Source organism: Nannobrachium achirus, assembly GCF_963921795.1.
Source record: "Nannobrachium achirus genome assembly, chromosome: 23".
Taxonomy (NCBI): Eukaryota; Metazoa; Chordata; class Actinopteri; order Myctophiformes; family Myctophidae; genus Nannobrachium; species Nannobrachium achirus.
This window is the reverse complement of record NC_137830.1, coordinates 28,465,904-28,526,851: the sequence shown is the minus strand read 5'-3', so window position 1 is coordinate 28,526,851 and position 60,948 is coordinate 28,465,904. Positions and strand designations below refer to the sequence as shown.

The following is a 60,948-nucleotide window of genomic DNA, read 5'->3' as shown; positions in this document are numbered from 1 at the left end:
GCAGGATGAATGCAGCGTTTACCCCATTAAACGCAGTCGATCGTGGTTGTTGAGCTCAGGCTTTACGGATGGAAGCGGCTGCCTGGCGGCTGCACATCTCCACCACCACCACCATCAACATCATCATCCACGTCGGCGGCGGGGAGGACAGCGAGGCGAGGCGGGGAGGAGGACCTCCGCTGACGGGCTGAGCAGCCGCCGCGGTGCGGTGGGGTGGGGTGGAGGAGCCGTGATGGTGGAGAGGTCCGACCGCGCGCCTCTGCTGGACTGGGAGGAGGTGGAGGCTCCGACGCCCTCCTCCTCCTCCGCGGAGAAAGCCGCATCGGAGCGGCAGGGCGGCAGTCCCTCCTCGAACAGCCGGGCGCTGGGATGCACCGCGCCCGGCTTCGGGTGGAGCACCAGTCCGGGGGGTCCCAGGTCCCAAGTCTCCGAGACAGACGGCGGCGGCGCCCCGCCTTCGACCTTCGCCACCGGGGGGATCGGGGGGGCCGATGCCGTGCCGTGCGTCCCCGCCGACGCAGACGAGCATCCCTCGGGGTTGGGGCCGGGGGACGTGTCGCTGGACGGCGGGATAGTGCAGTGGGAGGAAAAGGACCAGATCGTCTCGGTCTTTGTGGTGGCATTCAACACCAGATCAGGTGAGAGTCAAGTGTGAGACAGAGTGTGTCTGTGAATATGCAATATAATATTTATATTATACAAGCTATATACACAGTACATTCAGTGAAATACAAGAACACACGGACTAGAAGGAACTCGGACAAGAAAACGCTGCATTATTTCACAGGGGGAAAGGGACAGTTATGAATAATGACAAAAAGCCTCGCCTCAGTCTATCCAGCTGTAGCTTACCTTCTGTGATAGGCTATATCGACGCCCACACTGAAAAGCTCTTGTATGCTAGCTGGGGGTTTACCACTAAGTAATAGCAGGTACATCACGAATGATGTAGCCTAATTCAAATCCTTAATCCATTTAATTCTGAGTGAGATATAGCCTAATAGTATAGCCTAATAAATGTAACCACAATGCTTACATTTGCATAAATAAATGCATACATCACTGAGAATTATACACTACTCTGCTGTGCATGATCCCTACAACAATGATATTATCCCTGAAGACTGCACATTTTGGAATGATGGGTCTCTAAACCATTGGTTTACTGAAATGATTCAAGTGCCATCATGTCCATCTGGCCTGTGTCCAAAGAATAGAGATGTCAGTTAAAGATGCTGGGATGATGAGAGTGCTGTGCTGTTGTTAAAACCAAGCAGGTGGTGGTTTCTTTCCTGCAGACTGGGGGTCTATTCATTTTTAATGAAGCCTGATGGTAACGTCAGGGCAAGACCCTGTGGAACATGCAGCCTATCAGATTACCCACCTGCCACCTCATATCGACCACAATCCCAACAGTGAGCTTCATTGGCATGTATTGACGATATGATATACTGTATGCATCTTGAACCAATCTGATTTGATCTTCTCACCATTTTTTTAAGATGCATGTTGGGGGCTTTTATGGCTTTATTGATAGGACAGTATAGACTGAAATGGGGGAGAGATGAGGACACGCGGCAAAGGTTGTCAGGCTGGCATTGCAGACTACCGGTAGCTAGGGTGCCCGGACCACCGGCGGCGTGGTGGTCCGGGCAGTGTGTGCAAATGGAACCAGATGGACAGGCCCCCTGGTTCCATTTGTACAGTCTCAGACAAGTTAAATGAATATAGGCTACTCAAGATTTTTACAGTGTAACTTAGGAAACCTCTTTTGGCACCTTAGGCCTATACAGCACCTATAGCACTTGTCTTGAAGATGCCATATAGGCCCCTAAGACTTCATGTTTAAAGTATTCCTGGGGCCCACTCTGTTTTGGTGCCTAGATTTTCATCATTTAATTACATGCTTAAACTTTCGACATTTAAGGTCTAATATTTCTACAATTGCTACAAACCTGTATATCCAGTCATTTTGGGGCATAAATTGAAGGACTGCTAATGATGTACCGTCCATGCATGTTCACTTCACATCATGTATACTTTACATTACTTAAAATATTTAAAATTGGTCTCATTTTTATTTAACATTTGGACAAAATAGACAATTTTAAATCAAGGTGCCCAGATGTCCGTAGTGCCCACCTATCCTGTATCCCTTCCTCCGCTGCCTACACACCGTGGCCTGGTCAAGAAGCCAGCTGATCTTCACAGCTTATTGCAGTGACTGACGGATGGATGTGTCTGCCTGCCAACCGACTGGCTGAAAACCTCTTGTTGTGTTGAAAAGCATGGCTGAGTCACCCCTGTTCCTCTGCTCCTATCAGAACCTGTTTGCTCAGCTGCTTCTTGAGAGCCAGGACTCACAATGAGTTCCAAGGAATCCACTCTGTTTAACATCGGCAAACATTATAGTGATAATGAACGATTCCCCCTCTTCCTGTAGTAGTGTGTACTGTGAACGCATGCATGAGCATGATATGCGTGTTTGTAATCAACAGCATTAATAATACTCTGTGTGTGTGTGTGTGTGTGTGTGTGTGTGTGTGTGTGTGTGTGTGTGTGTGTGTGTGTGTGTGTGTGTAAGGTAACATGCTGGAGTGGTGTCTACCCAAGGACATGGATTTGGAGGGTGTGGAGTTCAAAGCCATCGCCAGTGGCTCCCATCGAGTCACCACTGACTTCATGTAAGTGTGTGTGTGTGTGTGTGTGTGTGTGTGTGTGTGTGTGTGTGTGTGTGTGTGTGTGTGTGTGTGTGTGTGTGTGTGTGTGTGTGTGTGTGTGTATGTGTGTGTGTGTGTGGTGTGCTCGCTCTTGTTTCTACATGTTGTAGAGCATGTTGTCCTTGTCACTCATTTGCAGCCATGGAAGTAGAAAAGCTAGTTAATTTCCTTTACCAGCTGAATGCTGTCTTGGTGTCTTAGTGCACATGAAAGGCTGCAGACAAGGAGAGGGAAGCTACTTCAGAGTATATGGGCTGCCCCCACGTCTCACTCTTGGCAGGGCACCACGACGTGTTGCCTGGCAAAAGGCACAGCAATCTGGCACGTCCGTCACTGGTGTGACTCAGGCCTCGTAGAGCTGTCCAGGGACTGTTTGATGGAAGGAAGTTAGCATCTTCCTGCTTATTATCTCTATAAAACGTTTCGCTTCGGATTTCAGATTATTACAGTGGCAAATAAAAACTCATGGTACATGTACGCTTTGCTCAACAACATTGATATGATGATCATCGTGATGAAGTGTAATCTTCCTGACAACCTCTGCAGTCTCATTTAGCCACTTGCTAGCAACTGTCTTTTTGTAAGAGATGTAAAATCTTTAAAAGTCTCTCTCTCTCTCTCTCTCTCTCTCTCTCTCTCTCTCTCTCTCTCTCTCTCTCTCTCTCTCTCTCTCTCTCTCTCCTCCTCTAAAACTCTTGTTTTGTCCCCTCCTCTCTCCACAGCTACTTCCGTAAGGGCTGTTACTTCGGGCTGGCCTGTTTTGCCAACATGGCTGTGGAGAGTGCAGTGGAGAGGGGTGCGAGGATGAAGTCAGTGGGCATCTTGTCTCCTTCATACACCCTGCTGTATCGGTACATGAGCTTCCTGGAGCACCAGGTCAGGTAAGAAGAACAGTGGGACTGAGTTACTAGGGCCCAAGGTGGAGGGGCCTTAATTATTTTATACTTTACCTACTGAAAACTAGCAGATCTACAAGTTCACAGCGCGGCACTCGGTGCCACGCTGCAAGCTTGTAAGCGCGGCACTCGGTGCCGCGCTGCAAGCTTGTAGATCTGCTATTTTTTAAAAGCTGTGAAAATGTTTGCAAATCATATGTATTTTTTAAGCGAACATTTGTAACTCAGATCTTGCTTCTGGGGGGTCCCTGGAACAAAATATTTTGAGATGGGGGTCCGTGGCCAAATACATATGATTTTTGCGGTCCTTCACATGATAAAGTTTAAGCCCCACTGACATAGAAACTATAGAAACACTGACAAACAAAAACGTTAGAATGATTTGATATATAGACTTGCACAAATTTTCAAGATTTTTCAAAAATAGCAGATCACAGCACGGCGAGCTTGTATATCTCCTATACCACCTCCCCCTACGAAGAACATTGATGGGGGGCCCGCAGTGAATCCTTGTACCAAGGGCCCAGAATTGGGTGCGAGACCCGTGAGAAGAACCACCTCATTTGTAAGGTCCACCCAACTACTCACTTGGACCAAACATACTTCAACTTTATAAACTCACTTTAAAATTTGTTCAAAAAGAAATAGTGTCAAAGTACTTTAAAAAAAAGTATACGCTTGTGAGGTAGAGCTACCAGTATTCCATCAGAGTTAGCGCAAGTGATTTTATCCAGATGAAATTCAAAACCATCATGGGGAAAAATGTATTTAGATACAGTGCAGCAACACATTGGAATACGTTTACCACCTATCTGAAACCAAGTGCCTCTTTAAAGGAGCTTTTAAAAAAAATGACTACAACGTCTCAAGCAGATGGAGTTGTGTAGGTGTGTATCTACAGTATGTGCAAAAACATAAATGTACACACATAAATACAAAACATTTATTTACAAAAAGACACTCCAAGGACTCCAAACAAGGTAAGTAATTAGACAGTATAAATTAAGTTCTTCCCGGTCCGGGGAATTAGTGCCATCCAATATCCATGCATTTCAGTCGATAATCATACTCATGCATTTTCCTTTCCATGCATATTTCGATAGACATCAGCAGGGCCCGATGTTGCCAGATAACGCCACATGACGCATAATTAAAAACCAAGCATTTTAAGGAGGAGTGTGTTTAGCCTTACCGCCTGAGCAGTACCCGTCTTTTAGCGTGGAGAGCCAGATAATACTTTAGGCAGAGACAGCGCTTTTGTTTGTCCTGTGGGCTCCCAGCTGACCATCGCAGGTGTGCTCAAATCAAGGCAGGTAGATTGGTATATAGCACCCCTCGATGATGCGTCCCAGACTGGGGAGTGGTCTTCTCGGCCGGTCTCTGCCCCTGTTCCACTGGCTCCCCTTGCTATGGTGCTCACCTGAGAGGCGGATGCCTAGCGACACTCCACAACACGTAGGTGTGTATCTATGTGCACATACATGTATATACACGTGTATAACAATGTCTATAGGTCGCCTGGTGAACCTAGAAAAAGTGCATAGAAAATGAAAATCCTATACTTCTGGTTTTGCTTGTAGATTTCTTGATATTCATTCTGACAACACAAAATCCCTCTCAAACTGTCATTTATATGTGTACCTAACATATGAGACAAGTATTGACAAGTATCCTGTGTATGCTTCCTCACTCGAGCCCCTGCGAGAAACGACACACGCACCCGCCACGTGCAGTCCCAGATTTACATTACATTAGCTCGCCGCCTATTTGCTCGGACAACCTGTCCATTGATATGCATACGCTGTTGACACTTTGCAGCTTTTGTAAAGCTTTGGTAGGTGTGAAGTGGTGTTTTTGTCTGCGATAACAGCACCAACGAGAGACAGAGAAAGAGGGGAGAGAGATGTTTCCTCTACAATTAAAATAGACAAAAAGACACAAATTTAAAAAACCTAAGCGTTCTGTAGCACTTATCTTCTGGATCTGTGAGATCAACAATAAATGTCTTTTATAATAATAATAATGTTGGTGCAATGCCATTAATTAATTATTTTGTTGATTGTTGAAGTCATGAGTGAGTCATGTGTGTCATAAAAAGCCCAAGGACATTCATTGTAAAATCGTACCACTGTACTTTTAGCAAACTGAAGCGGGGCACTTGATTTGGTTTTAGCCCCTGAAAGCGCGCATATTTGATGCCTATGAGTATTAATGCATTAGTATACTCAAATTTGAATTTAAACCATGAAATATACTGTTGTTTCCTGTTGAGATTGGCAGATTTCACCCAGGTTTTTTCCTCTCACTCACGTCACTTTGTCTGCTGACCTCGCTCAGAAACAAAATGAATAAAATAAAATTAAATAAAAAGAAAACAATTCACAGGAGGCAAGCAGTGATCACCCCATGATGTGCACTGCAATGTAGTTTCAAATGCACTGCTTTTTTGAGAGTAAAAAAGAAAAAAGACCCATGTGACATGTGTGATCTTGGCAGGTTGCCCCAGGAAATGTTCCAATCTCAACAGGAAACAACTGTAGCAAATGTATGATTGGCACCCAACAAAACACCCAATTACCCCAAATGGCAGATATCAATCAAAATGCTAATAATACCAGGTCGTTTTTACAAATGCGCTCCGAGGAGTTGAGAGCTTCTGGTGTAGAGTGAAAAAAGAGCATATCAAGTACAGAGGGAAAGGTCATGTTCACTAAGTAGCGACGGTTTAAGTTGTTAAATGTCTGAGAATACACAATAAAATGTATCTGATAGTGCTGTCACACAAGTCTATGAAGCTATCTATTCAATCTATGAAAAGGTTTAGTCTGCAACACAAATACAATGTAGTGAGGGTCCCTGCTTTATCTCTCTCTCAGCTAAGGGTTGAAAACATTGAGGCCTGAAAACATTGAAGACCCCAGGGCTAGTGGTTAATATGTTGACTTTCACTGTGACCCGGATCAGGTTTCCCGGTGGGGGGAGGTCAAGAGGGGGGTGAGTGTAGCAGTTTGTGGCCCAGAGCCTCTGCCTGATGAACAAAAGCCTATTATCTCTCCAAATGAGGTACATTTTTAATTACAGTTCAATTTAACACTTTTTTTTTTAACACAGTATTATCCACGACACGTCACTCGGCGAAGATTCACACCCCAATCTGTCAGACTTTGAAAATGCCTCTTTCACTTCTTTTCTCCCCTTTGTTCACTTTCCATTCTGCACTGTGTTCTTCCTTCAGAGTTCCCACAGACACTGTTGCCCTGTCTGGCCTTGTGGTATGCATTTGTCATGCTCCTTACTCGTCCAACACCATCCAATCACTCTGTCTCTCCTAGTTATTTACTGAACCCGTCTAGTTTGTACAAAGGAGCTCCTGTTGTGCTGCCGTCCCTTTCTCTCTCACGCTGTTTCTCTCTCCTTAAGCATTACATGTTGAATTCTGGATCATCACATGCACACAAAAACCTGCACATATTGCTGGATATGTAGTAGATTTGCAACTCTTGATTGTTGTATTAGTGATTAGTCTATGTATCGATTACTTTTTCAATTGAATAATCTTGAAACACATTATTTGATTGCTTATTTATTTTATATATCAACGAAGCAACGCAGAAAGCTACTAATTGTGGGACTGCTTGCCATGAAACACAGTCCCAGAAGGCCAAGGAAGAACCAACATTTTCAAATTGGCTTCATGGTCACGATACTGACCATGATACTGACCATGATACTGACATGATATGATACTGACATGATACTGACCATTATACTGACCATGATACTGACATGATATGATACTGACCAGATATATGACATGATACTGACCATGACACTAACCATGATACTGACCATGATACTGACATGATATTGAACATGATACTGACCAGATATACCGGTATGACATGATACTGACCATGATACTAACCATGATACTGACCATGATACTGACCAGATATATGACATGATACTGACCATGACACTAACCATGGTACTGACCATGATACTGACATGATACTGACCATGATACTACCATGATACTGACCATGATACTGACATGATACTGACCTGATACTGACATGATACTGACCATGACACTAACCATGGTACTGACCATGATACTGACATGATACTGAGATTAAAGAATGGAGGTCCGCACACAGCTCAATGCTCCACAGTGTTTATTTAAAACATAAAGTTAGACGACGTTTCGGCCATCAGCTGGCCTTCATCAGGTCACCTCCACAGTGTTTATTTAAAACATAAAGTTAGACGACGTTTCGGCCATCAGCTGGCCTTCATCAGGTCACCTGATGAAGGCCAGCTGATGGCCGAAACGTCGTCTAACTTTATGTTTTAAATAAACACTGTGGAGCATTGAGCTGTGTGCGGACCTCCATTCTTTAATCTCATGTCAACCTGAGCCCAGCACCAGCACTTGGAAAGGATGTGCGCATCATCTTGTTCTTTTAACTGACATGATACTGACCATGATACTGACATGATACTGACCATGACACTAACCATGGTACTGACCATGATACTGACATGATACTGACCATGATACTGACCATGATACTGACATGATATGATACTGACATGATACTGACCATGATACTGACATGATACTGACCTGATACTGACATGATACTGACCATGACACTGACATGAGACTGACCATGATACTGACATGATACTGACATACTGACATGATGACACTGCCATGGCACTGACATGATACTGACGATGCTAACACGGTTATCATGGTAACATTATCATGTGTTATGACCCTGTGACAGGGCTGTCATGCTGTGTCACAGGGCCATGTACGTTAACCCACCGTTTAGTCTTTAGATGGAGAGTAAAAAAATGTTTTTAGGAGTTTTTAACCCCAAACATTCGTTTCACTAACCCCTGATTTTTATTTCCTGAGCCACGTTTGCTCAGAATGCTACACTTAACCCACCTTTTAGAAATCAGATTGAGAGTGAAAAATGAATGAATACTGCTCAAAGAAGTCCTTGAGCTCGACCCGTGTCCACATTGAAAGGGATGTTTTTGACAAACAGTTGGCAGGCATTTGTGTACCCAACATAAATGATGCAGTCTTGTCACTAGGTGACCTTCAAGATTGGTTGGTCCTTAAACCACATTGATCACCTGCTAGTGAGGAGCCTCCTCTGGGAGGATGCAGTGTGTAGAGCAGTGGTTCGTAAACTTTTTTTTTTCTTTTTTTTTTACTCAGGGCAAATATGCCTTTCATCCACGGCATCCCTGAATTACACTGTTAATGTTTTGAATCTTGTGTCATTTTACGCTACATAAATATGCAAATATTTCCCCCTAAGATGCCGTACAGTATTTTACGGAGGAATATCCTTCTCCATAAGAACAGACTGAAAATAACTTTATACTTGACGTTTAACTACTTGAACAAGCATCCCTATTCTGGTGGAAACGTTCACCAAAAATAGCCAATCTACAATATCGCAGCGCATCACAACATGACACATTGTGAGCTTGTAGATCTTCTATTTTTGGTGAAGATTAGTTGGGGTAGATGGAAAATAACTCATCAAGTACAGTGCAACTCAGGTCTGTTTTACTAAGCATGGAGGGTCTATGTGGACCGAAGTGATATTGATGAATTCCAAATATGATCAAAGTATTCACCCTGGTGTCACTGCACCCACCACACCTTTTATCACAAATCTTGTTGTATTTCTCCAAGTAGGTATGGGAGATTTTTGTCGTTGGCCATGTGCAATATCAGAGAGCACTAACAAACCCTGTTTTTCGAATGTCCCAATAAGTTCAGCTTCGAAGATCATGTGCTTTGTTCCAACAGCATTCAGGTTAATGTCTTATGTGTTTGTTTGTTGTTCGATTCTGTGTCATTGTATCTCATTTCCACTAGGCTCCAGCTGCAGTCTCCTGGACATTACTCTCCATTGGAAGCCTTCTATGAAGACAAGAGAGCGTTGCTGCCACCCAGTGGTGAAGGGGCTGTTACTGTGTGTCCAGTCAACGCCTGGGGAGCTGCACTCAATCACAGCATGCACCCTGAAATGAAGGTTGGGGACTTATCTATCATTTGTGTTGTAACAGTTGTTTCACAGATGAGGAAGAATATGACATTGTTAAGTGGCAGCAATATCAAAATTAGGGACAATAGCAGCTATTTTCTGCTACTTTTGCGCAAGGTATCAATTTGCGGGAAAAACAAACAAACAAACATAAATCAATTAGCTAAGCACTGTGAGTTTTGTTCTTCCTGTTAATTTTGTTGACTAAAACTATGACGAAAAAAGGTTGGTAGACTACCTTTTTTTATACTAACGAAAACTAAACAAAAACTAAATAAAAAACAAGCTAAGATGACTAAAACTAAGACTAAGAATACATTTACATTCGTAAACAAATAAAAACTAGACTAAAATGTTAAGGAGGGACACGTGGAGAAGAGATCCAGTTGAAATAAAAGACAAGTCATTTTATGTTCGCTTGTGCCCGGGTGTTGTGGTCTGTTGTGAGCTTGTAGATCGGCTATATTCAGCAAGGCAACCGAGTGTAAAATCATCAGGCATTATGACGCCATCAAGGCCCGCCAAAATATCAGTTTTTGTCGACAAAATCAACTGTAGATTTAGTCGACTAAAATCTTTTGACACTTTAGTCGACTAAAAGCAGACTAAAACCAAAAGATTTCAGATGGCTAAAATGACTCAAACTAAATGGAATGACCACTAGGCTGTTCTTTGTGTGTCCAGATCACCCACCCGGCCGGCTGCATGTCCCAGTTCATCAGGTTCTTTGGGGAGCAGATCATGGTGCTGTGGAAGCTGGCTCTGCTCCGGAGACGCATCCTCATCTTCTCCCCTCCTCCTGTAGGGGTGGTCTGCTACCGAGGTGAGGAGGCTTTCTTTCATCTGACGGTGTGCACTGGTGTTAAGTAACTACCGTAAGTACATTTACTGTACTTGTGTACAGGTATTTGTACTTTACTGGAGTGAATGCAACTTGCAGTACTTTTACTTCTACTCCACTACATCTCGGATTTTACTCCTCTACAATTATTTGAAAACTTTAGTTACTGGTTACTTTTTTGATTTTTATTATTATTGCGACTGTCAGGTCGCAAGTTACTATGAAAAGTTCCACCAGCTCTCCGTCCATCAGTCCGTCAGTCTGTCCGTCACGCCACGCCACACCACGTCACGTCACGTCACGTCACGTCACGTCACGTGACACATTTTTGTACACTGCTCCTACAGATTTTGCCCTAAAATCACACAAAGCGGTACACAGTATCTCTAAAGTCATGTCATCAACATGGATCTTCCCATATTCCCTCCTGATTGGCTACGATTGCCTTCTAAAGTTTGTGTATGCGACCTGATGGTCGCTTATCTCCCGATTAGGGATTCTTACTGGTTAAAAAACCTACAATAACCACTTCAGCCCTATATCCATTTCGGTCATTTGAAAATAGCCGATCTACAAGCTCACAATGCGTCGCCATGCGACTCAATAATAATCTCCTCTCTCCCCCAGTCTACTGCTGCTGCTGCCTGGCAAACGTCTCCATCCCAGGAGTGGGCGTGGCTGTTCCAGAGTTCCGCCCCTTCTTTTACGTCAACGTGGCCGACATCAGTGCCCTGGAGAACGAGCTGGCCTACGTCGCATGTGAGTGGATTCAGCCCAAGACAAAAAATTGCAAGACTTGCCATCTCCGATTTACTACCCGTCTCTGTGTGAAGTGGGCTGATACCTTTTTAGGAGACTGGAATCAAGTCGGAGTCTATTATTTAGTCCCCCCAGGAATGCGCCATTCCGCGATCGCGGAAAGTATCGTGGATTTATCGGCCATCCGCGGATTTCTCGGCTGTCCGTGGATTTCTCTGCCGTCCGTGGAATAACAGTTGCGATTGCCAGCGGCAGAGTGGTGGGTTACCGGTGGGATGGCGCCGGCGGTGGAGCGGTGCAGCTGTAAAACCTGACATTATATCAGTTTTTAATACTATAATATTATAAAAAACGATTTGTACATGGTAAGGCCATGGTGAACTTTTGTCAACCGTGGCAGTAGGCTAGTTAGGAAAATTACTTATGACAGCGCTTCTGAAACTGTGTCCCAACAAGAAATATAATTTAGCAAGAAACGTGAAAAAAGGAACGTCATTGCAATCACTGAAGAGGACGTCTGGACTCCTCACAGTCACAGCCTGAAACGGCTTTATTGGCATGAGAAAACATACACACAAACGCGTGCGCACACACACTCACACCGCCTGTCCTCCAACAGCAAGAGGGGTGCAGAGTGTTTTGTTATAATTACTCAGTCCGGGTGGTTAATCTCAATCTGTACCTCGGTCCCTCGCGGAGTTGCATTTACCGCGATAACGTTGCCGTTGCCGACAGCAAACATCGCATCGGTCGTCGGGTCAAGAAATTCTGTGGTTCTACATAGGCTATTTTGGCTAAAAAAACACCTCCATGTGGCGCGCGGCCCAAACGGGAGCAGAATTGGAGCGGAGAGCGGATCGGCACATAAATAACGGAGAGCGCAACTATGCATGTTGACGCAATTAACGTACGTACTGTCTCACCCCCAAACGTACACAAAATTAACCATACGTAACTATAAATGGCCCTTAACGGTCCCTCACTGAATCTGTGTCCTGACCTATAGTTCCTCTATGCCTATGGTCCTGACAATGACAATTCTAGTTAATGCAGAAGAGAATAAATATTACACCCATACTAGGTATGGTGAAAATCAATGTTATCAACCTTTCTCTGTCCCAGCAGCACATTCTCGTGGGATCTAGCACCAGTAAACAGAGGACGTTTGCGAGAAAGTTAAAGTTAAAGTTGTACCTGGCTCTCGTTAGCAACTACACACCTTGACAGTAAGTCTTTGAACCCAATCATCTCTGTGTGTGTGTGTGTGTGTGTGTGTGTGTGTGTGTGTGTGTGTGTGTGTGTGTGTGTGTGTGTGTGTGTGTGTGGGTGCAGGCACCACTGAGAAGATCTTCGAGGAGAAGAAGGATCTCTACGATGTATACGTGGACAACCAGAATGTGAAGACCTACAGAGAAGGTCTGAAGCCTCTACTCCGTCTCAGCGCTGCAGACAGGGACAAGTACCGCAAACTCACTGAACAGAGGTGGGCATTATGGGCAACAACACTGTCGTCATCATCACCATTATCACTGTAGCTGCCAACAGCCACAGCTGTTTCTAACCTTGTGACAACCTGGGGGAAGTGGAGGCCTGTGTTAATTTTGACAGCAAATTTAGATTCAGTTTAGTCATAGTCTTTTGAATAAAATACTAAATATCATAAGACTTTAGTCGACTAAATCTACAGTTGATTCTGAAAACACAAATGTATTTTGCCAGGCCTTGATGGCCTAATAACAGCGTGGCTTCCCTGTGCAATCTGTAGGTATCAATATCAAGTTTTAGAACAAAGCATCACTAATTGAAAAGATTTTGTTTGCCAGGTTATTACCATTGTTCATGAGTCTTCTCTGGTTTAAACAGTGTTTGGTTGGTTAAAGCGAAATGGCAGCACTCATTAATTTTGCAATATAAACATTTATGGGAGAAAAAAGGGGATGAAAGTTTTATTTAAGCTGCAATCCATATGTCCTTTCCCAACGGAGAGAGGTACGGTAAACTAATTGCAACTGTAAGACTCGGGATTCAACCCCAAACATGTACTTACTACTTGCTCAGCTCAGTGGGAATTCCCACTTATCCAGGGGAGGTACGGCAGTTGGTTGATGAGCTTCAGTCAGGGCTACTTGTGAAACAGTAGGTTGTCAACCTTTTCAAGCCGTGAACCCTGACAAGCACTTCGATTGTAGGAGTTGAGGCATTCAACTTTGTTTGACTCAGTTCCACAGATAAATAATTGTGAGGCGTTGTGAGCCTGTAGATCTGCTATTTTCATGTTTGACCGTTTTTTTTATAGTATAGTTTGTTGATTACTTTTGTTTCAGCAATGGTCATTTTTTTTTACAATTTTTTAGGTATTGAAAAGGTTTGGTAATCTGTGTGTGCGTGTGTGTGTGTGTGTGTGTGTGTGTGTGTGTGTGTGTGTGTGTGTGTGTGTGTGTGTGTGTGTGTGCGTGCGTGCGTGCGTGCGTGCGTGCGTGCGTGCGTGCGTGCGTGCGTGTGTGCGTGCGCACTCACGTGAATGTGCGTGTGCAGGCAAATGTTGCTCTATTCACAGGAGGAGAATGGAGACTGTGTGTCCAGTGAAGAGGATCTCTTTATTCTGTAAGTATATTAAAATAAATGCTGTAAGTAGAGTACATAAGAGTAACTTCTGTATGTATATTGGAGTACTCAAGGCCTGTTCAACATCTGGTGAACAGCTGTAGGCAGAGGAGGGGGACGCCTTGATTTAATTGTTCTTTTGATGTACCTTGTGCTTTGTGTGATGGCTGACTTAATTACAGAATTTAGCATACAGTAATTAATTATTAATTAAGTGTTTAATCTACTGAAATTAATCTACGGAATTATGAGTATCAGACTAGGAGTATTCACTCCTATAGAACAGTTCAGTGGTTCTCAACCTTTTCAGCCCCCCCCCCGCCCCCCACCCCCCTGAACTAGGGACCCCCCCCCCCCCCCTTGGAATAGTAGCTTGTAGATCGGTTATTTTCATAATATTTGCCTCTTGCCTCTCACAGTTTTTATAGTATAGTTTCTTGATTACTTTTGATGCAGTAATGGTCTTTTTTTAGGTATTAAAAGTCCTTAAACTGTCACCTACAGATTGAGAACCACTGCTATATGATAACAATAAATCTGTCATCTTTAGACGTTGGTGTTCACCATCCACGCAAAAGATAATCCACAACTCTGACAGCTGCCTTTCATAGTATTATTGCATTAAGCTCTGACGTTGCTTTTAATTAGAATCACTGGTCAATTCACTTCCCCCAGCTTCTTCCTGGAGCAGAACAACAGGATTTTCCAGACTCTGAGTGAGGTGGCGGGGAGCCCCGATCCCACACTGACACAGGAGAGTGTGAGGGCCATGGGCCTGGATCCACATGGAGACCGGCTGTTCTTGCTCCATCTGCTGGAGATCTACGGCTATGACACGCTGCTGGTGTCAGACCAGCTCTGCTGCAGCTGAAGTGCGCCGGCCAGGGCTATCTGCCTCTCATCGCGTTGGACTTAAAAAACGGGGGTTATTCAACTTGAGCAACTTGAGCCTCTCATCGCGTTGGACTTAAAAAACGGGGGTTATTCAACTTGAGCCACTTAAAGGGCCCTGAGACGTTAGCCTCGCAGAGACTCTGGTGCTGCCGTGAACCTCTAGAAACATGGCACACAGCACTGTCTTCATCATTACCGCAGTTCTGTTGTCCGTTGCGGATCTGCTCTCACAAACTCAAATGCAGACAGATAAATGGTATAAATGTGGTCAATTCCACGTTGTACAACATCGCCTGGAGGGAAACTCCTTCTCCCGTTGGAACACCTCCATTTGGCTGACTGAAATAATGGATTATTTTCAGTTACGTGTATTATAGATGTAATGGAACAATCCCAGGCTGTCATACAGCAGCAGGCCCCTGGGTGGAGAGACAGACCTGTTGATGTACATAATGTGCTGCTCCCTTTGTTGCCCTGTTGGATTCCTTATACTTCCACTTGCTGACCTAAATAGTAGTCAGTAAATGTGTGGCTACCCCGACTCACTTCCCCTTCAGCAAGTGAATGAAAGGTCTATTGAACTGTGGAAATACCCCCCGAGCTTCTTTGACGATCATGGATGTGCAACATGGACCGCTAAGCTAGCCGTCCTGTAAATACAAATGCCAGATTCATAACTTATTTTGCTGCGTGCGTGCTTGCGTGAGTGATGTGGGGGGCCTATCTCTCCCCAGTTCCCTGTTCTTGTTTCAAACGCTGGATAATAAATTGCTAAGTGCATTCATCTCAAATCTGGGCCTGGTGTGTGCCATTAGTAGGTTAGAGTGCTTCGGTATAATTTGAATGCTCATAGAAGTATACCTGAAAGCATACATGCAGACAATCTATAGCCATTTAATAAAAAAAATAAAAGAAGAAGAAGGGTTTCGTGAGACAGACACAGGCCATAATGAGAATGTAAAATTCTAATCTTTTGTGTACAGTAGTACTTTAAGTCTGATCACTGGAACCAATGTAGTAATGAATAGGTGACCTTAGAAGTTGTCAAAGAGATGACATTTCAATAAGATATAGCAAGTCTGAAATGTGAAGAAACGAGAGGCTCTGATTCCTTGAATGTCTGGCTTAGGGCTTGAACTGGGGACAGTGAATATCAGATCGAGATGTTCCTTCTTTAATTACAGAGGACTATTAGGCCATTTGATACATGTGGGCCTGAATCTTAATACAGAAATGTGAAACGAGTTGAGACCATTGTGCTAAAATGTGAAAATGTACAGATGCACTGAAGTACGCTCACTTTAAGGCCTGTCAAGATGCTTCTGAGAAGTTATACGTTTCTTTGGTCACTGTAAAGTCCCGGTGGAACGGGGCACAATACTTTAGCCTACTTGAACCAAATTCACAAGTTGTTAATGAGTTACACTCTGCAATACTAAAACAAATACTGTTTTATTTATATTCTTTGCTTTGAATGTAAATATTCAATAATTGTGTTTTCTTTTTCTATGTTTTCTGTTTAATGACTGTAAATATCTAGTTATCGATGCGTCCATCTGTGAAGGAGAGGGGATCAGTTGAATGTGTTTTGTAGTCATAATTATAGAACCTGCAAACGTGACACTGCATTAAAATGACACAGTAAAATCCTCCGTGTTAAAGGAGAATTCCTAGCTACTACTAGCTGTTTAACGCGACCATAGGGAGCAGTTAATATCAAAACCTCCGCCTCATGTCAGTCAGTCAGTTAGTCACGCCAGTCAGTTAGTCACGCCTCATGTCACGCTCCATCTATGTTCGTCCTTGTCCCTTTTATGCCCATATATGGAGATCCCTGATGTCAACTTGTTAACTGCCAATGAAGTAGAACGAAGAGAGTGCTTACATAACCTAGCCTCGCAAGCCATCCCGAGCTACGTCATCACCAATGTGCTTCCTTTCTCCCCTGGGAGAGTCTGGCTGTTAGGCTATACATAACCCTCCCAGCCAAAGACATAGTTTGAGAGAGACCACTGTTAGCCACCAGAGGGTGCTGTTCACCAAGCCATGCAGTCAGACTTCGTCTCTGTCTGGGCTCTCGAGTCTCCACAGCATGGCAAGTGTTGTCAATGAATGACATGATCGTGTGTGTGTGTGTGTGTGTGTGTGTGTGTGTGTGTGTGTGTGTGTGTGTGTGTGTGTGTGTGTGTGTGTGTGTGTGTGTGTGTGTGTGTGTGTGTGTGTGTGTGCGCGTGCGTGCGTGTGTGTGTGTGTGTGTGTGTGTGTGTGCACGCGTGCGTGCGTGCGTGGCACTCCCTCCGGTGACGGTCAGAGCTTTTTTGTTTTTTCTGGTTACTGGTTAATGGATGGAATACGGTAAGAAAAGCACTCGTTCATAACTCTGAGGGTGAGCGAATGTAACCAAATGGACCCTTGCAGTTTCATTTGTTAGTTTAATTTGTCAAGGCACACAGGCAGAGTGGCGAATAATAATAATACAATCCCAAAATGCATTGCGAATATTTCAAACTATATTCATTTGGTGATGCCTCATTCATGCAGGTTGGATGCATTTATTCGCGATAAACAATCAACCAAACAACAGCTCGAATTATTTCAATTTAATCACTAACTAAACCCTCCTGGTTGTGAGGACCTTCAGAGTTACATAAATGAACACACTGAACAGTAAATCTCTTACCGAGTTCATTGGATTAAAAGCAACTGTTTATTTTACTGTAAATTGTTTCCAAAAGTAATTACACCACTGACAATTTGTATGAGGACAACACCGATGTCACGTTGTCTCTCTAGATTTGTATACGTTAATAAATGTCACCTGTACAGATTGTTGGTTTTTCATACCTCAGCGTCATCATCACAATCATTTCTCCATTATACAATAGATTAAAATAATAATGACCTTCTATTTTCTCTTCTCTTTCCTCTTCAGCTATGAACCCAATGTTCTAGTACCAATTTAGTCATCTATCCATAAATGCGAGAAGTCTCTGTGTGTCTGTAATCCGCGTATCTCGAGAACCGTTCGTCCCACCGGCTTCAGATTCGGCACGCGCGTTCCCCGCCGCGACACGGAGTGCAGTGCCGGGTCTCGACCCGACCCGACGCGCGGTTTTCCCGAACGGGCGCGAAACGTTCGGAATCTCCTTATGCGGGGTTGATTGTTGACATCAGGCTGTTCCGGAGGAAATCGGCGAAAGCTCTGACTCATTGTGACATCACTTCATAAAAGGCTCTGACATCACGTACGCCACATGAGTCAACAAAAAATCTCTGTGAGTGTGTATGTATGTATGTAATCCGCGTAACTCGAGAACCGTTCGTCCCATGGGCACGCGCGTTCTCCATATATGGGCATAAAATGAATGCCCCCATATATGGGCATAAAATGGATTGCAGACAGACAGATACAGATATTTCCATATATGGACATAAATGGACAGAGGCAAACAGATGGTCAAAGATCTCCATATATGGGCATAAAATGGACGCAGACAGACAGATACAGATATCTCCATATATGGGCATAAATGGACACAGGCAAACAGATGTTCAAAACGGGTCCTATGACAACAGGTATAATGAGGTTTGCATTAAAGGGGGAACCAGCACTGTGTCTGCAACACAGTTGGAGGCACAGACAGATACTCCATATATGGGCATAAAATGGACGCAGATAGACAGATATCTCCATATATGGGCATAAAATGGACCCAGAACTATAACTGCAGTGATCTCCATATATGGACATAAAATGGACGCCGACAGACAGACAGACAGACAGACAGATACAGATATCTCCATATATGGGCATAAATGGACACAGGCAAACAGATGTTCAAAACGGGTCCTATGACAACAGGTATAATGAGGTTTGCATTAAAGGGGGAACCGGCACTGTGTCTGTAACACAGTTGGAGGCACAGACAGATACTCCATATATGGGCATAAAATGGACGCAGATAGACAGATATCTCCATATATGGGCATAAAATGGACCCAGAACTATAACTGCAGTGATCTCCATATATATGGACATAAAATGGACGCCTACAGTACAGACAGACAGACAGATACAGATATCTCCATATATGGGCATAAATGGACACAGGCAGACAGATGGTCAAAACGGGTCCTATGACCAGGTAAAAAACAGGTATAATGGGGTTTGCATTAAAGGGCGGGGCATTCATTCCCTATTTACATTGTTCCGAGTTGGCCAGGTCGCCGACTAGACGCTGGGCCGCCCGTTATGCAAATTCCCGAATTCCCGCATACGTGTGTTGTCCACAGAGATGGGCGAAAATACATCAAAAAGTATTTTGATACAAAATACAAATATACTGTGTCAAGAAATGTATCAAAATACAAAATAGAAATACTGTTCTGAGAAATGTATTTGAGATACAAATACGTACTTTGTATTTTGAAAATACATGAAAATACATTTAATTAAAATTGATGTAAAGATTAGTAACAACAAACCTATCCAAGTCTGACAAACCCCATATTTGGGCATGGTCTATAGAGCTCCATATTCTGTATAGAGCTGGCAGAGACGTGCTGACATCATTCTAAGGTAAAGCTCCATATGATATAGCTGCATCAGTGTGATGTCACAACCGTCCAGCCAAGCACTATATAAAGGGTGGCCGTTACAACTTGAGTTGAGATACAAGCAGTATTTACTCCACTCCCCACATATCTCCGAGACAAACTTTTCAAAGCTGCATTTGCATTCAACCTTTGAGTACCTTGACCAGCTTTCACCCAGAGAGATTCCAGCACCGAGTCAGGATATCTGGCCTTTGCTTCGACTGGATTCCTTAGAAAACAATAATGTCTGGTGGTTTCAACTTTGGTCAAACCTCAAAACCGGGGTTCACATTCGGAGGAACCCCAACATCTGCTGCTACAACCCCCAGCACTGGAGCTTTTAGCTTTGGTGCACCTGCAACGAGTGGTGCAGGTGGAGGACCAGCCTTCTCTTTTGGGAATACAACAACCACTACTGCCGCCCCTACAGGTGGGTCGTTTTTTGGAGGTCAGCCTCAAACTCCACCTGTGGCATCAATGACAGTACCTGCAGCAAGTGTTCCGGCTTCTGGACCTACTGTCTCCTCTGGTTTTGGCGGGTTTTCAGGTCATGGGGGTTTTAGCTATGGAGGAACCTTCTCTTTTAGCACTCCAGCAACCACTGCTGCCGTCCCTGCAGGTGCGTCATTTGTTGGAGGTCCATCACAGACATTGCAGGCTCAAATGCAGCCTCGAACTCCACCTGCGGCATCAACAGCAGTAGCTGCAACAAGTGGTCTTGGCGGGTTCTCATTTCCTACTGGGGGTTCGAGCTTGGGTGCCCCTGCAAAGAGCACTGCCAGTGGAGGAGCCTCCCCTTTTGGGGCTCTAAGAACCACTGCCGCCTCACCTGCAGGTGGGGGCTTCTTTGATTCATCAAAGGCATCACAGATGCAGCCTCATGCTCAACCTTTGGGGACAACAGCTGCTGGCTCCTCATTCTTTGATGGGGCGGCATTCAAGACCCCCAGTGCTGCGCCGCTTCAAGCTCCAGCTGTGGTAAGAGCGGCATCACCATCTGCGGGCCTCTCAATGGGTGGAGGGATGTTTGGTGGAGCCAATGTCCAGGCTACCACAGCAGCCCTTACTGCATCACCCTCTTCAACAGCAACTGCCCTGGCTGCGCAGCCTGCTGGCTCTTCAGGTTTTTCCGGGTTCCCATCGAAGACCTCCAGTGCTGCTGCGCAGCCCACCCAGGCCAGTAGCACTAACCCAAGTGGAGCGTTTAGCTTTGGAACAACTACCACAAGTAGCACTAACCCAAGTGGGGCGTTTAGCTTTGGGACAGATGCCTCTACTGGAAATTTGCTCAGTCACAAGCCTCCTGCAGCCTCTGATAGCAGTACAACAGTGATGACCTATGCCCTGCTGGAGGATCTGATCAACAAGTGGAGTATCGAGCTAGAGGACCAAGAGAGACATTTCCACGAGCAGGCGACCAAGGTCAATGACTGGGATTGCATGCTGATGAAGAATGGCGAGATCATCACATCCCAGCACAAGGAAATAGAAAAGCTGAAACTGGATCAGAGACGGCTGAACCAGGAGCTGGATTTCATCCTGTCCCAGCAGAACGAGCTGGAGGACATGCTTTCCCCGCTGGAGACGTCTATGAAAGAGCAGGGCAGCAGAACCATGTACATGCAGAACGCAGATGTAGAGCGCGAGAAAACATACAAGCTTGCCGAGAACATAGACGCACAGCTCAAAAAGCTGTCACAGGATCTGAGGGAGATCATTGAGCACCTCAACACATCCTATGGCCCTGCAGATACCAGTGATCCACTTAATCAGATCTGCAAAATTCTCAATGCCCATTTGGATTCACTTCAGTGGATTGATCAGAATGCGGCTCTTCTACAGAGGAGAGTGGACGATGTGTCCAAAGTCTCTAAGTAGTCTAAGTCTTAGACTACTTGCCTGAAGATGTACATGTTCAGTGAAACAAGTTTGTTTTATAGGGCAATACTTTGCGTCAACATAGTATATGGTATAGTAATTTGTGCTTTCCTTTCACAAGCAGCATGGTGTTGGACTGTTTTGAACCGACAAGTACAGCTATCCAGACAGAGAAAAAGATTCAAAGGTATACTTAGCAATGCAGATACAGAATGGGGGAAATGTTGCTTCACTGCAGACAACCTAAACAAGGTAGCTTTATTAGACCAGATGAAACACATCTGCACTAATAGAGCGGTTCCGTAGCCTTAAGGGGTTCTCCTTAACGCTATGTTACTTTTGAGCCATTGTCCGCATCCCGCCGGTAGAACAGCCTCATGTCCGTATTAAAAAATTTAAAATTCTACCCATTGTGATAAGAGCGTTGCTATTTATGAAGCTTAGCCAATGTGACCCTTGGCATACAAAGGGACAAAGCCAGATGTCTTCCAAGAGCTCCGCTCAAAAATCACACCTGTGTGAAGTGAGCAGTGCTGCTGCTGCTGCTGCTGATGATGATGATGGCTTGTGCATGCTCCAAGGAACTGAACCAATATTTTCCTACCCTGTTATGTTAATGACAACTTTTTTTTAAATTTAAATGGCCGGACGGATAGACCAAGGCCACATCACTCTGACTCAGACCTAAACTAACCCGATACGCCCCTATATAGGAATGTCACTATGACTCAGACATCATCATGCTATAACCACCAGATCTCTGTCCGGGGTAAAAGCCAGCTAGAGAGCAATAGACCCAACGGTCCAAGATTTTGGGGTGTGAGCTTCAGATGACCCCTTGATTAGACATGCCAAACGGCAATTGGGAGGGGCTTACGGACAAAAAAAGGTCAGAGGAGGAGGCACAGGATTTTCCGAATCCTGAGGTCTTCGGTTCTTCTCTGGTGGCAGGGCAGTACGAGACATTTGTGCCTGCCTGCCTGCCTGGCTTTCGCGTGGTGAATGCGAAGAGGAAGAAACCTGACTAGGCCGGCGAGGGCCTAGTTGGGTGTGAGATTCTCTGGCAGAGATATGCGCTCCACAGAGCGCAACTTGGTACACTACAATATATTCTTTTACGATCAAGAAATGCAAGTGAAAAGCGCATTTCTTTTATTCACCCTCAGTAAAAGCATACATGTGCTGATGAACGATGAGGTCCATGATTGTGACGTTTTGAGTACCAGAGAGAAAATGTGTAACTTCCTGTACCCCTCAGAAATATCTAGGGGAGAGCGTAGAATACAAGGGGAAATTGGCATTGGCAAAAGCAGTGCCCATACCTTGTCACGATGAGTGGGCTTTAATCCAAGACAGTCTTATTCATTCATCATTGTGTACTGTAACTGAACCTAACCCGTTCTCAATGAAACAATCCACAGATCTAATGGAAAACTGAATGTCAGGGTGAGTCCGGAAAGTTATGGACCCAACTGCAGAACGAAGAGGCACTGTAGTCCAAATGCAAGGGTTTTAATAAGAGAGAACACGAGGAGCACAAAATGAGCCAAGAAACCTTGGGAAAACTTTAGAACATGACTACTGACTTACTCACAAGTGACGGAGTATGACACTAGCAATAAACAACATACACAGGGTTTAGATAAAGAGTAACAGAATTGGTATCCTGACCTGAACATGCATTAATATGCTATAAAGTTGTTGAAAATGTTACTTAGTGCTGCTTTAACACTTATTTTAACAAAACATCATTAACCCTATCACTTACCCTGAAATAAATCATCTTTCACAAAATAATTTATTGATAATTACAAATAAAAAATTAGAAATACTGTTCCTACGAAACAGTGTGGGCTCGCATGTAACACCATGTATGGGCATTGGCACAAAGATCTACCCTTTGGCTGCACCTCATTGTTTAAGGGCCTTTGTACTGTTGGTACAAAGTTCTGAGGAGAACTTGACCGATATATATGTAAGGCAGTTGCTTGTTTATGCCAGTAGGTGTCACTGTTGCGAAGTTCATGCACCTATGTTCTTAGCAAACATTACCTTTTTGTCCCTTACTGGGCAACGTAGTTCAGTTCTACTAGGGGCTGCGGGCGCCATCTTTGGTAATGTTTTTCTTGTGTTGAAAGGTGAGCACTGCTTTTGAGATTGTCTGAACAATTTGTATTATATTTAAAGTTTAAAACGGCCATTGATATAATTTGTTGCCTTACAGAGTGAGCTAAGATGCTTAACTGTATTCAGAAGTAATTAGAGTAATCTGCGCTTTACGTTTTTTGTACTTTAATAATTGATGTAAGTTGGCCAGTTACATGTGCATTAAAGGACCACCTCACCTCATCATGCAACAACTGGTCATATGATGCAAAGATGCATCATATGACCAGTTGTTGCATGCTGAAATACTAAAATATCTAAAAACACAGATTGAACTCAAAAAAGAACTCAGGATTGTGTTGATCGTGTCCCAAACTGCAAAATGACAAATTGTTGACTGGGGTAATGTTTTTCTTGTGTTGAAAGCCTACAGCCATGATCAGCAGAAGACGAAGTCTCAAAAGCAGTGCTCACCTTTCAACACAAGAAAAACATTACCAAAGATGGCGCCCGCAGCAGCCCCACTACGGTGCCCAGTAAGGGACAAAAAGGTAATGTTTGCTAAGAAAGAACATAGGTAGCCTGGGACGGCTTCCAATTTCGGGCTTTTGATCCGGTCGGGACTGGAGCGGATGGTATCCTACGTCATATTGTATTCAAAACGGACTACAGTTTGGCAGGAAACACCAAACCGGAAACAGTTTTAACCCCTACTTTACAGTTTTAACTACTTTAGCTGGGTTTTTTAACTGGGTTGAAACTGTTTCCGGTTTGGTGTTTCCTGCCAAAGTGTAGTCCGCTGTCGGTACAGTTTTGAATACAAAATGACGTAGGATACCATCCGGTCTAGACCGGATCAAACGACCCGTTTAGTAAACGAAGACCAGGCTTTCCCCCAGCGGAAAGCCTGGTGATACGAGGTTAGAACATAGGTGTATGAACTTCGCAACAGTGACACCTACTGGCATAAACAAGCAACTGCCTTACATATAAATAATGAAGATAACATACATGTGCTCGCTTTCAGCGAGCCCACAACAACAATAACCGTGGTCCGTGTCCAAATACATATCATTTTGGGGGTCCGTCACATGGGAGCACCACTGACATAGAAACATAGGTTTTTCAAAAAACTTTAGAAGGATTTGAAATATTCAAAGACAGATTTTCAATTTTTTTCAAAAATAGCAGATGTATAAGCTCGCAGCACGGCACTCGGTGCCGCTGCCGCGCTGTGAGCTTGTATATCTGCTATCTTTCAATAGTTAACGCACAAAATGTGAGTGAATCTTTGTACCCAGGGCCCAGAATTTGGTGCGACACCCCTGCGTCTGGTGCTACAGTATGTAACGTGTGTATACTGAGAAGCACCAAGACCTGGATCAGGTGTTTGGTTCCTGCTGTTCTTATATAATCCACATGTGGTGGGGGTTCGGTTCTCTCCGTGCCTTCCTTGTGAAGCATTCATGCCCACAGAAGACCTTACATAACTCCTGCTGCAGTGGTAAAAAAGGGGGGATGCGGAGAAGTTTCTGTATAGGTCTCAAGATGGAGAAGTAAGTTGCATCACATCAGAACCTGGCTGATAATTATGTAGAATCTGCTACACTCAATGTGATGGTGATAGAGAAACGTATCAAGTTAAAACATGTAGTCTTTGGAGTTTACTGTGACAGTGTTTGAGCCTCCTGACACAAAACACACACACACACACACACACACACACACACACACACACACACACACACACACACACACACACACACACACACACACACACTGCTTGGTAGTTATTATTGTCATAAAGGCCACTTCCATCAAGTGGCCTTTAACATCATGCAGAAATATTTCCCCCCCTTTCTTTGTTGCTTAGCAACTGCTCAAGCGAAATGATGTGAGTTCACAGCAGCTCTGTTCGTACCACAAGGGTCCCACATGGGGAGTCAAGTGTCTCTTTGAATTTCTGTACTCTGCAAACTGTTAATACAAAGACAAGTAAGAAAAAGTGCATATACAATGTCAAATAAAGTGTAGACAGTAGTTGTTGGCAGCAAATAAGGGTGTGCCTTGCTTGGACAATGGGATGTGCTACGTAACATAATTAAGACGTATCCTTCACATGCTAAAATCTCTCTATCTCTCTCTCTCTCTCTCTCTCTCTCTCTCTCTCAATGTGCCTGTCGCTGTCTCTCTATTAATCTCTCCCTTCCCCGTTCTTCTCAGACTCCTCCCTCTCTGGATCCCCCCTTCCTCCTCTGTATGGCTCCCTATCCTCTTTCTCCTCCTCGCTGTCTGCCTCTAAAGGGTGCACGCCCCCATGGAAGCAGCTGCTTGTCGTCCCGGATTGGCTCCGTCTGACAGGCAGTGGAGGTGCACAGGATGGAGAGGGAACAGGAGAAGAGCAGAGCACTGGAGCATCTGAGCTCTCGATAATGACGTCTGCATAGTTAACAGCCTTTTAACCAGGGGAATTACGAAGGGAGAGAGGTTGTCAGAGAGAGAGAGAGAGAGAGGGGAGGGGCGAGCATCAGATGGGATACGACTCACAGGCTGCAGGAGAATTAGCTGTTGGCACGCTGAACTGCGTGGTCCGGATTTCACTGCAGGTAGGTATTTATCTCTCTGTCTTTGTGTGTGTGTGTGTGTGTGTGTGTGTGTGTGTGTGTGTGTGTGTGTGTGTGTGTGTGTGTGTGTGTGTGTGTGTGCGTGTGTGTGTGCGTGTGCATGCGTGCGTGTGTACCAAGACACACCACATCCGCTGACATAATGCTTTGTTATTGTCAATGGGCTTTCAGTTGTAGGTCTTGAAATGCAGCAGGTTCAGAGAGAGAGAGAGAGAGAGAGAGAGAGAGAGCTCTCTGTCACTAAAAACTACAAAGAAGATAAAATATCTCCATGATAGAATAAGAGAGATCAGTACAGATGGTCTCAGAGGAGAGAGCAACAGAGAAAGCCAAAGCAGACGAGCTCACGAAGCTCACCAAGACTTGATCAAAACAAAGGAAGGTCAGCGAGAGAGGAGAGAGAGAGAGAGAGAGAGAGAGAGAGAGAGAGAGAGAGAGAGAGAGAGAGAGAGAGAGAGAGAGAGAGAGAGAGAGAGAGAGGTGGCGTAGCTGCATGGCAACCAGTCAGTGACAGGAATAGGTGTGCAGTGACGCAGCAAATATCCCAGTCAACATGCCTTCCGTTGTGTCTGTCTGTCTGTCTGTCTGTCTGTCCCCGCATGCATCCACGCAGCTCGCTGTCTGCCTGCCTGCCTGTGTCTCAGCTCCACCATGATGGCAGGGCAGTGGCTGAGTCTGCCCGGAGCCTGAAGAGCTGTCAACCCCCCACCCTTCTGGGCTCTCTTTGCACCTGCTGCCGCCTGCAGCCTCTCCTCTGACTCCCTCCGGGGGACCGACATCATCACCATCCTCCCGTCCGCCTCTCCGTCTCTGCAGCACCAGTCCACGGCGTCAGGGACCCTCGCCCCTCCTCCCCACCGCCCGGCCAGCCACACCTCCTCCTGCCACCAGCAGCACCATGGATGGACTGCGCCTGCCGCCGGTTATAGAGGAGGTCATGGATCCCTCTGGTGAGTGTGTGTGTGTGTGTGTGTGTGTGTGTGTGCGCGGGTGTGTGGGTGCGTGTGTGCGTGTGCATGCATGCTTATCTGGATGGTACATTTGCATGCACCTACAGTACGTGCAGAGCATGCTATGTCAGTGGCTCTCAAACATATATGAGATGTACTGTACAGTACATACACATAAGGCCACAGACCCCCATTTGAAAATATTTCCTGCCAGGGCTCCTGTGAGAGAAGACCTTTGTTGTTAGATCTAGTACAAAATTCTACTGATCTGCATAGTTAATATTATACTGCTCTCTCAATTGGCTACTGCAACTTCTAGCTTATGAAATAATGGTGAAATTCAATTGTTCCCCCTCACAGACACCTGGGAACAGTTTGGAGTTTGGAGTGCAAGCTCATTTGTACACAGGGACACATGTGTGTGCTTGTCTGTCAAACAGGCCTGTGTTTCTGGGCTGTCTGATTAGCAAGGAGAAACACAGCCTTACACAGCAAAGTTCTCTGTATTAATTCAGCGTACATTATGGAACACTCTCTGCAAATGGAAGAAAATAACCCTTAAGTGTCAATTTGATGAGATTAACGCAGAGGATTTTAACCCTTTAGCCCTATCCGTTCCTGGTCAGGAACGGGCATGTGCGTTTTACACGGAGGCATGTTCCACATTGAGCCGTCTACTCCAGTCTATAAGCCAGGCACAGCAATGTGTTCTTGTTGAAGACTTCTTTCCTAGATATCAACAATTGAGTTGTGTGCGTGCGTGCGTGCGTGCGTGCGTGCGTGCGTGCGTGCGTGCGTGCGAGTGTAAGTGCAAGTGTTTTCATACAAATTATAAGGGGCTGCATTAGGAAAAGTGAAGTGAATTAGTGAATTATGCACACTCAAGCAGTGGAATATGGAATAAAATATAATGGCATAATGTAGACATTATAGTCTTATTACCATTTAGATAGTAATCGCTATTTGAAAGACTCATAGATAGATTCCTCATAGATAGATGTGTTTATATTTACTATTTTCTACATTCAAATTAACTTTGTAGCTCAATGGAAACACAATTAGCCTAATGATACCTTCCTGGGTTCCCTAATGAGCAGAGTGAAGTTGTCAGATGTTACCCAGAATATGAACTACATATTAATATTATAATGAATGAATGTGCATTCATTGTAGAATGTAATTCTGTGCTGTCCTCAAGTGTGTTTCTAGACAGAAGTCACAGAACCATGCGTACTGTAAATAATATGCTGCACATAATATTTCTTCAAGGAATGATTGTGTGAGTCTTGTTAATTGTGTCTTTGTGACATTTTAGCCAAACATATCAAACAAGAACCTTTATTACAGAAGGGTGTATTGTCCCCCCCTCTCATCTTCAAAGCCTTTTGTATGCAAGTGTTGACTGACTGACTGACTGACTGACTGACTGACTGACTGACTGACTGACTGACTGACTGTTAGTGTTGCATACTAAAAATAAATACTTTGTTATCCGTTATGTTTTGGGAGCACATCTCATTTCTTCACAAAAGGTTCTGTTCTTTCTGCGTTCCTTATTTGACTGGTAAATCACCTGCTGCCGCTGCTGCTGCTGTTGCTACATCATGCACAGGTCGCTGCAAGGGACAGGGAAGAATGGGGAGAGTATAGAGAGAGGCAGAGAGATCGGGATGGAGGGGGCACAGGGCTGCTTCGGCGAGTCCTGCAACATTGTTTCTCGATCCTCATTGCACACCAGTATCAAAGATATGGGTCATCGAGTATTGCATTCAAATGATCATACCATCATGGGGATGCTGGTTGGGTTCTGGATGAGAATGTGATAATTGACACGATGGATCACCCTGTTATTACAACACCCAAAGCCATGGTCAAAGGATATTAACACTCCTGAATGTATCTTCCTCTTCTCTATCTCCCCCCGAGCAAAGGTATAGATTTGAACGGTTTTTAGACATCTAAACTTAGACTAGACAGACATTGATTAGAGGTCTAATCAACGTCTAGTCTAAGTTTAGACGTCTAAAACACTTTAAAATCTATACCTGTGTTAGACCAATTTTAGACGTGTGCTCAGTCTCGTTTTGCAACACACGTTTCTTTTCCCTACACAGCTGCAAAGCCAGAGAGCTGACATTGCAGCTCTTACGGTGTGATTCACACACATACACACACCGACCGGTGCACTGCAGTGACCTCTGCCAACCCTCGGGCCAGAGACAACAAGTACACAGTCTACAAAATCGTTATACACAGGCAGAGACAGGAAGAGATTCTAATCGACCGTGTACATTTTCACTGCCTCACTTCAACCTCCCCTTCTCTGTGTTCTCGTCACCTGAAAGTTGTCTAGGCAGCAACACTTTTGGTCTGTGATAACATTCTGCACATCATAGGTGACACAGTATAGAGGGAGAACACTGATGAGAGGGGAAGAGAAAGATGGAGGGCCTCATGCTCTGTCTCTCACGTGCCAACCCCCTTGGCCTCGGCCCATGCATTCTTGGCTGTCCTGTGATCCGTTGAAGCAGAAACACTCTGTGAATGATAACCTTTAAAGAAGCCGGGCAAAGAGGCTGTGGGACTCTGGGTGCATTCAGCAGTGTGGCAGACAGATGTATTATTGATACTTCAGCCTGCTTCTTCTCCCCGGCCCTCATTCGATTACATTTTTCTCATCAAGGTCACAACACTGTGTGTGTGTGTGTGTGTGTGTGTGTGTGTGTGTGTGTGTGTGTGTGTGTGTGTGTGTGTGTGTGTGTGTGTGTGTGTGTGTGTGTGTGTGTGTGTGTGTGTGTGTGTGTGTGTGTGTGTGTGTGTGTGTGTGTGTGTGTGTGTGTGTGTGTGTGTGTGTGTGTGTGTGTGTGTGTGTGTGAGCGTGCGTGCGTGCGTGCGTGCGTGCTAGAATTATATTTGAGTTTGGGAACGATAACAGACTGAGGCAGGTCGCCTGTGGCTGGATGGATGGATTGATGATGCCTTGGAAATGATGAGAAGGAGAGAGGGATGGTCTGACTGAGGAAGATAGATGGAGGGAGGGTTACAGATTACAGGGGTGGAGAGATGCTGAGCTCATCTCATCCAAGCCTCAGTCATAATGTCATCTCCAGGCTTGACTCCTTGATGGTCTGCCTGCATTTTCACTCAATCTAAAATGGTCTGCCTGCATTTTCACTCAATCTAAAAGGCTGCAGCATTTTAGTTCAGTTCTTCAACAACCTCCCTAACCTTTCACGTCTCACCCCCTTCTGCGCTCACTTCACTGGCTTCCAATTGCTACCTGCATTCCAATTCAAAACATTGACGATGGCCTATACGAGACAATTACAGGATATGATCCATCCCGCTACACCCCTTCCCGCACAATTAGGTCAGCTAACAATACAGTCAGGATGTCTGTACCTCCCTACAACACCCTAACCGCCGTAAGCGTCCTAGACTCTTCTCCCTCCTGGCTCACAAGCTGTGGAGTGACCTCTGACCACTCCCTGTTTTCCACCTCAGTCTAAAAACACACTTCTTGTTCCTTTATTCACTTCTTGTCACTTATTATTGATTGTGACCGTAGGTCGCAAGTTTAGTATGTGAATGGTCACAGCTTGTCCGTATATATTTCTATCTGTCACGCCTGACACTGTGGTTCTATGGGTTTGTCGCTCTGACATCATGCGCTGACATCACTGTGATGTCACTGTAACATAATCCCTTTTATGCCCATATATGGAGTTCCCTGGTGTCATCAATATTAAGCCCATATCTAACAGGACTTCATATGGGAATGCCCATATATGGAGGCCACATCGGCCACATACCGCACTAACGGCTGGTTCTATAGACAGGGATCTCCATGTATGATCATAAAAGGGTATGAAAGGGCATAAAAGGGTATTTTCACATAATGAATAACTGAGTAAGCATGTTTGGGCTCTCACAGCATATCTCCATATGCAGTACATGGATCTCCACATATGGGTACCAGGGGTCTCCATATATGGGTACCAGGGGTCTCCATATATGGATAACTGTTCCGATATACATCACTGGCCAGATGGCCAAGACATGGCGCAACCTCGCCGTTTAGGGCGAGGTCGCATGTCGCCCTGTGGCGTCTTACTAGTAGATTCTAGTTTTACTATGCAGATGTATATTGGTATCAATATTAGATAGAAATACTGTTTGCTTGGCCACAAATGCTAGTGTTATTTAGGTAGCACATAGGCTTGATGTTTACTTGATATTCATACTTTATACCACTAAATGGTGAGACCATGTTTGTTGGCTTCATGCCACTACTCTGATCTTGCACTTTGTAAGTCGCTCCGGATAAGGGTGTCTGCAAAATGCCTACATTGTAAATTGTACGGTAGTGAGTGCTTCTCAATTTTCAGTCTGTATCCACTTCCTGTCTGCACCTCCTGAATCCTGATAATGGACACACTAACGTGCTCATGTGCATATCGTCACTGTCGGGCGGAAACCTTGTATCTCCAAGTTTCCACTTTTTATGTTTTTTCGTGAAGCAAAGCCCTGCTTCATCAGACAAGGCCGTCGCACAAAAGTAGTGAAAACAGCCGATCTACAAGCACACAACGCCTCGCACCGCGAGGCATTGTGTGCTTGCAGATCGGCTATTTTCACTAGTTTAGTTCATTTTTCAAACGATAAATACAAAACGAACGGTTTTGGACATACAAGGTTTCCACCCGACAATGACGATATGCGCCATCCATCTGTGTAATAACCCAAGCTGTTGTTATTCTATGACGGGCATGTCATATGGTTATTAGTGTGTAGACTGTAGTACTTGTCCGACTTTCTTCCATCCATCCATCTTTCCAGAGAAACTTTATTTTGCCGCACTACTCCTCCCACAGTTGTTGCGGCATGCACTTATGTCACATCCATGCCATAATGTCACATCGACCGGCTTCATCATGAATCGTCTGCTTACATTTTGCTAAGAGATACATTATATACAGTATAGTTTAATTTATATTAATGTATTTGTTTATTCATTTTTTTGACTTGAATGGGAAAATGCAAATATTTTACTTTTCCCAAATATGGAGATGACTGACATCATAGATGTCTGACGTCAGAGACCACATGATGAGACTGACATATGTCCATATATGGACTCCAAGATTCCAAGATATGGGCTTGATATTGATGACATCAGGGATCTCCATATATGGGCATAAAAGAGACAAGGACTGACACAGAGATCTCCATATATGACCATTAATGTATTAGTGAATTCATTTTTCCCCATTGACTTCAACCACACTTGCAATTTCGCCGAATTGCATATTTCTAGTTTAATTGTCACTATGATTTGATTAATTTCAGTTCTTTATGCTTACGGCTTTTACACACAAACACACACACGCACGCACGCACGCACGCACGCACGCACGCACGCACGCACGCACGCACGCACGCACGCACGCACGCACGCACACACACACACACACACACACACACACACACACACACACACACACACTTTACAGGCCCATGTCCATTTACAGCACCATTCAAATACAGCAATCTCTTATTTCATGATGAAAGTGCACATTGAAACCAGTATGCAAATTTCAACAGTATAAACACTAGATTACTCCGACATACCTCACCCCCTTGCTTTTACTTGGCAAGTTTATGTTGACGCTATAGGAGGACAAGCTATTTACATTTCACTCTTTGCTATGATCAACCACTTGTGGTGTCCCATTTCTTTTACCAGGACTTCATTTCGATACCTGTGGTGCTGCTGACTATAATCATGCTCTTCTCTGAGATATTCTAGTGTGTTTTCACCTAACCTGTGACATAATGATTCTTATGACATGGTGTGGGAGTGGAAAACACTGCTGTGTGTGTAGGACAATATATCATTTCAGCATGGACACCGCAATGTACACGCGCGATCATAACATTGCAAAGGATGGTTTACGCAAATTGGGCAAGTCAGTCACATTGAAGGCCTACTAAAATACTTTTCTCATTGATAGAACATTTTAACCAGCTACTGTAGGTTCACATTTTTCATGACTAATCTGGAAGGAAAATTATATGATTGATGATTTAATATGACTTGTTGGTAACTAGTCTCGCAAGAGGTGTCATGTTGAGTCGACCAGAGTATTGAACAACTGCCTTATTTCCCTGCATATAACTAGTGAAATTATCAAACTCCTGCTTTATTAATATTTTGCTATACATATTTCAAACAACAAAAAATATTGCAATGTAATTTTTTGACATGATTATTATAATGTTTCAAATATGGTTCAGCCCTAGCAGCCAGGTAGTTGCCTTATGATGCACTGGTGACCAGTGAGTATTAAAGAATGGATCTCTCTCCCCTTCCCCCATCTCACGTGATCGCATTCAAGGACAAAGATGACAGCTTCTAGATAGAGCATGCTGTAGTGTCGTAGGACTGTAGGTGTCGACACTGCAGATCTGTGGTACAATAAAATACTGTCTTTAACACCTGTGTCACACCAATAAAGCAGTAAAGCAGGGTATTTGACACCCTATCTTGTTTATGTAATGTGGCTTTGAACACAAACAAATACAGACAAATACAGTGAGAGAAAGTGGACAAATGGCTGGATAAAGGACTGTAAAGAAACAGAAAGCAGTGAGAAAGAATTAAAGAGAAGACAGAGGTGAGAGAAATAAGGAGGGAGAGAAAGAGAAGACTGAGAGAGATATTATTGAGTCAAGCTGACAGTGAGCAATACTATAATAATGTAATGTGATGTATAGTATTTGTTCCAGCAGTGATGTGTTATTATGTGAGTGTTGGGTTGTTTATAACGCCAGCTGACAGAGGTAGCCCTTAGCCTCCTCCATCGCACTGATTAATTCTAGGATGATATTGATCATGAACGTTTGAATAATGTAGATTGGGGTCAGTCTCTGCCCGGCGGAACAAAACAGAGACCCTACTTATGCTTCCGTAATTGCATTCTAATTGGATGAAAATGATTCTGGCTTTGTGGTTTTAATAAGCCAGAGTTATTGCAACCGTCAGGTCACAGTTACTATCAAAACCTCCACCAGCTGTCAGTCAGTCTGTCTGTCTGTCAGTCACACGTCACATGTCACACTTTGCACTTTGCCCTTCTCTTATCTCCACCACCGTTGCCCCGATCCATGCCAAAATGTGCACACACACTCACTCCTTGCCTGCCAAACCACTACCTCGACCCCTCAATTCTCACATGGCCCTCTTTTAGCGCCACCATGAGCCCGATTCTTGCAAAACACATTTTTGGACACTGCTCCTACAAATGTTGCCCTAAATCACTCAAAGCGGTACACACTTGGTCTACACTCATGTCTTCAACATGGATCTGTCCCATATAGCGCCACCATCAGGAAGATCTTTTCAAACACATTTTTGGACACTGCTCCTACACATTTTGCCCTAAAATCACGCTGCCCGATTACGGAGTCTTACTGGTTGTCTTCAGGCTGACATTAGGGAAGCGTGTCACGTGTAGTTTGCAGAGAGTAGTGAGTTTCCTGCCTGGTGGACCTACATATTCTCTTGAGAAAGAATGTTTTGTTTGTAGTTACGCAGCAACAAGCTGTGTAACATGTCACGATGTGACACGTGAGTTTGAAAATCTTGTATTCTCACAATGAAAGATTTCAACGACTTTTGACCATTTCAAAACGTAGCTTAAGTGGTGAACAAAAACACACAGAAGATGGGCTCCAATGATAAAAGGGTGGGAACCACTGAAACAGGCTTACCGGTATTTGTCATCAACTCAAATCTTCTCTTATGGGGGTCACTGCCTGACCCAAATTCTTTTCAGATGGGCGTCCTTGACATGGAAATGTTTGAGAACCACTGTCCTATCCCAATTATTTATCTGTAGAACTGTCAAACTAAATTAAACACCTCAACTCCTGCATTCCAAGTGCTTTAAGGGTGGAGGGGTCCCCAGTTCAAATATGATTATTTTGGGGGGTCACAGCCTGAAAAGGTTGAGAACCACTGCAGTACATCCATCTATCCATATCTGTATAGTATATATGCATGTCTGTCTGAGTAAGAATAAAGAAAACTCATTTGCTTTTAATACTTGTCACTGATAGAGATAGAGAAATGCTATTCTCCATTCTTACCATTAGATGGCTCTATAGCACACAAAAGAGCCAGTGGAGTTCTAACATTTACTGTATAGGCATACTTATTGGTAATAAACAGGTGTGTGTGTGTGTGTGTGTGTGTGTGTGTGTGTGTGTGTGTGTGTGTGTGTGTGTGTGTGTGTGTGTGTGTGTGTGTGTGTGTGTGTGTGTGTGTGTGACGCAGCAGCTGCGAGACGCAGCACCTCATGGGGTGGGGGGGGTTCCCTCATCAGCTGCCTGGGTGGGTGGGGGTTAGGGTGAGCAGCGTGAGAGCCCATTCCACCATATGGGGTCAGTGAGTTCCACTCAAACGAAAACATGATCTTTCATAGACATTTTCCAGCAAAATAAGTAGCATTACTTGATGGAATGGAGAGGCCGTTTTCACATAGCTGGTATTGCCTGAAAAGTAGTGGGGGTGTGTCCTATGTACTTATGTATGCGCTATGTCCCACACGTGGCTCATTGGCCAGCTTTTTGCAGGACACTTAAAGGACAACTTTAGTTTTTTTACAACAACGGTTCATATTTTAGATTGTAATTAGAGAAAAGAAAAGATGAGTGTTAAAATGTTTTCATTTACTGCTTTCTATTTTTTCTTTTGCGATTTTAGTATTTTGATTTCAGTGGTGGGGGCAAGCGTACAAGTGGCTAAATATGTATTTTTAAACACAATAAGCCAGCAATTTACTATTTACACCAGCCCCCATAAGTCACATCTGCACATGAAAGATGAAAGATTGCATTGAATCTTGGGAATGGGCTTCATAATCAGAAGCCCCAACCTTGGGGCATGCATGCTCCCAACCTGGGGGCATGCATGCAAATCAAAATCATTAAAATCACCATAACGCTAGAAAGAAGTAAATGAAAACATTTTAACACTCATCTTTTCTTTTCTCTAAAATATGAACCCTTGTTGTAAAAAAACCCAAGTTGTCCTTTAATGAAAGGGCCTCTCAAAGCCTCTTAAAGCACCGCTCACTTCACACTGGGTGTGATTTTTTCCCCCCTCTCTCTCATTCATTCATTATTTATCACAGGGATGCAGGGTTAACAGGTGGACTTGCATGGCAGATGTTGAAAAGTCAACTTAATCGCTTGTTCTTTTTTTGTTCTCTCTCTCTCTCTCTCTCTCTTTCTCTCTCTCCCTCTCTCCCTCTCTCTCTCTCTCTCTCTCTCTCTCTCTCTCTCTCTCTCCTCTCTCTAAAACTATGCTAGTGTGAAGGGGAAACGTCACCCTAGCACCTCTGCAGGGTATCTGGGACTTACAGTCCCACTTACAGTGTGTGCTTACTGCAGGCTACATCAAGGCCAGACAGACAGCTTCTATGTAAAGCAGCTGAAAAGCAGCCTGTTTTCATCCCGCAGGGGAAATTCTGTTTCAGCTTCACTCAGCTGAGTCTGGTTGGAAAACAGATGGTGGCCAGATGCCAAAAGCATGACAATCCATCTCATGACTATGATGGGAACTGAATTCATAGATGGTACAGTATATAGAACTCCTTAGCCCCTGTTGCTTTTTACGTATAGTCGGAGAGTCATATTGATTATGCGATATTGAATATCAATGGGCATTGGCTGTTTGCTAGTATCTGTACTTCTGCGTGACAGAATTTTGCTCTGAGCAGGTCATATAGGGCTATTATCCCTGTTGAATTATCCTTTAGCGGTCAATAATAAGGTCAATAGATGTGTTCTGAGTGTAGGACACAATGCAGAAACCAGTGGCTGACAAAATATGAACTCGAATTGGTGACACCGATGGCGCTCTTGTACCCTAGCATCCACCACTTGAACCCTATAGCATCCCTAATCTGAGGAGAACTTCAGCCAAAAATCTACAACCTCAAAACGCCTCGGTGTGAGCATGCAGATTGGCTATTTTAGGCAAAGAGGACACTAAGTACAGAGTGAAAGGTCAAGTTTACTACGTATTGACAGTGGTTAAATGTCTGAAAATACACATTAACGTGAATCCAACACAACACTGATGTTAGTGATGTCAAACAAGTTTATGAAGCTATGAATCTGTGAAATCTATTAATTTTCTTTAATCTGCAACACATTTTTATTTAATGGGGGTGCTTCATCTCTCTCTGAGCTAGGGGGTCCATGGCCTGAAAAAAGACAAAGACCCCCGCACTTCAACATCTAAACCTAAAATAATATCCTGTTTGGCTGATCTCCTATTCTCTTTTGTTTTTCAGAGGACGTGTGCGACTTGAAGGCAGAGCCGGGCACCGAGGACACCCTCACCTCCAAGGAGAGGGGCTCCCTGGAGGAGAACGAGAGGACCGAGGCACCGGAGAGGAACGGAGAGAAAGGCCAACAGGAGCAGGAGGGAAAGGAGAAGGAGATGAAGGAGGAGGTCATGATGGAGGAGGAGGAGGAGGTCATGATGGAGGAGGAGGAGGAGGAGGACCTGGAGTTGCTCAGGGCTCAGGTGATCAGGGGCGTCGCACCAAATTCTGGGCCCTGGGTACAAGGATTCACTGCGGCCCCCCCGATGAATGTTCTTCATGGGGGGTTTAGACTGGGAACGCATTATTACGCATTATTTTGTGCCATTTTTATGTCAGTGGTGCTCACTCAATGTGAAGGACCCCCAAAATGATATGTATTTGGCCACGGACCCCCATCTCAAAATATTTAGTTCCAGGGACCCCCCAGAAGCAAAATTTGAGTTACAAATGTTAGCTTTTTCTCAAATGTTTGACTTTTCAATAATAGCAGATCTACAAGCTCGCAGCGCGGCACTCGGTGCCGCGCTGTGAGCTTGTATATCTGCTATTTTTCAATAGCTAAAGTATGTAAAATAATTAAGGCCTCTCCACCTTGGGCCCTAATAACTCAGTCCCACTTTTCCCCCCTTGTGACGCCCCTGCAGGTGATGCATCTGCTGCTGGAGCTGGAAGAGACCAGAGAGCTTTCACAGAGACACGAGGAGAGCTTCCTGGAGCTGCAGGGTCAGTGTCTGATTGATTGAATATTTTATTACAGGGGTCTTCAACATGGGGTCCGGGACCCCTAGGTGGTCCTCAGAGTTACTACAGGGGGTCCTTCAAATAGAAACTTTTTTTCTCCTTTTTTATATTAACCACTTGAACCCTAACGTCCATATTCTGAGAACTTCAGCCAACAATAGCAGATCTACAATTTCACAACACCTCACAACGGGGTAACTCCGAAGCGGCCTGCTCATTCCCCATGCATTGAAGGAAGCATGAGCTCAGTTTGGGGCTCTCGCCCAGGATTACAGCTTAGGCAATTGGCACTGGGTGAAAAATGGGTTACAAAAATTGTTTGAAAATAAAAATAAAGGCCTAAATTGTACATGGTTTTAACCATTGGCTTGCCACAGGCTACGTGTCAAAGTGTCCCTGAGCAAGACACTTGCTCAGAACGAGACACTTTCTCAGGGACTCCTCTGAGCTCATCTGAGCCATCTGAGCAGTAAGTAAAAGTTATAGGACATTCCCTTCCCCGGCCCTCTCCCTTTGGGCCGATGCATACTCCACTTTTAGAGCCAAGTTTAAATCAGGTTGGTTCAGGGTGTCACAACATCTCAGCAGCACCAAACAGCCCACTTAATGACGGTACCCGCCCCCCGAACCTCTGAATGACGTCATATTGTATTTTTGGACAGAGCCGAACCGTTTTAAACTCAGCTCTAAAAGTGGTGTATGCATCGGCCCTTTCCCAGGAACAGCTGTCTTCAATGGCCACCCTATGAGCACTCCCATGATCCATGATGTTGTTGAAATGAAAACATAGTGTATCATCAACATATGTGTCAAAGTGTCCCTGAAAATCATGTGTCGTGCGTGCAAAGAAATACACTTTTTTTTTTACCAATATCAATCCTACCCACCTACTAAGGTAGTCTACATCATTGGTTCTCAAAGTCGGGCCCGGGGACCCCCAGGGGTCCTTGAGGGAGTTCCAGGGGGTCCCCAACTAAATGATAGTTAGGAACCGAATGGACCCTGATGGATCTGTAACTGAGAGTGTACAAATGACCAAATGGACCCTAACCACCCATTTGGTTCCATTTGTACACTCTCTCTCAGAGTTAAATTAACATAGATTTTACAATATAAATTGGGGTGTCAGAGATAGAAATGCCATTAAATCTGTAGCCTAATGCATGTCAAACTGGTGGACCTTGAAATTAAAATGGTTGAGAATCACTGCTATAGAGCCATAAAAGTCTTCTCTAATGGGTGTCCCAGGCCACCTGCCTTGACATTTTGTCCTCTCCTTCCTCCTCTGTTCACATCTCCTCCTCTCTCTCTGCTCGCAGGTTTGTTGGAAGACGAGCGCCTCGCGAGTGCCCACCAGGCTGAGAGCTTTACCAGACAGATCCATAGGCTGCAAGGTAGGCCCTACAACACTACAGCCTACACCAGTGGGTCCCCACATGACAGTGAAGTGACAATTTAAGGACTTTTAAGACATTTTTAATACCAAAAAGAAAGAAAGAAAACAAGAAAGAAAGAAAATAAATAATACCATTACTGCATTAAAAGTAATCAACAAACTATACTACTATACTACCAGTAAGACCTAACCCCCCGGCTCCATCGGGCGCGTCGAGCGTCGCGTCAACGTCAACGTTGGGAACGCTCCCGTTTTAATCAATGAAGGGTGCTCCACTGCCGACGGCGACGTCAACGTCGGACGCTCCGGTGACGGCGTCCAAACTCGAAAATCGCCCCGGTTAAATTTTTTGACGGCGTCCACAACGTCCAGTCATGTATAAAATATGAATAAATGCTTTGTGTATTAAATGTAGGCTATATACGTGCGTTTCTGCTGGTGGCTATCCATTCACAAGGGTGACTAGATGTCACAAATGTAATTATGTAATTACAGCGGTCTACGCTGATATCCCAATGGGGGACCTTGTCTGGAGGTATGACAATAAACACAACAGGCTATAATCATGACAAAACAAAGTGGTCAGTGGTGCATTGCTGCTCTCTGCTGTGAACATAGTGTGCTCTATACGTTCACATTCAGGTCACAAATAGTTATATTCCTGTTTGAAAGTGATTTTCATGTTGTTTTGGAAATGGGCTGTATTGGCCATAGAATGAATACCTCACAGTCACAGCCGCTGCGCTGCGGTGGAGCCGGTCGGACGTCAAAGTGACGGCGTCAATGACGCCGCCAAGACACAGAGCAGCGCGCCGCCGCCTGTGGAGCCCTGGGGTAAGGGCGAAAAGCGATGTCTTGGCCATCTGGCCAGTGATGTATATCGGACCAGTTATATATACAGTATATATATATATATATATATATATATATATATATATATATATATAGAGAGAGAGAGAGAGAGAGAGAGAGAGAGAGGCTTAATATTGATGACATCAGGGATCTCTATATATGGGGGCTTAATATTGATGACATCAGGGATCTCCATATATGGGCAGAGATGGGCTTAATATTGATGACATCAGGGATCTCCATATATGGGCAGAGATGGGCTTAATATTGATGACATCAGGGATCTCCATATATGGGCAGAGATGGGCTTAATATTGATGACATCAGGGATCTCCATATATGGGCAGAGATGGGCTTAATATTGATGACATCAGGGATCTCCATATATGGGGGCTTAATATTGATGACATCAGGGATCTCCATATATGGGCATAAAAGGGATTGGTTCCCCTGACATCATAGTGATGTCAGAGTGTATGTCAGAGCAGGATTTGTCAGGCTTCACCTGACATCACAATATGTAATATAAAAGAAATACATTTCAAAGCGGATTCCTTGCGACTCACGTCAGTGCAACCACACATTATTGGACCCCTGTCTTGTTTATTTATGTGTCTATTGAGCAAATAGTGGTTCATATCATAGTAATTTATCTCTCTGCGACCCAATTGTAGTGGAGTAAAAAGTTCAATATTTGTACCACCACTGGCAAAACTCCCTGGCCGTGGGAGGATGAGAGGAGAAGTGTGGGAGGACGGGTGAGGAGAGGATCGAGGAAGAAGAGAGAACCCATGAGGGAGAGCTGAAATAGAAACAGAAAAGATTATTTTCTGTTGGTGGTCTAGATAGATTGTTCCCAACCTTTTCAGGCCGCATTTCATTTAATTTCTTCCACCCTCCCCCCCTCCCCCCGGTAATAAGAATAAGGTAATAAATTGTCTCTTTACTGTCATCTGGGGACCCCCCCCCCCCCAAATCATGTGGACCCACAGGTTGAGAACCACTGGTCTAGATAAGCAAACACCCTCGCTATATCCCAACAGGCATCCACTCCACAATTACTTTACACACACACACAAACGCACGCTAACACATGTGCGCGATCACACACACGCACGCACACACACACACACACACACACACACACACACACACACACACACACACACACACACACACACACACACACACACACACCCCAACCCCAAACCTCAACCACTTGAACCCCAGCATCCCTATTCTGGTAGGGAACATTAGCCAAAGCATGCAGATCTACAAGCTTGCAACGCGTCATGTTGAGAACCACTGGTCTAGATAAGCAAACACCCTCGCTATATCCCAACAGGCATCCACTCCACAATTACCTTACACACACACACACACACACACACACACACACACACACACACACACACGCACGCACGCTAACACATGTGCGAGCTCACACACACAAACGTGCAGATCTACAAGCTCACAATGCGTCATGTTGCAAGGCGTTGCGAGTTTGTAGATCTGCAATTTTTGCACAAGCAAACACGCACACAAAAAAACACGCACGCAGGCACGCAGCCACGCACACATGCACGCATGCACATATGCATGCATATATGCACATATGCACACACACACACACACACACACACACACACACACACACACACACACACACACACACACACACACACACACACACACACACACACACACACACACACACACAATCCTTTCTCTGACACTCTCCACATGGCTTGCTTGGAATTCGGAGCAGAGTCCAGTGGGGTTTTGGAGAATGCCAGTAATTAGTCCATTTGTCTTTATGTTTCTGTTATACAGGCCCTCTTATCATCACAGTTCAGCAGACGTCAGTTATACAAGCTAGCACATAAACAGAGGCTACACACAGTAAAATCCTCAGTGTTCCTTTGACTGTGTTACAAATGAAACCAAATGGACCCAGTCCATTTTGGTTCCAAATGACTTACATGGATAAATGGAGGATTTTACTGTGTACAGTAATGCTCTTTGTATTGTTTAAAGATGATGTCATGGCTAGGTTGAGACTGAGCCAGATTCACGCCCACAGCATCACACTTACACAGTAAAATGGACCTACTGTATATTGGACCATTTTAAATTAACACTTTTTTTTATGAATTGCGGTTTATTGGCCTGTGATTTTGTTTTATAGGCATAATAAGAGAGAGGGATGATAAATCTAACAGGCAGTAAACAACAAATGACACCAATAGGAATGATAGTTGAATAGCACCTTGAGATTGCTGGAGAAACTGGTACTGTGTTAACTTGGCCTTTAGTGTGCTGACCCTGTGTGTGTGTGTGTGTGTGTGTGTGTGTGTGTGTGTGTGTGTGTGTGTGTGTGTGTGTGTGTGTGTGTGTGTGTGTGTGTGTGTGTGTGTGTGTGTGTGTGTGTGTGTGTGTGTGTGTGTGTGTGTGTGTGTGTGTGTGTGTGTGTGTGTTTTGTTGCGTACACACACATATACGCGCATGCCATTAATCACAAGATTAGAGTTGGTGCCAAGGACTCTATGCCAGAGACATAGAACAGTCCTGACCAGACCAGACTAGCGACACTGGCCCTCCCTCACCCCACAGTTATGGGGCGGCTGGAGATGAGGCCGACTGGGAATCGGCATGCATGCGTCGCCGGTTCAACCCTCGGCTCACCAAGTCTACATGTCGAAGTGTCCCTAATTGTGCAAGACACTTACACCGCTAACAGCTCCCTCTCATCTGAGCCATCTGAGCAGCCATCTGCTGGCGGAAGAAGTATAAGGCAGGGGTCTTCAATGTTTTCAGGCCAAGGACCCCTTAGCAGAGAGAGAGAGATGAAGAGGGACCCCCTCTACATATTGTATAAATGTGTGATGGAGATTCTCATTGATTTCATAGATAGATTCATAGACTTGTTTGACACTTAATCACTTAAAATCATACATTGCAGAGGGAACTGCTGGTATGAGCAGTTCCTTTTAGTTGCATCACTGCTCCTTTTTCAATCCTCTCCTCTCCTCAGCTCAGCTGCGCTCCCTGCAGGAGGAGATGGAGGTGCTGGAGGAGGAGAAGGAGAGCGAGCTGGGGGAGGCGCAGGAGGAGCTGCGCGTGGCCCAGGAGGAGGTGCTGCTGCTGCAGCAGGCGGCGGAGGAGGCGGCGTGCGAGCGGGAGAACGACATCGCCTCCCTGCAGGAGGAGCTGTGCCGCATGCGGGCCGAGCTGCAGCGGCTGCGCGCCACGGCCCAGGAGTACGAGCTGGAGATCACCACGCTCAGGGCTGAGATCAGCATGAAGAGCACGCAGCAGCGCCCCCCGCAGGGAGACGCTGGCGACGGTCAGTGGTGGACACAAGTACTCAATGTTTTCACTTATCAGCCCAATTATATTCATTAATCACGTTTTAATAACAATAAATATGTTGTTAATTATTTTTCTAATCACATAAATATGTATAATAATTAATTGATCACGTCAATTTCCCACACCTGTTTGCGACGTCCAAAGACGTCCCAAAAAATTACTCAGCCAGCAAATTGACGTCTATGAGGGGTCATAGTTAGACGTCCAAATATTGGATCTGTTTTGCACGTCGCACAGACGTCTAGAAATGGTCTTCGATGGACGGACTCATTATAGACCTGATCTGCACGTCTGTCAGACATCCAATTTCTCTATTAAGTAAAAGTGTCAATACTGCAAAGTAGAATAACTCTGTTACACAAGTAAATGTCCGGAATTCAAATTGAAGTACAAAAGTATCAAAATGTACTTAAAGTACCAAAAGTAAAAGTACTCAGTATGAAGAATGTCCCATTTCACAAGTCTTCTAAAGTATAAAATGTACCAAAAGAAAATAGCAGATCTATAAGCTCATGAGCATTGTAGATCAGCTGTTTTCAAATATAAGTTCAAATAGGGCTGAAGAGGTTAATGTACTGTATGTTTTGTAATAATAATTCAAACCTACAAAGTAACTAGTAACTCAAGTTTTCAAATAATTGTAGCGGAGTAAAACTGCAATAGTTGCCTCTGAAATGTAGTGGAGTAGAAGTAAAAGTAATGAAAATTGGAAATACTCCAGTAAAGTAAAAGTACCTAAACAAGTACAGTACTTGAGTAAATATACTTAGTATGTATCCTAACTCTGAAGGCCCTGGACACACTGGAATCATCATTGACATGTCACGCAAGTCCACATTTGTGTTTCTAGAGTGGTCAAATGTGAAACAAACAAACAAATATACATACTACTCTACACTGCAATATTTCCTATCAAAAGACGTTTACTTTCTGCATTGCTCCAACTAATTTTGGATGGCCTGTGGCACGCATTGATGCTCCACAATACAACTGAGCTCTGAAGAAAAGAAAATATATATATAGATACATTATTTTTTAATTATTATTATTATATATATATATGTTTTTTTTCAGGCAAATTAATCACACAAAAACAACGCCCTCGATGTGTAAAGACCTTAAGTCTTGTCACGCTCTCTCAGAGTTGAATTGCTACTCAGGATTTGTATTTGTGTCTGGCATTTTGTGGTAATCATCTTTACAAACTCTTCTGGCGCTTACTTTAAGTGGGATTAAAAAACAAAATGTAACCGCACTGCTTCCTCTGCTGCACAATAAAGCATTGCCTAATGCACAAAACTGGGACACACACTCTAGAGAAACCCTGTGTACCAATGAAGTTTAGCAAGTTTGTCCACTTCTTTCAGGCCAGGTGAGCATGCACTCGGGAAGCAAGCTTGTTAATTTAACATTGAGAGAGTCCAAATGGACCAGTAAGGAGCCTGGTCGTTTTGGCTCCATGTACACTCTCCGAGTTACAGGCCCGTGAGGGCTTCAGTTCCCAGTACTGTATGCTAGGACTATAGTTACCTCCTGCTGTTTTTATATCGATCACAGAGACAGTGCACTGAAAACGCATTAAAAAGCACAGCTTGATACCATTGTAAAAGGATTACATTACTATTTATTACCGTCCCTGTTTGCTCGTTATTGTGAATTTGTGAAGTCATGCACTGAAGGTTTTTAGTTGTACAAAATGATTTTGACCTGATATTGCCTGGCATTTATTGTGTTTGAGTCCCAATACGTATATATATTTTTTAAAGAATTCCTTTTTTGGATCGTAGAGCTGAGGCAGACAGAAAGTGGAGGGTAGAAAATAATGAGCGGCCTTTTGATGACGTTTTCTTCGTTGGCGTGTTACGGTAGAGTTAATTTGTATACAGGACTTTTCAGCAACAAGGAAATTCTAAGTGCTTTCATGAAACAACCTAAATATAATGTTTCAATTATAAATGATCAATAATATAGTGTGGCAAAAAATACTGTCTTCTGATGATATAAATTTTACATTTTATCATCAGGTATATGTTTTACATGTGAATATACTGTACACCCGATGATTGTGAAATGACACACTTGTGACGTCATCGGGCATACATGCATTTCACAGGAGAAATACACAGAAAGCGTATAGGACTTCTTCCTATACAGTATATACAGTATGATCTCAGAACAATGGGATTTAGCTTCAACGTCTGCAACGTTACTTATTAAAAGCAGCATTAGGACAAAGGACACTATAGACATTTAAATAAAATGTCAAAATACTAGCTATTAGAACGTGAATATAATAATCCAAATAAAAGGCAGTGGCTGATTTAATAGAACTGAGAGTTGTAGCAGAAGTGCTGTTTTCTGGGTGCTGGTTCCAGTCACGCGGTGCATAAAAACTGAACACTGCTTCTCCGTGTTTAGTTTCAACTCTGGGGACAGAAATCAGACCTGTCCAAGATGACCTGAGAAGTCTGGAAAGGATGGTTCATGGCGTAGCACAAGACCAGAGAAACACATTTTGGCCCCCAAACTATTTAACAGCAGCTGTCTGATGACTTCTCATGGAAACCTGGAAAGACACCATTACAGTAGTCAAGTCTACTGGATACAAATGAATGGACGTGTTTTTCCAAATCCTACTGAGACAAGTGCTTTACGGTGATATTAGACTGACATACTGTAGTATTTGTTTTAATGTGGCTAATGTGGAGTCCATGACTATACCTATAATATTACTCTTGGGTTGTGACTTTTAACCATTCTTCCTTTAGTTTACTACAAAACAATTACTTCAGTTGTTTCCTTAATTGAAGACAATTCTGGCATGTCCAATGTTGATTTGTTCAACGCCCTCACTCAATGCTTGTATTGGACAATTAGTCCTGTGATATGTTTGTGTCATCTGCCTAATATGCCATTATGGTGACAAAGTTACCATCCACGTGACCTCTCAAATGAGGAATTAACACAATTATGAAATAAAACAAATGAAAGTACTAAGAACTACTAAATCATATCGTACATAATTGTTTCCTAAACAACATCATTTATTTGAGCAAGAATCACAAGAAATAAACCAAACGCAGGGATGCACATGCAAATGTCCAATAAACATAGTACTGTTACTGTCTCCTCGAGTGTGCTGTAGGCCTAATGTTAAAATCTCAAAGCACTTTTTGTTCACTTCAATGTGAAGTCACTTTTTCCAGCTGTGAAAGGCCTCCTGGCTGCAGCGCCATGAAAGCCCTCCAACAGAGCACGACGTTATATTACAGAGCTGTAACTCCTGCATTAGCGGCGCGTGGAATGGAAGCGGCTCAAAAAGCTCCCCTGTTTACGTAGAACTAGAACATGTTGTTGACTGCATGTCTTTAACTGAGCATGTTGTTGGTATTGCACAACTACCCACCACCTCCCACCTGGAACACAAACATCCCACCTTACAAATATTCTTATCTGGAGCGTGTGTGTGTGTGTGTGTGTGTGTGTGTGTGTGTGTGTGTGTGTGTGTGTGTGTGTGCGCGCACGCCCGTGTGCATGTGCGTGCGTGCGCGTGCATGTGTACGTGTACGTGTGTGACCCGGCAGATGGAGTCAACCAGCTGAAAGAGGAGTGTCGTTCGCTGACAGACAAGTGTCAGATGCTGAGAGATAACAACGAGCAGCTCAACAGCAAGCTGGATCAACTGCAACAACAGCAAGATCGGTGAGTGGCTGTTGTACCTGTCAATCATTGCATGCTCAATTCATGTATACTTACATGTTTCTTTAGCTTAGCGTATAGTCCTAGAACTGAAGCGTTTATATATAGGTCAATAGGTTATATAATAGGTCCTCTCACTAATGCATGTGAGATGAATGAATTAATATGGCACCATTTTTGTCTACTCACTCTGTGTCTCAGACAGGGGGGCAGATTTAAAATGAAGCAAACACAGAACTGAAAGTACCTATGATTGGCCGCTAGTTGCGCTGTTCTGGTACCAGAAGCAACATGTTCTCCATAGGATTCCATTAATTTCCCCCTAACTTTTACATTTGATTGTCTTACCTAAATAAACATTGTCATAAATACTTTATGGTTCCTGCCTCGTTTCAATCACCATGACATGCGTTTTGTGAAAATATGATCCAATTTATGTTATAATTGATGTTAAAGCAGGGTATGCTGTAGGAGGGGCTTATGATCATAGGCTTGTGATGATTCTTCTTTGTGTGCTTTATTTTCGGCAAGCTTAACACCACATTCTCCCAAGTATATATATTCTTGTGGTTACACGTGACCGTTGGCAGCCAATAGCATTCGAGATGGTACCATTTCTACCAATGAACGTTGATTTCTACAATGATGGCGGCACCAATACAAGGGCCAAAAAAACGTAATTTTTGCAGCATAGAAAGGACTGTGGACAGTTCAGAAACCTGCATACCAGTGACATCATTGATGGGGAATCCAAGCTAACTGCAGGCTTTCTATTCCTGGAAAGTTAGCATGCTATAATGGAAGCCATTGTTCTTGCATTAATACAAATGTAAATACAAATCTTAAAAAAGCCTATTTTCTGAAGTGTCCATAGCCCTCTTATGAGACACAGAGTGAGTAGAAAAACAAATTGCACCATTGTATCAGGAGCATTTGTGAGGACTAATTATATGAAGATTGAAAAGTCGTCCTTCAAATTATAGAATCAAGCGTAATTCAGAGACAGATTCAGTCGACATTTTAAGCAAGAAAACCATGCTCATGCATACTCACACACATACTGTAGTCGCGGTATTTAATGTACGGTGGCCATCTCTACCCAGACCCCATGATACATACCTGGACTTAAGGGAGGCACTGGACGAAGAGGACCCGGTGAAGAGCGATTACATGAGCCTGTCCCAGGCTCAGCCTGGACGCCTGCATGACACCCGGCTGGAAGCCTACATCCAGAAGAATGTGCCCCTGGATAGCCAGCCCATGAACGCCATCAGTGGTGAGGTCAGCACCCTGAAAGAGCAGCTCAGAGAGGCAGAGGAGAGAGCTCAGCGGGTCCAGAGACAGGTAACCTCCACCAATCACTTCCACTACTGTATGTTATTAAAGCAGTGGTTCTCAACCTGCGGGTCGGGACCCCCAGGGGGGTCCCCAAATCTTTTTGGGCGGTCCCCGGATGATTAGCTTGATGTGAAACATTGTTTTCTCACTCAACAGTAAACAAACCAACACACAGTATAAGTGTATAGAGGGTATCTGCACATTTCTAAATTGACAATTTAAGGACTTTTAAGACCCTTTTAATACCTCTAAAATAAAATAAAATTACATTAGCCATATTATTGTCATATATTAGAGGCAGAAATTGTGAAAATTGCCGAGGTGTTGTGAGCATGTAGATCTGCTATTTTCACAATAGAACCGTGTTAAACAAAATGTAATGCCTCAAGTCTTACAACTCCAAGTGCTCATCAGGGTGGGGGGGTCCCCAGTTAAAATATGATTATTTTGGGGGTCGCGGCCTGAAAAGATTGAGAACCACTGTATTAAAGGACAACTCCACACTAAATAACATCTAGGCTCATTTACCTACTTATAGTAAGTATAGGTCAGAGAGGCTTATTGTCGGTATCAGCCAGGGTGCGGGAGTCTATACCTGTTTCACAATGGGCTAGAAGACCCCTGGGAGATGGATTGTTCAGGTGGAGCAACACCTACTGTCAGCTCCCAGTACTTACCGCACGACTTGCCGCACCCAAGCTGTGGTACTCAAACGCTGAGTAGGCAGTGCCTGGGATCGAACCAATGACCTTGTGGCCAAAAGGCGAGTGCTCTACCGACAGAGCTACCCAGACATTTATATCCTAATTATATTGATCCGAAAATACAGAAATACAATTGGACAACTTTATAAAATATTTCAGGAAAATAAACCTGAAGATTTAGTTTACGGACAAGTGGAATAAAGAACTGAGAATTACTATAAATGGAAACGAGTGGAATCAGAGTTTCAAAGACATTTTTCTTTTTTTAAGATCCCCATTCTGGCAGGAATACGCCTGGAAAATAAATATAAGGTACTTTCAAACACCTCTGTCAATATCTAAGTATAATTTAAACTCTGGCTGCTGGAGGGAATGCGGGGAGAGTAATGCGGATCACACCCATATATTCTTCACATGCCCCAAAATACAAACATTCTGGTCAAGAGTCACACAAACAATAGAACAAATATTTGGGAGAGCTTTAAACTTACAAAACCACAATATACTCCTTGGAACACGTCCCCAAAGTCTGCAAAGTTGAGACTTATACCTTTTTTGGATCTTGAGAATTACAGCGCTCAAACAAATATCAAGGAGTTGGAAAAGTTTGGAACCTCCCAAGGTAGAGAAATGGTGGGAAAAAACGGAGGACATGTACCTTATGGAGAAGGTGACGTATAAAAATTAATGGCAAAGAAAATGTTTTCGAAAAAAGGTGGGCCTCCTATCTTTTAAATAAGGGAAACATGTCTATTTAATTTTTACTGTTGTTTTTTCCTTTTGTTTTTTTTCCCTTTATTTTATTCAAACCTAAAGTATTCTAGATATAAATATTATTTTAAACAATAGCAGTTTTTTTCTTTTTTTAATGAAATGACAACAATTACATAACAAAGCCTCCCCTTTTTTCAGTTTTCTTTTGTAATGTTTTTGTCTTTAGATTTTTGTATGTAGGTGAAGGTCTGCAGTGCACATTAAAAAAAAAAGAAAAAAGAAATGGGTCAAAATGTCCTCAACATATGGACATAACATGTAAGTTTAAATGTGATGTCAAATGAAATAATGTTACATGTTTATGACTCAATAAAGAATAAAAAAAATATATATTGATCCGAAATGACTATGGGGTCTATCAGGCCGAAACGCCCCTGTTGTCCAGTTTCCCCCTGTTGTCCAGTTTCCCCAGCAGACCCCAGCAGCCCTCATAGTGTTGTTGAGTGGAGCCCATTAGCCTCTTTAACACACGTAATCTGTAATCTCTCTCTCTCTCTCTCTCTCTCTCTCTCTCTCTCTCCCTCCCCATGTCAGTGTGAAGGTCTGAAGGGCGAGCTAGCAGAGCTGCAGGCGCTGTACGACAGCAGCCAGCGTGAAAGGGCGGAGCTCGAACAGGAGCTCCGCCGCTGCAAGGCGGAGCTCGAGAAGCTGACCGGCCCAAAGTCACAGGTGAGAGTCACAGATGAGCTGACCGAAGTATGCACATTTATCTATGAATTGTAATTATATAAAATAGAATATAATTGAAACAGGCATTTATACCTTTGGTCTCACTATGGTTCGATATGGAGACACAAAGAGCCAGCTTTGTTCCCTAAGGAGACACACAGAGTCTCCTCAAATTACTGGCTTAGGAATGTGACAAAATGGGGTGAGTAATCGTGAGGAAAAAAAACAAACATTTTGGGGGTGAAATATCTTAAGACAGAGCTTCCAGCACATAGATCTGTTACGGGTTGAAACTTACAGGTCTAGAATTGTGAAACAGTGATATAACGTATATGGTAATTGTAACATAAAAAGACGAATACAATTGTGTGCTTCAATGCGCTACAGATCCATGCACTGTGCAGCATAGTGTCTGTCTGCGTCTGTATGTCCTGCTGTGTGCATGTGGCTCAGTAACGGCTTGGTCAAACCACTCTAGATGTCTCATTGGTTGTCTTATACACTGTATACCGTATAACCTTACCAGTTGTCACATCTGCTGCAGCTCTCGTCAATTTGTTCCTTCTGAACCTGGCATCTAATACTCTTCGCCTGCAAACATACATCTCCATGGGGCAGTGTGTGTGTATGTGTGCGAGTGCGGTGTGTGTGTGTGTGCGTGATGCGTGTGTGCATGCATGCATGCATGCATGTGTGTGTGTGTGCGTGTGTGAGTGTGTGCATGTGTGTGTGGGCGTGTGTGTGTGCGTGTGTGGCTATCTGTTCTCTCTGTCCTGTCTTCTCCGTGCAAATCGCCACGGCCACTTCCTCTTCCTGTCCACTGGCATCATGACGCTGAACCGATGCTGTCTATTCCAAATTGCTTAGTGAAAAGATAGTGAACATGGTGTAGCAAACGGACAGTCATTGATAGGATCTATTTGTTTTGCTGATGCTGTACAGTGGTACACAACAGTTTATCACTGGTCCAATCCAAACCGAAACATTCGAATTTCCCCATGTTTCATTATGTGTCTTATCATGCCAACCACTTTCTTGCTCTCCATAGTTGTAGTTTCACTGTTGTCAAACTACAACTACATTTTTCACTTATAATTCCCCCAACTAGAAAAAACAAGCAGAGGTCACAGTCCCCCCCCCCCTTTTTTTTTGCTTATGGGTTCCCAGATTGCTAATCTGGCAGTTGCCCGACAGCGGCGATATGCACATTTCTCAAAAAGTGAAACTATTCAATACTTTTGAAAGTGAGCAATGGTCACCTTTTTCTATAGGTCATTTATGATAGGTAAAATGTACCTAAAAGACAGTGTGAACATACCTTAAGCTTAATTACAAACTATCAACCTGCTACCCACACAGCAGTGCTATGATTCCCAACATTCCCCCTGTCAGGGAAAACCATTCCATTTGAAAAGCATGCACCTCTACAGTAGGCCTGAATGTAGGCAGAGATCTTTAAATGGCAAGATGGAGGTGGGAGGGAGGTGTGTGCATGTAGCAGTAGATGTCTCCATCTTGTCTTTAAGCATCTTTGAGGTTAGTTTTCTAATGGTTCGCTCTATCTGTTCCCCCCCTGTCTTCTTTGCTGTTTTCTTTCACCAAATATTATCAATTTATATCTCTGCATTTCCCCATCATTTGTCTCCGATTGCTCCACCGCTGCCTTTCTACCATCATACATTCTCTGATTGTGTTTTTATTCTAATTTTATTATTTGGTCACATTATTTTTATTTATTTTATTTTTATCTCACTGCCTACTTCCCACTTCTTCTCTTCCTTTCTTCCTCCGTTCTCCCTTCACCCCACACCCCCTTCCTCTCCTTGTTTTCTCCTCAGACGTACACTTCTCTGCCCGAGTCCCCTGTCCTCTCCATCCCCTTCATAGGAATGATTGTAATAGTGGCCTTGATTTGGTGCTGGTGGGAGGAACTGGCATCCTAAAGGGGACCAGGTATGACACTCTGCCTCCTAAAGGACGGGCCAGGTACTGTAGCTGTAGGATGGACTCGCATCCAAGCTCAGTACAAAAAGTCATGGTTTGTTTTGTGTTTGTTTTTTAGCACAGAAGTAGGAAGGAGTATCAAATGCACTGAAGGACCATCGTCTCTTCACAGGCTTGGTTGCACGCACGTAAACATGGCCGTTCTTAGCTTAGTTTTTTAGGTCATTCCAATTAACTGCAAGTCATTAAAAAGTTACAGAACCGTAATAGTCAGTGTTCGCTAAACATCACTGCACGATGAATATTATGTTGTGAATATAAAATATTTTCTTTGTAAATCAAAGAGAAATTCTCCCAGGATACCAGATAATTAGTGTGGTTGCTCTAACAGGGCAACTACACTAGTACTTGTCTGACTTTATTCTTTCTTTCAATCATCCACCACAGTTATGGTGGCATGCACTTGGGCCATATGTCAAATCGACCGGCTTCATCGGGACTCGTCTGGGTGCATTTTGCTAGGAGATACGTTATATATAGTTTAATTTAAATATGTATTCGTGAATTAATTTTCTCCTTTGACTTGAACCAACTTTTCCCAATCATAGATGTTTGACATCATAGACCACATGAGATTGACACATGGGCATTCCAAGATATGGGCTTAATATTGATGACATCAGAGATCTCCATATATGGGCATAAATAAATGGGACGGAATGGTTAGCACCGCTCAAATAGGGACAAGGACTGACAGATACAGAGATATCCATATATGGGCATGAAAAGGACAAATGACGGAATAGCATTTCCCAGAGGACCCCTCGTGACTCGCGTCAGGGCATTTCCCAGAATTACACCTAGTCTGATAACAGCTCCCTTTATGCATCCATTAATTGGGCCTGTATGGAGACCGGCTTCATCCAGGAGATGGATGTAGAGCCACCAGTGCTGGACGTCTCTGCCTGGTTGCAGAGCCATGGGCGGAAACAGCAAATCTGCCATTCAGTGAGACCCCGCTCTCCCTGCAGCCAACCAGTGTTCATTTTGACAGCAAATTGTCATTTAGTTGTAGTAGTCATAGAATTTTGAATAAACTTTCATTTCGTTTTAGTCATATTTTAGTCAATTGAAAAGTTTTCTTTTTTTTAGTCGACTAAATGTACAGTTAATTTTGTCTACAAAAATGTGTACGTACATTTTTGTCGAAGTGTAAAATCAGCTGTTACTGCACCATCAATTGATGGTGCAGTAATGGCAGATTTTACTCTTCGTTGCATTCAGAAATTAATAGCCGATTTACAAGTGTCACAACGTGAGCTTATAGATCTGCTATTTTCAGAGTGCAACACCTGAGCACCACCAAACATAAGCCTACTTGATATTTTAGCTCTACTGGATCTCTTCTCCACTAGTCCCTCCCTAGCCAACCCAAGAAGAAACCCTCATTTATGCCATATGGTTTTTATGGCACTAACGTAGCCCACTTCCTCAAGTCCGTGTTTATGGCTTAATAATTGTTAACAGGCAATATTAATGAGAAATATTGCACATGCATACCGGTATTTTGTTTCAGCATGTTTTCATTGTTCTTTGAGTGTATACAAGTACAGTACCATACCAGTGAATTCCTGTGTAAATGAAGTGTATTTTAATATAATAAGTTATACAGGTGTATGTTAAGAGCTTTGATGTTTGAGGGCTTGTTGGTATTGGAGTGTTTTAGTTGTGTGGTTCTGATGTAACTGAGGTTTGCTGAGCATTTAAGGCATCCGTTTTGGCGGAAACGTTCATGAGGCATGTGTGTGGATATGAGTGTGACTGGGTGTTGCCATTATTTAACAAGTTCACACGCACGCACGGACACACGCACACTGTAATGAATCTGAACTAGTGGGTCTAGTGTAGGGAACATTACATTGTGTGTGCGTGTGTGTGTCTGTGTGCGCACAATTAGTTCCCCTAAAAAAGAGTGTTTAAATGGTATGGTGTGTATTCACTCCATTCATTAAAATAAAGTATTGCGTTTTGCCATTGAAACTCAATTGTTAAAGTAGCTGTGTAAAAAAAGATATAGCATATATATATATATATACATATATATATTTGTTATTATTATTGTTACTACTATTATTTCTTCACAGGAGTGCCAGAGTGAGGGCTGGAACCTGGTTGCAGTGGTTGCCATGGCAGCTCTAGTGGTTGTGATTGTCCCCAGCCTCACCAGAGCACTAGCCTGAGGACCCCACAGGACAGTACAGGATGCCTGCAGTTTCACCCTGGAAACTCTGGGACCCCCCCCCCCCCCCCCCCTCCACACACACACACACACACACACACACACACACACACACACACACACACACACACACACACACACACACACACACACACACACACACACACACACACACACACACACACACACACACACACACACACATCATCCTGTGCCACTACTGTCCTGGAAGAGGCCCATTCATTATCTTCTGTTGGGAGGACTGCTACACACAGCAGTAGTGATGTCCAGCTTTCAAGGAAAAGACAACTGGAATCAATACGGTACAATTCTCTTCTGTACAATGTTACAATCTCTTCGTCATCGGCTGACTTTTCATCCTTCATGCTTCAGTGCTTTTCAGTAGCAGTGGTAGTAGATGCAGCTCATATGGATTTACAGACAAGCTTTTACCTTTGCACATTTAATCTGTGGATTAGTTGATTGATTGATTGATTGATTGATTGATTGATTGATTGATTAGGTTGATGCCAACCTGTAAACAGTTTGCCTTACTGTTTCCTTTTCGAATTAAGCATATTTTTCCACACACCTTCCTGTAATTCCTTTTAGCTGACTGGGCAAAAGACCCAACAGCTTCAAGAAAATCTATTCTAGACAAATATATGCATTTAAATCGCTTAGAACTGTGGACAGTGTGGCAATGTGATTTAAAACTTTCAAGATTCTTTCATATACACTTACTTACAGTATAAACTCCAGTGTTCAGTTTATTAGGTATGTTATTATCAGGCACAATCACCCTTTCGAGCGTGAAATCCTGCAGGTGTGAGAATCTATTCCATTCCTAAGCTTAACTTGCATCATTCCTCTTCCATATTTTTCAGTAAGCTGATTTCCAGTAACAAGACTGGAGAGTTGTTATTTGTGACTGTGAAGAGAGAGAAACTCTCTTAATTTGATTAATGATGTGACTCACAGATTGCAGCACACACTGTTTTAATGAGCAGGGTTGTGTGCCTAATAATACACTGGACACTTGACAATAGGTTTGTAGCAGCATTTTTGCTAAATCCAAACAGGAAAACAACATTTAGAGATTGTTTTTAGCTGACTGATTTCACTGTGTTGGGCTTAGTTATAATGCTGAGACTGTGGCAGAGTTGCTTTGAGATTCAAAGGGATATTTTTGTATATAAACAATCTTTTACATCTTACTTGATGTTTACGTTTTATGGATGAAAGTATCTTAATGAGTTTTTAACTGAATTTAGTCAACGCGTTGACCAAAAAAGAAAAATGCTTCATTAAAAATACATTGTAGTCGTCTCTTCTTCACCCTGTTTGTTCACTAATTTGGTTTAGACTCAGGAGTGATCGTCCCTTTCAAATGATAATGTCTTCAAAGAGAGCAGACATTAGACTATATAATCTATGTTACACACGTAAGAAGCTCATTAGGGTCTGCAGTTGCCTGCCTGTCTCGACTTCTAATACTGCATGGAGATTATCGGTGTGATAATATACATTCCAAAGCACGGGCAATGACACTAATGAGATTAACATTTTTTTTATAACTTCTTTCTGCTTGTTATTGTTATCTTGAGTCAAATCATTATATAGTTTGTTTGTTACAGTAGGTCTTGGCATGTTGTTTCTGCCCGAGTGACAGGCATTTTCTGTTATAATTATTGTTATTACTGCACTGATGATTGAAACATATAGAACACAAGGTGATACATTGTCTCAAAAGAAACTCTTCTCTCCAATGATGAAACAGACTTTGCCTTGTTGTTCATATAGCATGAAGATGTGCTGTAGCTGTCAGAACTTTTTTCTTGTATCATTGTGAAAAGACAAAGCAGAGAGATAGGCTTGATGCTATGAATACTGTGTGAATGTTTTTAGGGGCATGAAGCAATGTCACAATGTCACTTTGCTCCAGAAGATATCTCAAAAACGACTGTTGACGTGGGATTTACGGTGTTCCTCCCTGCTAACTGGAGGATAAACCCCATTGATTTTGGGGAACCCATTCCTCTAGTGCCACCCGTAGACCAAAATGTCAGCTTGCACACAAATTATTTCATAATCTTATAGGCAGATGCAGGATGAACCCTTCTGATTTGGGAGACACCTCTTGTACGACCCTTTAGGCCCAAATGTCCAGTTTTACACACGATATCTCAAACGTTAAAGGGTGGCTTGCTTCACCCTCACTGAGTGCACGCATTCATCCACTTGTGTCCAGTTGGGTGTAAGGAGCAGCATTGGCTCTCAGGGTTGCTAGCAGGGCTTTTAGAATCAGTCTGGTTGAAGCAGGCTTTTGAGAAGTTATTTGAAAAGTAAGATGAGGTGTCATATTGGTACTTTTGAATGTGGTGGTTCTCAGCTCTGGTCATTCATGCCCACACGTTCGGCTAGTTTTCTACTCTGACGGGTCAATAATGAGGTTCACTTATGTAGCATTCCAGGTTTTAATTAGTCCACAACGGGATAGAATCAAAGACCAACAGGACTCTGTATCCCAAGAACCAGAGTTGAGAAGCATTGCATCCCAGAGTATATATTATTTTGTGTATTATATAGAGTGTATTATATCCAGTCTTATAAATAAATGTGTGTAATGACGTGGTGGTGATTTGGTTTAGTTCTGTGACAGTACATGGAAGCTTTCCATTCTCTGTCTGAGAGGCAATAGGGGCGTCAATGACCTGGCCGTGAGTCCGTCTTCTTCCGTATGATAAAGATTGTAAACGTAGTCAATGTCGCAGTGCGTGTTGCTGTTATCAATTTATATACATGTAGTGTACATACAACATGTATACTTACAGTATGTACTTTGTACCAAAAAATGGGTCTGTATTTGTAAACTGGATTGTAAATAGTTTTATTTAAAGCCATACTGTGTAAGATGCCCAACTAGTGGTCATTAGCCCTATAGCAAACCGCGGTCGCGTCCGCGTCTTTCGGACGTTTTTCGTACCTTCAGACCCCCGCGTCTGCCTCCACCTCGCTGAGATCTATCTTTTAAGGGGTCCCTTGTTCCTGTGCGTTCAGTAATTCCAGAGATACGGACTCCTTCACCCTGCCTGGTAGGCGAAATTACCTAGAGAAGGGATGGTACAAACGGGCGACAACAAATATGGCTGCCATAGCGACCCCACTTCAAGATGCGCTGTGATTGGCCGGCAGTTGTATAACCCTCGCTGTGATTGGCCGGTAGTGTGATGACGCAATTTTGGCGCGAGATCCGGTCCACGGCAAGGATCTCAGTTTACATACAGAGAAGGCTTTACAGGCTGAAATTCACGGCGCGGATCTTCTAAAACTTTTGTGATTTAATAGTTAGGAGAATTTTAAGATTTGTTTTATAAAAAAAGTTACATAGTACAACTTTAAATCGGGCCCTTGCTTTGAAAGACATTTTTTTATTAACTGTCTTAGCACAACCGTTATAGTTTAAAAGCCTTTCTGTAGCGTTTACAATGCTGTAGTTACTCATACAGTAAATTCCTCATAGACCTACATGTTGCATGTTAGAATTAGTGATGTGATTATGCATGCAGATAGATAATAGGTTCAGTAGCAGTAAGTAGCAGCAGTAGAGTTAACCAAAGCCCACTGACCGTGGTAGTAGCAAGCAGCATGCAAGGGTATTGCACTCAAATTCCAATATTAGGCTGACTTTATCTTGCAGCACAAATAGCAAACAAAGTGTCACAGCGAGACATATTGTGAGCTTGTAGATTTAATATCGTTGGTGCACGGCACTGCGCACAACAAAGTCAACCTACTGTAGTTACATTGTATCATGCTAATCTATGTACTTGAATCCATCAATTCTTCAACTAAAATTTCTATTCTGTTCTATTTTATGTTGTGTTCTCATTTAACAATGTTTGCATAATATTGTGGAAATCTGTGTTGTTATTTTTCTGTGGAGCTTGTTACAATGTAGTGTGGTTTATGAACTCTATTAAAGGACCGTTAAAGGACTTCTAATGTTCCAGCGTATTAGCTCCGTAATGTATTCTTAGTTGAAGACTGGCTCCTCTTGACTGTAATATCTGTTGTTTGAGATGCTAAAACTTGCTATTTGTGTGCATTTGTTTCTGCATCTTCCAATGACCCGCTGAACAACGTTTCTGGTATTTCTAAACGTTGTCAACATATCTCTGACTCCTTGGTGGGGACTTTCTTTGTTTAGCACTGTATATTTGTAAATTAACTGACAAATTAAAGTAGTTTATCCTTGCCTTTCAAGTCCCTTGTATTTATGGTGCACATTTGTGTGTGGAGTCTGTGGACTTTATTTTCGTCTGGTTGTGCAAAAGTGTTTGAGAGTGTGTGATGCATGCATTGTGTTAGTCTAGCAGAGACCTCCCTGCCTGAAGAAGACCAGAAGCCTCTCCTGGCCAAAGGCGGGATTCCCCTTTGGGTGAGCAGTAGATGTCAGTAGATCTGGGTTAGTTCCAGCCTTCCAAGAGGTTGAATCAGGTGTGTAGTTGTCCTGATTTAAATTGAAGCAAACACGGAACTGAAAGTTCCTATGATTGGCCGCTAGTTGCACTGTTCTGGCACCAGAACCATTCATTTCCCCAGAACTTTTACATTTGATTTTCTTACCTTAATAAATATTGTCATTAAATACTTTATGGTTCCTGTCACTAGTTTAAAGCCTCTTTTCAATCACCATGATATGCGTTTTGTGAAAATATGGTCCAATTTATGTTATATTTGATGTTATAGCAGGGTATGCTGTAGGAGGGGCTTGTGATCATAGGTTTGTGATGATTCTTCTTCGTGTGCTTTATTTTCGGCAAGCTCAAGACAATGTCCCATGCATCCCTGCGGTTGCACGTGACCGTTGGCAGCCAATAGCTTTCGAGATGGTACCATTTCTACCAATGAACGTTGATTTCTACAATGATGGCGGCACCCATACAACGGCTAACTGCTGCCCAGGCAAGGTTTTGTTACTACTCTCACGGTCATGAACTGTGGGTCATGACCAAAAGAATAAGGTCACGGATACAAGCAGACAAAATGAGTTTTCTCAGACAGCTGGCTGGCATCTCCCTTAGAGATAGCGTGAGAAGTTCAGTCACCCTAAAGAGACTTGGAGTAGAACCGCTGCTCTTTCGCTTGGAAAGGAGCCAGCTTAGGCGGTTCAGGCAGCTAGTACGGATGCCTCCCAAGCACCTCCCTGTAGGGAGGTCCTCGCTGCACGTCCCACTGGGAGACATCCTGGCAGACCAAGGACCAGATTACACATTACATACTCCACACTGGCCTGGGAACGCCCCAGGATCCCCCCAGAGGAAGTAGATAATGTTGCTCAGGAGAAGGAAGACTGGAAATCTCTGTTGGATCTGTTACCCCATGCGACCCGATTCCGGATAAGCGGTTGAAGATGAATAGATGGATGGATGGAGGTACTGTACAGACAGGAGAAAGATGGGCGACTGTTTACTGCATACTCCCCTCCTGATTAGAGAGAGAGACTCTCTCCACTCTTTTCAACGCATGCAAAACCTACATTTCTACCGTACATTGAACTGTACATTGTATTTCCAGGTACTTATGGTAATATTAATAATATAATAGTATTAGTCCTATGACTCCTATACATATTTTACAAGGTGCTTTACTGAAGAGCGTTGGGAGTTCAATATTTCCGACCACCAGATCACAGGGTCAACGCAACGCTCCACACGTCCCAGACTCTTCTCCCTTCTGGCTCCCAAACTGTGGAACGAACTCCCCATTGCAATTAGAACTGCAGACTCACTCCCAATCTTCTGCCGTAATCTGAAGACTCATCTCTTCAGACTCACCCTTAGCTCCGTAACACTTGCTGTATAGC

The 60,948-nt window shown here is 43.5% G+C and overlaps 1 protein-coding gene across 1 annotated transcript; it reads left to right on the top strand.

Moving 5' to 3' along the window:
* Window positions 1-232: 232 nt before the first annotated feature.
* On the top strand, window positions 233-14,774 carry LOC308308539 (DENN domain-containing protein 11-like; the record flags this gene model as incomplete). The annotated part of the gene is made up of 9 exons (XM_080753955.1): window positions 233-638; window positions 2,585-2,684; window positions 3,443-3,601; window positions 9,531-9,687; window positions 10,384-10,522; window positions 11,168-11,299; window positions 12,632-12,782; window positions 13,835-13,903; window positions 14,579-14,774. 9 exons carry the CDS (start codon window positions 233-235, stop codon window positions 14,772-14,774), a joined length of 1,509 nt encoding a protein of 502 aa, XP_080610081.1.
* Between the last annotated feature and the right edge of the window lie 46,174 nt (window positions 14,775-60,948).